Below are 72,089 nucleotides of genomic sequence, written 5' to 3' on the forward strand. Positions count from 1 at the left end.
CAGATTTCCTAGAACCTTCTTAACTCAAATATTTCTCAAAATCCCCAGGTAAAAGTAGGGGCATGGCAGTGAGTGACTAACAGTGAATCAATCTTATACATTTTAAAGAACTGCTAGTTTAGCTAGAAATCAGACACACACCCTTCTTCCTCCTTGAGACTGATTTTAAGAGAGATATTTCCAAGCAACTAACAGCTAGACTTCATAAATATTGGCCTCTATCATATCTCCTGGGGAAAATCCTTACTGTGTCCAGTATTGACTGTTGTAGTATTGGGGAATACCTTCTGTCTTTCCCCTGCACCTTAGGTCTAGGGGTTCTCATCATTGTCCCTTTGTAGTGAAAAAGAGAAATTGTATTTTAATAGGACAGAAGAATGATGCATCATCTGTATTATGCATAGCCTGGGTCCTCAGTAAGATAACACAAGTTCCCAAGGGTTACAGCTCTTCCATTCTTACCAAACCAGATGCTAGTGATAAAATTCTAGTGTCAACTAACATACTTTTCCAGACTCATTAATAGCCTTCAACAATTTAAACCTTGGTGCTCACTTTCATACAGATATCCAGCTTTCCTGCATTTACATGATCGAGTTTTCCTTTTGTTCAATCTGATCTTCAAATACAATTCCTGTACTTAGAAAATCTGTTCTATCTTAGTGTCCTGGCAGTCTGAATCCCTTTCATTTTCCCTGAGTTTGTTTCAACCCTTAGGCAAAAAGAGGTTACAAATAGACCTAAAAAGTGAAATGCCGATGTTTACCCACCAGTAGCAGCCAAGCTCCAGACATGGTCCAGCCAGAATGTCCTGTTATATTAGGATTTTACAACTGAATTAACTGCTGCTGTTTATATCTTCATTTGAGATCATCCACCACTCTAACTTTTTGTAAGTTCCTTGGGCAAATATACGAATACTGTGTGTGTGTGTGTGTGTGTGTGTGTGTGTGTGTGAGAGAGAGTGAGAGAGAGAGAGAGAGAGAGAGAGAGAGAGAGAGAGAGAGAGAGAGAGAGAGAAATATAATCTTGATGGAGACAAAATGAAGTACAAGGATTAATGAGTAAGGTCTCACTAGAGAGGTATACTCACAGGGAGAAAGTCAGGGACTAAGTGTATAGCTATTTCTTTTCCCCTGAATGTTATCTTTTGGATGTCATTTCTGTTGCAACTGTGAAAAGATTTGGGGTATCTAGCTGAAACCGGTTTGGCTCAGAGAAAGAGCATCGGACTGTGGACTGAAGGGTCCCAGGTTCAATTCTGGTCAAGGGCATGTACCTTGGTTGCGGGCACATCCCCAGTAGGGGGTGTGCAGGAGGCAGCTGGTCGATGTTTCTCTCTCATCGACTTTCCTAGCTCTCTATCTCTCTCCCTTCCTCTCTGTAAAAAAAATCAATAAAATATATATTTTTTAAAAAAGATTTGTATCTAAGGATACAAAGCTGGGGTTGTCATGGTTGATCTGTCATGAGTATGAGCCTTGGAATCAGAGACAACTAGATTAGAATTTTAAATCTAGTTTGTCTTTCTTAAATAGTTTATCTTTTGATTATTTGCATCACTACTAAGTTGAAGAATATACCACCTAATTCAAAGCATTACATGAAAAATTAAACAAGAGTTGAAAGCTGCAAGTTTTATCATAATAAGAATTCATTACCTTATAACTTGGCATAAGCTTAATAATTTATGGATTGATAATGTGTGCTATCTTTAACTTAGCATCTTTGTTACTGGCCCTATGCCTTTGGCTGGTTGTCTCATCATCTTGTGGTTCTCAGGATGCCATAAAGTTTACTCCCTGACAAATTACTTGATAGATGCTAGAGATGTAGATGAAGGTACTGTCATTTTCAGAAATCTCTTTTTAAGTAAATATACAAAATCATAGCCTTACCTTTCATTTGCCTTTAAAAATAAACCAATACAGATAGAACTTTCTGACATACTTAAATGCTAGTTTGAGATCACTCAACTCATTTGCATGAATGACCTCTGCTTGAACTCATTTCCCTGGAAATAAAAGTTTAGTGCACTACTAATTCAACTTAGAAAGTAATTGGAAGACTTCAGCAAATGAGGAAAATTCTAATTTTATTGGGACTGGGGACTTAATTCAAATGAAAAAAAGCTTCATTGATGACATGAGTTAATTGTGCAGTTAACATGAAATAACCTTACCTAGCATTACAAAGACTCTAAAAGCATAATTTGCAAGTATCAATGATTAAAAGTTCTTCAACAGAAAATCGCATTTCTTGAATTTTCTCCATGCTGTACATTAAAGGACATAGCCAGTGGTTACTAGGGAACCTAATATTTTATATAATATCATGTACTAGAAACCTATTGTAACCCCCAAATCTAGGCATTAAGATAGGGTTTCTGCAAATTCCAAGATACCAGACCCTCTCTTTTGCAAAATCCTTACCTTCTATCTTTAAATGCTGAAGAGTTCAGGGCTCATCCCCAGAACCTCTAATCTAATTACACACCTGCTTGGAGATTTCATCCATTCCTCTGGCTGTTAATACCATTCATATGCTACCGATGGCCAAATACTCCATCTCTCCAAGGTTGAGTCATATATCAACCTGCCTACTTAACATCACCACTTGGATGCCTCACAGTCATGTCGAAAGTAACATGTTCAAAATTAAATTCCCTCTCAGGTTATTTTCCCTAGAAGCAGAGCTTCAGACAGGGATTCTCAGGTGATTTATTATATTGAGATTGATTTAGTGATAGCCAAGTGATTTATTTGGTGAGTGCTCTCAGGAGAAGGGGAGGAAAATAGGAGAGGGCTGGGGAAAAGAGCTAAGTGAGACTGGCTTCAGCATGGTCCCATACACTAAATTTGTCTTGCTTTGAGGCAAGGAGGTTGGCCTTTTATAAGCACATGTCAGGTTCCTGCCTCCTCAGGGCTGGAACTTGGAGGACATACCTTCCAAGTACTGCAGCTGTTTTACTGAGGCAAAGTCTCCAGAGAAGTTGGCAGCTGTGGGTAATTTTCATCTCATACTCATGGCATCTGGGGAATGGGTATATCCTATCTAATAAAGAGGGAATATGCAAATTGACTGTCACACAAAAGATGGCTATGCCCACAGCAGAATCAAGGCTTCCTTAACACAAGATGTCTGCCACCACAGCAGAGGACAAATTCCCCGTAATGAGCATTAAGGAGCAATCAGTAGGGACCTGAGGCTGCATGGCACTAGACTGGGCAGGGGACCTGAGTCTGCACCCCCCACCTGGTGGTGCTTGACAGGAGACCTCAGGCCATACCCTCTGACCTGATGCAGGGCCGGGGACCTCAGGCTGTGACCCCACCTGGCAGGGTTTGATGGGAGACCTTGGGCCACGTCCTTTACCAGGCAGACCTTGATGGAGGACCTCAGACAGTGCCCCCTGCCCTGCAGAGGTTGTTAGGGGACCTAGGGCTGTTCCTCCCCCGCCTTGGTGCCAGGCTGGGGGACTTCAGACTGTGCCCCCCTCCATGTGGGGCTTGACAGGGGGCCTCAGGCCATGCCCCCTGCCCTGCAGGGCTTGACAGGGGACCTCAGGCCATGCCCCCTGCCCTGGACCAGGCCAGGAGGAACTCAGATCATGCACCCCATCCTGGCACTGAGCTGGGTGACCTGAGGTTGGGCCCCCACCTGGCAGGGCTTGATGAGGGTGGGGCTGGTTGGGTCTAGATCTTGCCTAATGGGGTGGGTCTGGATGGGTCTGGGTCTCCTGCAATTTTGAGGTGCACATGGTGGCTGAGGACTTGACTCTGGTTCCTGTGGTGCACCCCAAACTCTGACAGGAGAAAGATTTTTATATACATTTTACTAATTTTCTTTCATCTCTGACACTTGTATTATAAAGGAAGGGCAAATAGCAATATTAAAATATTTCCTCTAATTAATTTCCTTTTATGTGCATGAATTTCATGCATGGGTTCACTAGTCTGCCAATAAAGTGGGTGCAAAGAGGGCACCAGTAGCATACACCATGGATTCTTAATTGGCTCCTTAATACATAGTCCATATCTCTACAATTTATACAAACACGTCTCTTGATCTCCACTTCCAATACCCAAGTTAAACTACCATTTAGACTAGTAAAATGCTGCCAACAGGCACTTCTAGGCCCACTCTTACTCAGCACAATGCATTGTTCTCAAGAAGCCAGAGTTTTTTCTTTTTCCTTTTTTTAAAAAAAAACACCACAAATCTAATCACCTTCAAATTATTTTATAGCTTCTTATTGTCTTCAAAATTGATTTCAGATTGAAGGCCACAATCTAAAAGGCACTAAAGAATCAGAACTCTACCCCCAATACCAATTGAATCAGAAGTCTCCTCTCTTTGATTCCTCTGATGCTGCCCTTTGGTCCATTCAGAGATCATTAGGAGCTTCTGCCTTGTGGCCTTCCCTCCTCTTGTTTTCTAGATTTCTTTGTTTGGCTCCTTTTCATTACTCAGGTATTGAGTTCAAGGATACTTTCCTGAATACGGTCTCTCCAGACATACTTAGTTCATTCACAGCACTAATCACAATCTGCAAGATTATTTGTTCTCTAGAAACCTAACTAGCGAATGACCTGGATTTGGTGTATATAAAAATAGAAAACACCTTTCTATTAACCTTGAGCTCTTGACTCATTATCCTCCCCAATGGATAATCCCATACTTTTCTATGATCCTCTCAGGCATCAAAATTCTAATCTGTAAAACATCTACATTTCAATTCTTTGATTTGCACCACTTAATGCTTTTTAGCTACCCCCACTTGGGCCTGCTTCAGGCTAGAAAGACTTCCATAGACCGAGAGAGCATGATAAGCTTCAGTACTGTTTCCCTTAGCTTGTATTCCCCTCCGGCACCCACCCACCTGTGTGGGCTCCCTGTGTCTCCTATGGGGAGTTGGAACATGGGCAGAGTGGAGTGAGGCATAAAAACTTACTAAACTTGTAACTATAACCTGGCATCAGGGCATTTTGTGTTACAGCCTGACTGCTTATTCTTCCTCAAGTTGATAACACCCTATCGGCAGCTTTTTGACTCAGTTAATGCCTCAGATGCTGGCTGATTACACCTCCTTCAACTTCTGGCTTCTCATGGCCCACTCCCCCAGACAATTATGCTAGGGTCACTTCACTCCTTTGAGTAATTCTCTTAAATTTTTTTTTTTTTAATTTCAGAGAGGAAGGAAGAGAGATAGAGAGATAGAAATATCGATGATGAGAATCATAGATCAGCTGCTTTCTGGACTGCCCCCAACCCCCTCTGGGGTTAGAGCCTGCAACCTGGGCATTAAACAGAGACCTCCTGGTTCATAGATTAAAGCTCAACCACTGAGCCATGCCAGCTGGGCTGAGTAATTCTCTTTTGAAATAACCCAAGTGCAGGTTCCTTTTGCAGAGACTATCTGAAGAAGGGAAAATAATTCAATCTTGCAATGCCAACTCCAGATCTTGTAAGTCTGTATTAGTTCATCCAGGTTGCTGTAACAAAGATAATATAGAATTTGTGGCTAATAACAACATTTATTTCTCAGTTTAAGAAGCTTGGAAGTCTAAAACCATGGACAAGCAGATTTGGTGTCTGGTGAGAAGATTTATGGACATATTCATCTTCTCATTATAATCTCACATGGTGGAAGAAGAGAGGGATTTCTGTGGGGTCTCTTTTATAAGGGCATTAATCCCATTCATAAGATCTCCACTCTCTTGAGCAAATCACCTCCTAAAGACTGCACCTCTAAATATCATCACATTGAGAATGAGGCTTCAACATATAAATGTTAGTGGGATACATTTAGACCATAAAAAAATATTTCTGCCTAACTGGTGTGGCTGAGAAATATTGGCCCAGGAACCAACAAATCACTGGCTTGATTCCTGGTCAGGGCACATGCCCAGGTGCAGGCTCAATTCCCAGTAGGGGGGCGTGCAGGAGGCATTGGATCAATGATGCTTCTACCTCATAGAAGTGTCTATCTCTCTGTCCCTCTCCCTTCTTTTCTCTCTAAAAATCAATAAAAACGTTTTAAAAATTCCAGTGAAGCCTGCTACCAATGGTTATTCAAGGTCATCTAGAGGCTTTCAGCTACAAGTAATAAGATATCAGACTTAGTCTCTAAGATGTCTGCTTTCTGAGGCTTAAACTTTCTGAGGATGAAACAATCTGCTCCCCCTGGGCTGGCTGTTCAGTGACTACACTCTGCCCGCCACTTTTTACTCTCAGGCCTCTTGTTTCCTGCTTCTTACAGCCAGGAGGTAAGTGCTGGCAATGCATGACAGAACCTACTCTGTCCAATCCCCTTGCATTGCCAGCTCAGATTTAACCCTTAGATTTGAGGTACATTATTCCTACTGTTCTCAGCCTTAGGGCTTCAGTTAAAACTCCAAGGTGGGGTGCTCTGGCCGGGTGACTCAGTTGGTTGGAGCATTGTCCTCTATACCAAAAGGTGGCAAGCTTGATTTCCAGTCAGGGCACATAACTTAAGCTGTGGGTTTGATCCCCAGATAGGGTGCATACAAGAGGCAACCAATTGATATTTCTTTTTCACAAGTCTCTCTCAAAATCAGTAAAAACATATCCTCAGGTGAGGATTTGAAAAAACAAACTCCAAGTTGGGGAAAGCCCCGTTTAATAACTGATTATTTTTCCCCTTAGGCCTGCAACTCTCATTAAGATATACACTGTGAAATCTGGAATCTTACCCATCTAGCTTTCTGATTAGTCCTCAGCACTAGCCCAGTTCTTGGCACATAGAGTATGCCAAGTAAATTTTTATTGAGTAAGTTAGTGGTGCTATGTATATAAACTTTTTTTTTTGTTTTTGCTTAATTCTTTTATCCATAATTATTCAAAACTCAACTCTTAGGATGACAGAGACAAGAGGGAAAATTATGCAGCAGAGACAAGAGTAGGGGAATGATGTTTATATTATAACCTTTGCTTAGGATTTGAAGGGTCTCAGCAACCTGTCAGTGTCAGGGATTTATAATTCCCCACTGATTCTCTCTCTCTCTCTCTCTCTTTTTTTTCCCTTCAAAATGTAGTGTTAAGACTGTTTAGTACTTTTTTCCTACCGTAGTTCTTGGCAAATTTTCCCCAAGTTATTCATCTTCACATCTGCTGTTTCTGGAAGAATTGCTCAGCATAAAGTGGTCTGTGTGATTCTGCAAGGAAAGGGGCCCTTTCCCTCACCAGGCAAGTATCAATATCGCCAATGATGTCCTATTCAGCTGCTCTCACCTCCCTCTCAAGACATCAGAGGGCCACAATAATAGCTCTGTCTTTACTACATGAGGCAAAATTCTATCATGACTATAACAGGAATGTTGGATCCTTAGATGGGACACCTTTTATGATACACATTATACAGAACACCTTAGGTCTGTTACTGTTTAGCCATGTGGACTTAAGTAACTATTTAACCTCTCTCTGTTTCTGTGAAATGAAGCCTATGATAAGGTTCTAGGAATTAAGTTAGTTAATACATATAAGTACATAGGTACGTGGCAAATAGGAAACACTTAATAAATATGAGTTATATTAATTATTAATGAAGAAATAGAAATAGACTTGGATTAAGTAGCTTTTCCAAGGATATCCAAATGCCAAGAGGAGCTGGGATATGAACTGGGTCAGGTTTTGCTCATCCAACCTTCCTTTACTTGCCCTTACTGTATGCCAACTTCTGTGCCAGGAATGTGGTCTGTGGTCACACTTCATCAACACGGAGGTTTAACAGGATGGAAAGCAGCTGTGTAATAATCCTTTACCAGGAGGGATGGTAGAGATATACTTCTGTTTGCATTTACATTTTTAAACAGTGAGCAGTTTCCTCTAGAAAAATCCTGTGGTTCTGCTCAATTTCCTGTTACCCAACCTCTTGAAAAAAGAGTGTCCCATATTTACTACCCAATTTGGGGCCTACTGTAATTAGAGCCTTTATAATGCAATCTTCTAGAACTATGCTTAATAGCCCCTTCGAGATTTTATGGAGTCTTGAAATCAGAGCCCCAGTCATGGGAAGGGAGTTTGCCAACAGCTGTTGAGTGCTGTGTCTTTGACACTCCAAAATTAAGAAGTCAGGAAGATGAGGAAGGCCTAGAAACAAAATTTTATTAGTCATGCTTCTTCTGAAAAACAGACCAATAGGATTTTTATAAAGATATGGAGCTAGGTAGACAAAGACTTATTATGGGAGACTGGCTGTTGTATGCAATTATGGAGGCTGAGAGGCCCCATGATCTGCCATCTGCAAGCTGGAGGCACAAGGAAGCCAATTCCAGTCCATACCCAAAGGCCTGAGAACCAAGCAATACTCCTTCACTTAAATGCAGAACCTAAAAATCAAAATACATGAACACGCAGACCAGAAACAGTCTCACAGACACAGAGAACATTTTGATAGTTGCAAGATGGGAAGGAGAGGAGAACTGGGGATGACTGCAAAAGGGGAAGGGATTAAGAAATACAAATTGGTAGTTACAAAATAGTCACAGAAATGTAAAGTTTAGTGTGGGGAATAGAGACAATAATATTATAATAACTATGTATGGTGTCAGATGAGTACTAGGTCTATCAGGGTGATCACTTTGCAAGTTATATAAATGTTTAATCATTAAGTTGTAAAAAAAAGTTCATACTATAAAATTTCATTTTTATGAAACTGCAGACATAGCAAATTGATCTCTTGTGACAGAAAGCCAATCAGTATGTTTGGGGACAGTGGGGTGGGGGTGGGAGGGAGGGAGAAGTGAGGGTGATTACAAAGAAACACGAGGAATCTTTGCAGGGTGATGGATATGTTCAATATCTTAACTGCGGTGATAGTTGCATATATGTACACATATATCAAAACTTGTAAAATTATATAATTTAAATGTATGCATTTTATTGTATGTCAATTATACCACAGTAAAGGCATTTAAAATAAAAAAGAATGAAATTATGTGAAAATGAATGACAGTAAGTATAGAAACACTTTTAAGGAGAGTTTCTGTAAAGGGAAAGACAGAAATAAATGGTAGTTAAAGGAAGAAGTAGAATTAGTTAGACAGGAATTTATTTAGGTAGGAGAATAGACAGTAAGTTATATTAATAAGAAAGGTTAGTAAAGAAAAGAAAACTATGGTTCATGGAAAAGAGGAGATAAATGCTGCTGTGATGAGCGAAACCTGACCCAGTTCACATCCCAGTTCCTCTTGGAGAGGTTGGCAGCTAGTGTACAAGCTGAGGTGCTGATGTTAGCTAGTAGGACAGTGCAACAACAGCACCAGGAGAGAAAGCAGAGTATATGGGAACAGATGCTGGTATGTGAGCAGTTCTGAGGGGAGTTTGCAGATATTGTCTTCCGGTTTCTTTTATTTTCTCAGTAAAATGTGAAGCTGAGGAAGAGGAGGAATCAAGTCAACTAATATAGGAGGGTAAGGGAAGAGGTATTGGATACAGAAATAGTCTACTTGTAGAGTGAGAGAGAATGGACGTGGAAATACAATTTAATTAGCAGTAAGTGTCCGCTGGAGATTAGTGGTCATGAATTTAAAGTGAGGCCACTTATCTGGGTTTTATACTTTTCTTTAGTTGTGTTCATTTGCACAGTTGCAGACATGGAATAGACAGAGAGTGGGATTGAACTTGGGCTGTGTTTTTTACTATGATGAAGCTAGACACGGACAGAGAAGTCATGGATATATGCTATTGAGGGACTAGAGTTTTTGGTCAGAGAATTAAGGCTGGATAAGAAGAGGAGTGAATCTTAGATGAGTCAGGAAAAGGGAAATATTGATATCATTGATATATTGCAGGTCCTGAGGGGTCAAATGGAGGTTGGAGAGGGGATACTGGAGGGAATGTGCTGGAAAGATAGCAGGTGGTGGTCAGAGAGCGTGATGCTGGAAATGGAGGACGTGTAGTTCAGATCATGATAAGGGCTATGGCATAATCATGGAAACAAATGTCTGAGGAACATAGACAGGAGGATTATAGGAGAAAGTAGCTCAGGGTCTGAGGAGCTATGATATTGGAAATATCATATTAGATCAGGACATTGTAATCACTAAGAAGCAGAAGTAGCATAAAAAAAATGTGACAATAAGTCAGGTTTAAAATTGAAAAGTGGCCTGACCATGAGTTGATAACTAAAGCAAGGAGGACTGGTGTGTGGAATAGCCTGATCATCTGAGATTCAAAGCAAAGTGTTCCTATGGAGAAGAAGAGCAAATAGGAAGGAAAGTGCATGAGAGGGTAATATGACAGCCATCCATTCTGCAAGGCCAGTGTTAGACACATTATGAGAGAGAGAGAGAGAGAGAGAGAGAGAGAGAGAGAGAGAGAGAGAGAGAGAGAGAATGAGTCAGGGTCCAGAACATAATGAGTCTAATCATAATGGACCAGAAGTTTTATAAGTCACAGAGGTAGAGATTTGGAAATTGGGTGTAATTGGAAGATGTGATCAGAAAAGGAGTCCACAGGGTTTACAGAGTAGATTGGGAAGAATAGCCTGGAGACCAGGGCTTCTTGTGTGGCTTTCTTTAGTTCAAACTGACTTTATTTTAACCACTGACTTAGAGTTTTGTCTAATTGTGGGGGGACTATTATGGGATAAGGTGCATAGCCATAATATATTCTGGGTTGTGTTTAAGAGATAATCTTCCCTGGTTGTGATGCACTAAGCCTAAGAAATAATGTATGGAAATTAGGTGGAAAGCAGAGTTTGGCTCAGGGTTGTGAGATCTCTACAGGTTAAGAAAAAATTGTATGGAAATGGAAGAAGGTTATTATAGTGTAATATATCAAACCTGAAATCAAGCCTGTTTTGTTGTCAGGAGAATTATCCTTCTACTATCACACCAAAAAATTATGGTATGTCCCTATTTTGAAAATATATATTTCAAAGGTAAGAGGAGGAAGAAATGGACTTATATAGATTTTGAGTCCATACATGAGTGATTGATACATATTTTGAAAGTCAGAGAGCAAAATTTTAATTTATTTTTTACAAATTTGACTTACTTTCTGTTGCTTTCAACTTCTTTTCCATCTAATGGTAGAAAATATCATACTGTAATTTTTAGGTAAATTTAGACAAATAACAGCTTACTTAGTCATATCAAGTAAAAGCTCAAAGTCAGAAACATTTTCTCTACCTATTCTTCTTTCTAATCTGAACACTATAAATTGGGGGATATTCAGCTTGCGGCGGGGAGATGAATACTTATATACAATCCATATAGCGACAGTGATGTGACACTGTGCCATAGTCTCTGTCAGCAGTGAAGTGTGAACACTGGCATCCACGGTGCTCTCACAGGCTTCCAAGCAGCCCTCTGTGGTTGCATATCCTCATAATGTAAGGTCTGTTAGCCATGTCTTTGCACTTGCACACCCATTTGGGGGGTCGTGGGTAGAGTGGATAGGGATCTTGGGAACACTTGTTCCTGACACTCTTAATCCTATGGCTACACATATTGAAGTGTGGTGCCCTTTGTTGCCCTCTTTGAGCCAGGCTTAGTCATGCTCTGCTAGAAGGGACAGTGTTACTCTCATGCAGCTTCCTGTGATTGCACAAGGATTTCTCCTTGTGGCTTGCTGTCTCCCGGGTCTTGACCCAGGATAGGAGATGCAGATACACTGTACTATCAGATCTCAATTTTAAAATGGATTTTTTTTGTGTTACCTCATATATTTGGCATAACATTGGACATATGTGTTTCTCTCCCAAACCTCAAAATAAGAATTCCCTTTTATTTCTAACTTTTCCTCCCCCAATAACCATATTCTCTAATCTAAGTTCAACTCCTCTTTAGCTCATGAAAACATGGGGACTTGGTCAGCACAGGGAGAAGAAACCATTACTTACTAAAGTCATATGCTTTATCTCTGAAGTAAGACATTTGATGCCCTTGTTCTTTGGTTCTCCATGAAGAAAAATTTGGGGTTATGATTTAGATAAGCCACATGGTAAGTTTTTACTTTCTCTTGATTTACCTATTTTTATTTAGTGAAACGTTGTGTTGATAAATGAAATAATATATGTGGCAATTGGCATATTCTTTGAAAGAAAGGTGCTATTGGAATGGAAATAATTGTTTTAAATTCTCAAAAATGATAAAGAGAGAATGAGCAGATGGCTCATCATGCTTTCACTGGCTTTCAGGTTGGTTCCAAATGGCACACTATTGCCTGGGCAAATATTTGGAATCAAAATGACCCTATTCTATTTGTTCAGAATATTTCAATACTCTGTTGACTATGCAAGTCATGCTCACTATTATAAAAAGACATAAACTTGCTAGGAAAACATCTATGATTTATTGGGGCACTAGGATGGAGTTTGAAAAGAAAGTGATTGAAAGGACAGGTATCACCATCAAGGGGCAAAGATACCAACAGGGAAAGTAAAGAGTCTGAGCACATGGTGGAATTTCAGAAAAGTCGCAGAGTTTTATCTAGGTGTGGACAAAGTCTATAGGCTACATTGATGTAGAGACAGGACTATGTTCAAATGAAAGATGGGTCTTGAATTGTGGATTTTATTCTAAATAAGCTAAAGATACTATTTTGTAATTTTGACAAAACCCATTATCTTTATAAATAAATAACATTTACTCTTCTTTTCTTAGTTAAACATGAAATTACTGTATTTTGGGATAGCTCTTAAGAAAACAAAGTAAAGCAGAATGATGCATGACTGCAGAGCAAAGTACTTGGGCCTAAAAAGAAATAAATAAAAAAATAAAGCATAGTTACTTAGTGATATAAACTTAGATTTGGATAGTGGAAACTTGCTATCTTAATGCTCTTGCTTATTATTAGAGATTATTTTAGGGGTGCATAGAGAGAGACTGGAGTGTGGCACAGCCTATGCAATTTGATCAGCCCAAGTCTGTTTGATATTAAGCAAACATTAACCAGTCTTAGTTTCCACATCTTGCTGAAGTATCAGTTTTCTTTCTGTGAAGTGGAAAAATATTAAAACCTACTTTATAAATTTCAGAAATGAATATATATTATATTGCTTAGCATAGTATCTGAAATATAGATTTAGGAATTTTCATGTAGTTCCTCCCAGTGAATTTGCTATGCAAAGTATTGAACGGGCATTGCCTGAACTATTTAATTTTCTTTAAAAGATGTTAGGGAATAAATTCAATAAAAGAACCCACTTGGTCTGTTTTTTATCACTTAATAATTGAAGGCCCAGTGTTCTGTTGGAAGAAGATTAGAGGGAACCTAGACTTTAGAGTTTCCCTGAAATAAAAAGCTTTGGCTGTTCCTATCTCTCTAAAACAATTGGTACCTTCTGGCTATGATTTTGTTTTTGTTACTGTTAGAAGTTATGCAAGTATAAATAAGTCCACCCCACCCCAATGATCATGACCGATTCCTGTAATAGGAATCTATTTTTCTCCTCATTCTGTGACATATCCCAGAAAAGGTCTTTGCATTGGGGAATTGGGAGTTTCTAAGGCAAACAAACAGTGGAATTCTTCAAGATCCAGCTCAGATGTGTCCTGTTTATGAAAATGTTTCCTTAATTCCCCAGTAAGAATTAATTGCTTGCCCTGGCTGGTGTGGCTCAGTCGGTTGGGCATTGTCCTGTGCACCAAACTGATTTGTTTCCTGGTCAGGCAAATGCTCAGGTTGTGGGCTCCACCTCTGGGGGAGGGCATGAAGGAGGTGGGGCCTAGTTGATTTTAGCATCGGTGTTCCTCACTATCTCTCTCCCTTCCTCTCTCTTTAAAAATCAAATTTTAAAAGAAAAAAAAAGGACTTTTACAGCTTTGTGGTTGTTTTCCATGAGCACAAAATCCTGGCACTTGTGCTTAAAAAGCAGCTTAGTTTCTTTGAGAAAACAAAAACAAAAACAAAACAACAAAAATTAAAAAAAAAAAAAAAGATTCATTGCTTTTGCTTTACACTCCCTCAGGTAGTTTCTATATATAGCATAATTTTGCATTTGTGTCTTACTTCATCTTTATATTTGTATATTTTTATGTATTCTTACTTTATATTTGTTTCCTTACTTTTTCAGTCTCCTTAGGAAGTCAGCACCTCTGAGAGCCAGGCCAAGGCTCCGTCACTGTGGCTTTCCCATCCCACCCAGCATCTGGTCTTGCCCTCAAGTATCCACACAAGGTCAGCCTGTATCACTCCCTTTTGGCAGGACCCTGAGACTTGCAGCTGGGTGCTGGTGATTGTGTCCATGAAAATGCATGTCCTTAAATTGGGAATTGGGGCGATTTCAACTGTAATTATGCAAAACTCCATTTGGAGGTAAATAAAGATAAAAGTTTGTGGAAGAGTGCCTGTGTAATGCAGAAAGCACTGGTCCAGCTGACATCCAGCTCCTTGGCTGAGAAACCTTGCAGACTGTAAAGCTCGCCTCTGAACAAAGGCGCTTCTATTTACACAGTTGTGGCTGTTTCTGTTTCAAATTGACATTTGCTTCTCCCTTCTCAGTGATGTTTTCTTACTGTTCATGTAAATGCTTCTATTTTTCAAATTATTGATCTAAAGGGGGTGGAAGCAGAAGTTCTTTGCAGGAAAGGAAAAAAAAAATCACTTGGCATATGAAGCCACCTTGCATGCCTGACTTTTGTGTTTAGTTGTTACCCTCCTAAAAATTAAATAATGTCTTTTTAAGGCACAAAACTGTGGCTGTTTCAAACTCCAGTAGTATCTAGGCCTGACCTAAACATACTGTTCTTGGTGAGAAATGATGACGTCTTGCAGATTCCTTTTAATACTATGAGCACAAGCCAGCAGACCTTTGTCCTTTTGATTGGAAATGTAAATCATACTTAAGAATGGTTCTAAAAGAGTGCAGAGCTGAGTCCTTGGACACAAAGTTGCAACTCGTTGCAGATTCTGATAGTTGAGTTACAACTCACTGAAAACCAGGGGTTTGAAATGGAAGCACTGACAAACCTTCGAGCAGGGGCAGCACAAATGGCGCCTTGATAATTTATAGTCTACAGGCAGCTCTTGGGTTTATTATCACAATGACAAATGCACTGTCATTGTTAATAGGATATTTCCCAGCAAGGACTTCTTGTTATGCAAGCCAGGTTCGGTATGTCATGCAGCATGATAGCAATAAAGTCTACAAGAATTTGTAATGAACTTCAATTACTAATAGATTATGGTTAATGGGAAATATGTGCAGTAAAGATATGGGTTTTTATATGCGCCTTCTGGTATTCTACAAGGCAATGATTTATGCTACAATTTATGTTAACATTTTCTGCTATGAAAAAGCCCAATTTGGTAGAAAGCCACTTCATCCATAACAAATATTTAAGATAATTTTGCACATCATATAAATGAAGCTATAAAATTAGATATTAATCTATTTAATTTTAACCTTTTCATTGAAAAGGGAGAATTTTTTTTTCTCTCCTGAATAGTACTGTTAACTATTCTTGCTATCATACAAAAGCAAGAGATATATTGATGTCTTTGAGTTAAATGTAACATTTTGTACGTGAATTTCTTGTTTTAACTCCCTGCTCTAAGTGAGGGAGATTTTATATATACTTGCTTATGTAAATATTATTTTAAATTAAGAAAATACACAAGTTTCTTGTTAAATTAACATGAATGTATAGTCCACATCGTGATTCCTTCACTGCAGAGGTTGAGGGCTGTGATATAAGCGTGGAGGAGCATATTTAAATTGACAAAAACTGACATTAAAAAATGCTAACCACAACTTAGCCAAGTATACGTGAAAAACAAAATAAAGAAACAAACAAACAAAAAAACCCCAGTCATTTTTCCCCCCAGCATATCCATACTGTATATATTCCCTACCTGTTAACCCTCTAGGTTATTAGATTCATCTGTGGCAGTATCTCAGAGCTTGTGTTCAGGTAACTCTGATTTTATTGTTATAGTTGTTCTATTTTAATATTAGGTTATTGCTTATCTCTTACTGTGCCTAATTTATAATTTTTTCCATAGGCATCTATGCCTAGGAAAAAACAACAACATAGAATATATGGGATTTGGTACCATCCATGGCTTATGGCATCCACTGTGGTTCTTGGAATGTATGCCCTGTGGATAGGGGGGACTTACTACAGTAGACATCATGCTGGTTAAACATCTGGGATCCATGTGATTAATAAAATAAGCACACTTCTCATCTTGATATTTTCTCTCTATTTGGGAAAAAAAGAAATAATGTCCTTAAAAATAGTCATCCACTCTCGTAGGCCCAATAACACCTGTGTTAAATTTTTTAAAGTTGTTCTCTTATTTTCTCAATGTTTCTGCTTTTTAGATTAGAAAGAAGATTCTGAAAAAAATGGGAAAGACTTGGGTCAGATTAATTTACTTGTCCAGGGTCCAGCACTGGAACGCCAAAGAAGTTAACATTGCATTCGAAGGCAGACAGTTATTTCTCTCTCATGTAGAAGTCTGAGGGATGAGAGTCCACCCCTGATGTGCAACTGCTTTGTTGGGTCCCAGGACCCAACTCCTTCTACCTACTGCTCTGCATTTTCTAGACAGTGTCACTCTTCTCTGCATGGTCTGAGATAGTTCACTATCACATCTACCTTCTATCCATCCAGAGGGAAGGAAAGCAGAAAGAGAAGACACCAGTACATCTCCCTTTGTCCGCATATCCCACAAATTATTGCCTCTCACATCCCATTGGCTAGAATCTGGTCCTCTGACTACATGTAACTCAAAAGAAATAGGAGAAATGTCATCATCTGGGCAGCCATGGACCTAATTTAAAAGAAAAAAACAACAACATTATTTTACCACAGAGGGGGAGGATTGCTATTAGGTATCAGTTTCTGCCACATCACCTTCAACTCTCTGGCCAGCTGAAAGAACACAGGTCTCCTTATTTGCCATTACAAAGTAGCTTTCATTATGGATATTCAATAACTGAGATTTGTTTACATTAAGACAAAATAATAGATCAATTCACTGGGATTGTTCTCCCCTGCCCAAAAGGCAGGCCACAGTTGTATGGGAGCTGTGATTGAAGGTAATACATTATTGGATCAAATGTGATTAAGTCAAACAGATACTCTCTTGGAAACAGAGTCACCAGGTGAGATCCGTCCCCAGGAAAAAGAATGGAAATTCATAAATTGGTAGATAATACCTAAAATTAAGCTTGGAGAATTAGGAGAGAAAGGAACAGAAAATCAACAAAAATCAACATTAGAAAGCAAAGATAAGGTATTAAGAAAATGGTCTCTGAGGTTGATCAGTGTGGATTAAAATTCTAGTTCAGAATTCTCACCCGCTGCAAGAATGTAGGGGAAGTTATATAAGCAACTTAAACCTTTGCTCCCTTATTTATGAAATTGGAATAAAAAAAAGACTAACTCATAAACTTCTTATGAGAATTAGATTAAATAATGTAACACAGTGCCTGACACATCATAAGCCCTCAAAAAATATTAACTGTTATTAACGTGGAAGCCTCAAAAGTATTTAAGGTTTGTTTGATGTAGCAAAGACTCTCCTTTCATGATCAACCCCTTTTCAAACTGGAAATCTAGAAATTAAGGAGGCCAAAGAAAACATATGGAAACAGGTGAGCCTGGGAGGCAATGTTTACTTCACTGTCCTAAGACTCACAGATGGGAAACTCATGGATTGCCAAACTTGTCCAAACAAATCTACCCCACGAGGTTTCTTCTGAGGCAGTGAGACCTGGCTAATTTCCTCTGCTTGTTTTCTGGGTATCTTTTATACAAGGAGAAAGAAGTCGAAACAAAACACAAAGAGAGTAAAGCACCTCTCATTAAAAGCTGTCGTGGGGTAGATTAAGCCTCTTGGAAAACAGTAACAATATCTTGATAAATAAGCTAAGGCTGCAATGTGCTTGTGCTGATAATAGTGTCGCACAACTGCCTCTTCTACAGAACCCTGGGATTTATATCCAGTCTGTCTGTGCTGGAAACTAGAGAATTAACTCATGAAACTCATCCATCAACCCATGGAGAAAAAGGAACCACAGCATAGAAATGAAATTAGCATGGCATTAGTTAGCTGTAGGACATAAATAGAGGTACTGATGTTTTCCTGCATCTTCTGTATCAAATATCTTCGGAGAACTCACCCAGCTTGGACTGTAGTTGATGGCCACTGTGATTTATCCCAGCATTTTCTACCCAAGGAAGGTTGTTTGCAAAGTCCTTCAAGTATCATTAGGATGAGACAGGAAACACAGATAATTCTTCAAGAGAATATGATCATGGGAAGACACTGCTTGTACAGAATATTCACAATGCCTCATTGCAGCCTCCAGAACAGAGCATCACTGTATTTATTAATCCATTGCTGCAGAGATTACGGCAATCTGACATGCAGCCCTAATGAATTTGGGGCATGTTTAGAAATTGTGACTGTCGTTGCCCAGGGAGCCTCTTAAATCAGCTCCCTTTTATTGCAGTTGCCTTTTCACGGTGTATATCACATTGAGAAATGGATTACACAATCCGCAGCTTTAACTACCCTGCATTAGTTGATCTCATACTGTGGATGTGTCCCTCAGTGTATGAATCACGGGGGAGCGAGGACATGGTGACAGATAATTCAAACATGAAATTGGTGATTCCTGGAATGGGGTAGGAAGAATAGAGAAATAAAAACAAAAGTTAAGGCAAATGGATGGGAGAATCCAGGTATTTGCTATTAGATGACAAAACAAACTTATTAGTGAAGCATAGTGTTAAGAAAGAGCTGTATTTCACTTTTCAAGAAAGATGATTTTTTTTTTAATAGTACACTTTGACCCTCCAATTGCTTCTTCTTCCCTTAGTAATCAGACTCCTTTCAGTTTGCAGATGGACATTTGGGACAAAGGTAATTTAGTCCTATGAAGTCTTATTCTTTAAGACAACCTGCATCTAAGATGAACAAGAACCATAAATTTAATTTGACTAATATATAGACATGCAGTGTGAAGTCAGATGGTGTAGGGTCCAGTTTACTTCCAGTTACAAACTTGATTTGAGAGCTGAGTTAAGCCATTGAATTACCAGTATCTTGGCTTCCTCACCATCAACATGGAGTAATAATAACCAATCTTTTAAATGCATCAACAATAAAATGAGACCTTATGTACCATTCTAACTAGGATATTTGGGAGGCTTGAGGCAGACATAAGGATACCTTGGGGGGGAAGGTGTTTGTTTTCAGGATAGACAGGAATTGGAAATGACAGAGAGCATAATTTGAGACAGCCCAGCTCATCGCCTGTTAAAGACCATCTGGTCTTATTCTCTCTGCAAGTCGGCTCCATTCCTCTTTCTATGGTATCCTAGTGAGCTTCTCCCACATATAGGCCCCAGTGGCAACTCTGGACTTGAATCTACCACGACCTTTCAGTTTACTTATTATTTAGAAAGGCACCCAGCCTCCTAAGTGTTTTTCAAATATGTCAAACTCACTCCCACATTGGGGCCTTTGTACTTGCACTTCCTTCTTCCTGAAATGCTCTTCCCCTAACTCTTCACCTATCTTGCTCCTTCACTTCATTTAAACCTCTGTGCAAATCTCACCCTTTTAAAGAGGCATTCCCTGAACACTCTAATATTATACCATCTGGTATTCTTTTTATCTACTTTTATTTTCTTAACTAGAGGCCTGGTGCATGAAATTCATGCATAGTGGGGAGAGAGATGTCACTCAGTCCAGCCTGCACTTTTTCCAATATGGGACCCCCCTCAAGGGATGTTCGACTGCCCACTGGGATCAGGCCTGAATGGGCAGTGGGACATCCCTCTCACAGTCCAGGACTGGTAACTCCCAACCTCTCACCTGTCTGCCTGCCTGACTACCCCTAACTGCTTCTGCCTGCCAGCCTGATCACCCCCTAACCACTCCCCTGCCAGCGTGATTGATGCTTAACTGCTTCCCTTCCAACCCAATTGCCCCTAACTGCTCTCTCTTACTGGTTTGGCTGCCCCAACTGCCCTCCCCTGCTGGCCCAGTCATCCCCAACTGCTCTCCCTTGCTGGCCTGGTCACCACCAACTGCCATCCCCTGCAGGTCTTCTCTCCCCCAACTGCCCTCCCCTGCAGAACTGGATCCCTCCCAACTTCCCTCCAGTGCTTGCCTGATTGCCCACAACTGCCCTCCCGATGGCCATCTTGTAGCTGCCATCTTCGACCACATGAGGGTGGCCATCTTGTGTGTTGGAATGATGGTCAATTTGCATATTACCTCTTTATTATATAGGATTTCTAAGAGAATAAAAATTACCAATTTCATACTTTTCAAAAGGAACCACTCCAATCCAATACTGGCAAGCCTATGGATTGCCTTATTATGTCATCTGTCCCACCCATTGGCCTATTCAGAGAGAGAACTGAGATGGGATCAGGTCACACAGTACAGAGTTCAGGTACTTACAATGTCAGGCAGGCAGATTCCCTAAGTGGGGCTTAAGTGGTCCAACCCTGATGGCACCTTGAGTTTTGTGAAGCACCAGCTAATAGACACAGAGAGGCCATATACCTTTGACTAGAAATGTCAAGGTCAGGAGCTAGGTTGGCTTTTCTCAGTACTAGCTCTCTGGCATCAGTCATAATTTACCTTAATTTAATATTTTTCCCTGCTCTAAAATTTTTATTGAATTTTATGAGCAATTCATAATATAGTTAATGTTTTGTTTTGTTTTTAATTCCCTTTGAGCCTGTTGCTACTTTATGAGAATATTTATGTAGTTTAACTCCTGAAATCCTCACAACCATCTTGTGAGGTAGGGACTATACGTATATTCATTTTGAAGATAAGGAAATATGGGAATAGGGAGAGAATAAGTTGCCTGAGATTGCTCAGTGAGTTAACAGAAACAAGATTCAAACCTAGGAAGCCTGATCCAACCTCTTCATCAAGCAAGATTATTTCATACATTCATTCCCCTGCGGGTTTAGCAAAAAATAAAATAAAATAAAAATAAATAAAAATCGTTATTTTCTTAGAAACCACATTCTGAGGGGGTAAACACATGCAAATGTGCCTTTAAAATGTCAACATATTTTGAGTTTGTTATTCTTAAAAAATATAACAAACTCTAAAATATAACAAACATACCATTGGGCCTGTGCAGTTTGACAGCTTAAGATCTAGTATTCTCTATGATCTATGTATCTGTTTTATGTATGTACACTAGAAACTTAAAATATTTTGCCCAAATTGACAGGTTTCCATGAAGACATTTGCCAGTTTTTATAATAAGCAAATAGCCAGGCCCTAAAACACTGTGCTCCACTTTAAATAAGTTAAAGTTTATACTAATACTAAGGGCAACAGTTTTGATATTTTTGTGTGTGTGAGCTATGCTTACAATAAGAATATAAACACATAGTTATAAAAGAGATGCTTGAAAATAATTCACTGAAAAACCATTAGTCAGCATCTTCCATATGTTTGGCATTATGTTAAATGCTGAGAGATGTACAATGATGCATATTATAATGTTCTAAATTATGTCACAGGCTTTTTTGTGACCCTCAAGGATAAACTTGAAAAGTCAGTATGTGACTGCCTCAATCCTTTGTAATATCAGGCAGAATGGACAGAAACCAATAGTTCTATCCCTTGTACCTTTTTTTTTTAAATATATATTTTATTGATTTTGTACAGAGAGGAAGGGAGAGAGAGAGTTAGAAACATCGATGAGAGATAGTCATTGATCAGCTGCCTCTTGCACACCCCCTACTGGGGATATGCCTGCAACCAAGGTACATGCCTTGACTGGAATCGAACCCAGAACCTTTCAGTCCCCAAGCCGATGCTCTATCCATTGAGCCAAACCAGCCTCGGCTCCCTTGTACCTTTCTACCACCAACTGGTATGTACTCATGGAGATCTTACCTTTAAAGAGGATTGAGTGTTTCCATTACATTCTATTGAAGCAAATGAAGATTTGTTTATCCTTGTATTATTTTAAAGATTTTTTTAATTCATTTTTTGAGAGAGCAAGAAAGAGAGAGAGAGAGAAACATTAATGTGAGAGTGAAAGATTGATTGGCTACCTCTTGTATGCCTCCTCCCACAGGGAATCAAATCTACAATCAGGGCATATGTCCTGACCCAGAATCAAATCAATAAACTTTCCATGCACGGGACAATGACCAACCAACTGAGCCACACCAACCAAAGCTATCCTTGTATTTTATAGTAAGGGCTGTATAGGGCTGAGTAAAAGGCCATATTTACAAAGATCCATCTATGGGCTGCTGTTCTTTTCTATCTTCAAGTAGCATGTTACTTCTAGTCTTGTTTTGTTTTGGATTTGTCCTTTTTAGAAAACGCCGTAATTTTCTCTGTAGAGTCTTGATTTCCATCATTTTGGCAAAATTGTTCAAGGTCACCATGGTCCATATTAATTAATCTTGTGTGCCTCATAGATTTCCTCTGTCAGTAGTATGTATCAGTATGATTAATGGTTCAGAGTTCATATTTAAGAATCTGATTGGATAACTGTCATTTCATTTGTTGGAACTTATAATTAAAAAACATTGATGAAGTTGTCCAAGAAAAGAGGGCAAGTCAGTTTTACTTATTCTGAACAACACAGTGTAGTCATTTTTAAATGCAGATATGCTCTGCACTGCAGCGTACTCCCTGGGCCTCAGCTAAGAGACTAGGGAGGTACATTAACTCTTTAAAGTGACTATAGGCAGCATTAAGTGGTAGCTCTGTACTGTGAAAGAGAAACCATCATACTGTGTTAAAGGCTTCATTCCTGGGAGAATGAGAGTTCATGAGTGCTTTAGTAAAACATTATTTTTGTTTTGTTTCTAATAGGGAGTAATAGTTAACTTACTTACTTAAAAAAATATATTTATTTATTATACAATCAATTATTTACTTATATAAGAGAATAGAGGACCGGTGCATGAAATCCATGCACAGAGGGTATCCCTCAGCCCAGCCTGCACCCTCTCCAATCTGGAACCCCTCCTGGGATGTCCAAATGCCTGTTTAGGCCCGATCCCACTAGACATCCTAAATGGGCAGTCGGACATCCCACTCACAACCCAGGACTGCTGGCTCCCAACTGCTCACCTGCCTGCCTGCCTGATTGCTCCTAATCACTTCAGCCTGCCAGCATGATCACCCCACTACCCTGCCAGCCTGATCGATGCCTAACTGCTCCCCTGCTGGCCTGATTGCTCCTAACTGCCCTCCCCTGCTGACCTGGTTGCCCCCAACTGTCCTCCCCTGCAGGCCTGGTCCCCCCCCTCAACTGCTCTCCCTTGCAGGCCCAAACCCCCCCCCCCCCCCCGCAACTGCCTTCCCCTGTAGTCCTAGTTCTCCCCAACTGCCCTCCCCTGCTGGCCATCTTGTGACGGCCATCTTGTGTCCACATGAGGGCAGCCATCTTGTGTTGGAGTGATGATCAATTTGTATATTACTTCTTTATTATATGGGATGTACTAATTTATGAGGGTCATGGGTATTTATTATTAAAAGTAAAATAAAGGAAATCAAATAAGTTTTAAAAAATACCCTGAAATTTTACTGTTTTAGTAATCATTAAAAATAAGATAGGAACTATAATAGTTGGATGTACAAATATTTCACAAAAGGTGGAAGATAAATAAACATATACTATACTTTTTTAGTGTTCAAAGTATCAATAAGCACCTACTTTACTACTATTTAAAGAATATATAGTATATTCTTTATTGATATTCTAGGAAATTCCAGTACAATAAAAAAATGGAAAGGATTTTATTGTAAACAAGCCAGTAAAACTTAGTTGTTTCATTTTCCCAGCATATGTGGTGTTTACCCTGCAGGTAGTCTCTTTACTGGAGAAGGTATGGGATAAGACCAAGAATTTCATATATGATTGTACATGGAAGTCCAAGAATGTTTTGAAATTTTCTAGATTTTACATATGAGACAATGCTCTATTTTATTATGAGATGTATTTGTAATCTTTAATACAGACATCAATGATACACATTGTTTAAGATATAATTTTTGAATACATTCTTCTCATGATTGATATTTATGCCTCAACCACTATGAAACTCAGACTGTTATTAAAAAGAACCTTTCCATCTTTTTTTACACTGAATTCAGGCTCTTGCAGATCTTTTACAATTTCTGCTTTGAGATCAGGTGGGGCTGTGGTAATAAAGTTGCAGGTTTCTGTCAAAAAATCCCAAAGCAGTTCTCCATTTTCATTGCCATCAATAAAACAGTCAGATATATCCATGGTGGACAGAAGGTGGGAACACTCATACTTAATCTCCAACTTGTCTAGCATCTGAGTGACGTCAGTGGATGTGATGTACTGGCAGAGGTCGTCTCGGGGTAAGCGGGATCCATACTTTCTCCATAGCTTGTCCCAGGCACTGATTCCTGTGAGAAAACAAAGTCATGCTTTCATTCACTCTTTCTTTTATTTACCTATGGTACCCTGCCAGGCAGTGCATTAGATACTTGGGATAAAATAGTCAATTAAAAAAATATCCTTGCCTTTGTGTAGCTTTATTCAAGGAGTGAGGAGTTGGGAGTAGGGAGAAAGTTAATAAATAAATAAATAAATAAGTAAATCACATGTGAGATGATACTGAGTGCAAATGATAACAACCAGAGCAAAAAATAAGGAAATCAAAGATGGTCTGCTGTTTTATATAGGGTGGTTATAGACATTCTCTCTTATGGGATGACATTTGAGCACAGACATAACAAACCTTCCTCTCTAATAAAAGTGAAACATGCAAATTGACCGTACCTTACCTAAACCCACAAGCCACAACCCACCAGCCAATCAGGGCAAATATGCAAATCAACCCAACCAAGATGGTGGTTAATTTGCATATCCAGGCCAAGGTGAAGACTGAAGACAGCATAGAAAGAAGCCAATTGCTGCAGAAGGGAGTGCAGCTGCAGAGAAGCAAGTAAGTGGGGCGTGGGAGAAGGAAGGGAAGCAGGCGGGGTGGGGGAGACTGCAGCAGGAAGCCCTATTGCAAGAATCTTCCTGTAAGGGGCCTCTATTCTATAACAAAGAAGGTTAATATGCCAATTAGACTGAGTCTTCCGGACATCCTTCCTCACAAAGCCAGCCCAGTCCCAAGTGCCTGTAGGTGGCCCAAGGGAAGCCAGCCCTGGTCCCAGGTGCCTGCTGGTGGCCGGAGGAGGGAAGATTAATCCAGGATGTAGTAAGAGCAATTACATAGGACTTGAGGCAGGAACATGCTTGGCATGTTTAAGAACTAGTTAGGAAGTTGGTGAAATTGGAAAGTGGCAGGAGATGCAAAGCCACTGAAGTGCTGTCTGATAGAACCTACTGGACTGAAGGCATGTTCTGTATCTTCATTGTCCCATAAAGTAGCCACTTGTGACTATGGAGCATTTTAACTGTGGCTGTGTGACTGAGAAAATATATTTTATATTATAATTCATCTTAGGTTATTTAAATTTCAGTATCCAAATGGGGTTTCCACATTGATATTAGAGTGACTTAACCTGATTTTCATTTTAATAAGATCACTCTGGCCCACAGATGAGAAGCAAGTATAGGAGCATAAGGACAGAAGCAGGGAGAACAGTAAGAAGGTGACTGCAATCGCCTGGGTGACAGATGTTGGTAACCTGGACCAGCAAGCTTGGAGGTGATGAGAAGTGGCTGGATGTTTTATATGCTACCCTCCTACATACAATGCCAGATGCCAACAATTTCCTTACTCAGTCTGAGTAAAAACAAAAACAAAAAGTCAGTAATGACCCCAAGAATTTTGACCCAAGCACCTAAAATGAGAAATTTGCCATTATTGGAAGTGGGAAGAATGAAGGAAAAGCAGTTTTACATGTATCACATTTAGAACTGTAAATTTGAGATACCTATTGGGCATCCAGGTGGTGATAGAAGCAAGACAGGTATTTGTTAGTTTTGAGTTCAAAGGAGAGCATGTAAGAGTAAAAACTGAAATAAAAAAAAATAGCACAATAAATACAATAATGATTTACTCAAACTAAAGACACATGTCTATCCATTCACTACATCCTGCTTTGGACTGTTAGGTTGATTTCTATAGGTTTTTTCCTCAACTTTAGAGGAAGTTTTAGCAATATCTGTTGTATTTACTTTTGAAAACCCAGGCCCGTGAAGAAGCCAAGAGAAGCCTAGGGGAGAGAGACATAGGTTGTTGGACTATTCTTCTGACATTTCATAATTGAGATGAGGTTTGCTATTTAGTCTCCCAGCACCTCAGTTTTATAAGATGGAGACAACTACACTTACCTCAAATGCACTGGAAAGTATTACCGTATTTTTCGGACCATAAGACGCACTTTTTTTCCCCCAGAAGTGGGGGGGAAAAAGTCCCTGCGTCTTATGGTCCAAATATAGCCTACACATATACTTTAAAAAAAAAGTTTTTTTACTTGCCCGGCTCTGTGTGGTCTCTGTGTGCTTGCCCGGCTCTAAAATGGTTCTAAATGCTGCTGTTTACAGGGTTGATTACATGTGTTTATGACTGTGATGTTGGGTTTTAATGCACATAAAATATTGTACAATAGGACACTATTTGTTTCAGAATCTTTTCTTCTTCATTTCCCTTCTCTAAAAACTGGTGCGTCTTATGGTCCGGAGCACCTTATGGTCCGAAAAATACGGTAAATGAGATACTTTAAGTGAGTCATTGCACAATGCTAAGCACACAGTATGTATGTAGTAAGTACTTACAAAATAAATGAACACTACATTATGAAATTAGTTTGATAATTTCTACTGGTTAGAATCTGGAGACTGTGAAAAAGCAAACATGTTGTTCAGAAATCAATTATTATAATAAAACAAATGAAAATCAATTTGTGGACCTTCTAATACATGCCTGTTATAATAGCTGTTACATACTCAGATGGTACAGTGAATTAAACGTGGACACTAATGCCCAACTGCTTGAGTATGAAGCCTGTCTTTTCCCTTTCTAAACTTTTTGAACCTGTGCCTCAGTTTTATCAACTGGATGCAGGAATAATAATAGAATCTATCCATAGAATTTCTGCAGGGATTACTGAGTTTAACATGTAAGACACTTAGAACCATGACTTGCACATAGCAAATATTCTTGAAGAGTTACATAATTAAGCTGGACTTGGCTAAAGCAATATAACAGAGAACTATATATTTTCTATGAACTTCCAGGATTAAAAGCGAAGATTTCAAAGGCTTGAATTTATTTTGGTTCCCAAACCTCTTTTATGATCTAATGAAAATAACTGACTCTCTGGAAAAGTACACAAACAAGATACACCCACCCAGATGTACATATAATCACAGGATGATCAGGCACTCCTGACCTTCATCCTCAGACTAAGCTGAAGTCCCCAGATTTAACTAAATAGAAGAGACTACTCAAGGCAGAAAATAGTAAATAATAAATAGCCTAGATAACTGATGTTCCACTTGCGTTTCAGAAGATTAAGTGATAACTGCAGGATATGCTCTAGGAATTGGAATGAAGCAGAAAACAATAAACCTCAGTTCAATGGGAAAAAAATGAGGGTCAGGAGGATATATTAAAAGATCTTTCCTTCCAATACAGTGATTGTCATCCGGAAAAAGAATTTGCCTTACAAATAAGACTTTATAAGAACATAAATATTTCAGTGGTTGAGGAGAGGCCCTGTTATCATAATGTTTTCAACCTAGCAGAGAAAAAAGAACAAAACATTAATTGCAGAAAATGTGCTGGTGGTGTCAGTGTTCTATGACTCGGTGCCTTTTTGGAGCTGAGCAATTACACACTTTCTGACGGATGCATTATCATAATGGCTCTCGGTGGGCACAGCATATGGTGTTACTTTTGTTTTCAACATGGAATAAACCAGGTTGTTTTTCCCACTATTTTAAAAATCATGCACTGGATTTACCTCCTTCCTTATTCAGGTAAAGAGAGGGAAGGACGGAAAACTTGAGTGCTCTCCTTCTGGCTAAGCTCCCTTAACCAGACACATTGCATAATTAACAACTCATCCAACTAATACCTGGCTACTACATTTGCAAAAAAACATGACACTGACACCATTTTAGTGTGTGACACACCTCTTTTGTTCTTAGTTTTCTTTTTATTTTCAAATTGAATCTTTTATCTTCATAATCAGGAACTTTTGTTCATTATAGTTAAATGAAATGGGCTAGCTCTGTAGCAGAGAGGCAAGCCTCTCTCCCATTCAAGCAGCACATACTCTATCGGGCTGACCAGCAAATGCTGGCATTAATTCTGACTTCAATTTCTCTTTCTTCTCCTCAGGAGTTCCACTTGCCTACCCTTTATTGCTTTTGTCCGCCGATGTCAGTGTAGACTGTGTATGTGTAAATATGTAATCTTCTTTATTGAGTCTTTTATTTCTGTTTATTAAACCTATCTTCAAATCTCCAGAACTGTCCGTTACCTATCTGATTCCATGTCCAACATGTAGTATGTTTTAGCAAAACATGGTACTATTTATTTGTGTGTTTTTTGGAAGGACATTCAGAACAGGTAGCTTGGATAACATAAAGGAGAAATAATAAGCAATTATTCAGTTCAATTCAAATACATTTACTGGGTGTCCTGTAGGTGCCAAGGGCTTTGCAAGATCTGAGAATAGAAATGAGAGGCAAAGCCCCCTGCTCCCAAAAAGCTCTCCTTAAACTCCCCTCATGCCTCTGATCGGACACTCAGCACACCGCTCAGTGTTCACATGTCTGGTCTGAATCCTCCATTAAATTAGCAGCCTTTCAAAGGAAAACGAAAAGTAGTCTTTGCAACCCTCAGAGCACAGCAGTGATGGACTACAGGAGCTCAGTAAAAGCTGAATGAACCACAATGACCATCCTGGGCAGCCAGCGTGGAACTGAGCATTCTGTGTTTTGAATATGGCTGAACACACCTGGATCCTTAGCCATGCTAGGTATTCTGCATAATTAAATCTAGAAACTGACCCCATATTTCATTACCTTCTAATGTAATAAACTGCAAAAATGAGTATCTATATGGCGCTCAAATAAATGAGTAACTCAGTCTATCAGGAGGAAATAAGTTGTCCTTTCAGCAACAGGTCAGTGACTAAGATCGACAGACAAGAGCCTTAGTTGTGAATATTTAATATGACTACATATAACAAGATGTTAATGCAGACATACCTTTATCTGCATGGATAAGACAATGGCTAGATGAGAGCTCTTAGAAATTTAATTTAATTTAATGATGAAATTAATTTAGGCTTTCGGAATCTGTCTACAATGAGCACTCAATTTTCTTCATTGCAGTGAAGATATGAATGACAATATTGTCCTGGAATCAAGGAAATATACAAACAGGTTCCTTCACTTCTAGGTAATTATAAAGTGGATTCCATTTAGAGTGACTGAGAGAAACCTGATAAAAACAGAGCCTAATGTGAACCATTTTGGTGTAGGTGTTCCAAGTTTTAGGGCAATATTTAAGTTTAAAGAATGTTTTTATTGGACAAGTATGGAGAGTGGGGTTTCAGGAATTATAATGTGGGCTGAGAAGGCTGTTTAGGGCAATGACTTTTATACAGGGGTGAGGAGGGAAGTTGACTGGGCACCTCAGATTCCCTGGAGAGCTTTCTCAAGCTTGTTTACTATCCACAGAATGGGCTGGCAGAGAGGGAATCGAAATGAAAAAAAAAAAAAAATGACTAAATAGAAATGTGAATCCATCCTATACAAGTTGATTAACAATGATATAAGACAAATCTGACTAGACATTTCTTGTGATTAAATTTGTTTCCACTGTTGGAAACTGACCATGACTATTTTTATAAGGGCTGACCCATATGTTTATGTTGGCTGTATTAAAACAACAAAGCAACTTCTGCTACTATTATAAAAGGAAACTGCTGTCACTTCTATACACTAAGTGGGCAATATAATTTTTTCTTGGGAAAATATGTTGTTGATAAGAGGAATTTATAGGTGCATAAATTTATGGAGGTGAGAGAGCTAGAGGGAAAGGGAGTTTGCTCTACGGAAGGGGGAGGTAAGAAGTTGGTATCTTAGAGCAGTGTTTTTCAACCTTTTTTGGGCAAAGGCACACTTGTTTCATGAAAAAAATCACGAGGCACACCACCATTAGAAAATGTTAAAAAATTTAACTCTGTGCCTATATTGACTATATATAAAGTAATTCTCTTGAATAGGAATCAAATAAACACAAAGAAAGTATTTTATAATTACTTTATTATGAAATATTAAGTAAACAAAATAGTGAAAAATTATAAAATTCTTGTCTTGTCTGCACCTACGGCACACCAGGCAACATCTCGTGGCACACTAGTGTGCTGCGGAACAGCGGTTGAAAAACGCTGTCTTAGAGAAAGTACTGAGCTAAGAGGATCTGGGCAAGGTCTGAGAGACGTTATGCTTAGGTGAAGGGAAAGTGAAAGGCTGGAAAAAGAGTGGCTGTGAGACGTTGATACTAAATTCTGTTCTGCTGTTCTTCTTCCTCATACACGTCAACATCTCCCCAAAGAACGGAACTTTGGTGAATGAGGGAAATAGAGCTATGCCCATGTTTAGGGTAAAGCAGAACAGGATCAATAAAGGAAGCTGCAGCACATGCAAGGTTTGGCCATGAGAAATCCAAAGTTGAACTGTGAAAAGTTTGGAGCAAACAGTGTTTGCCACTGTTTGCCAACCATCAGAAGCATGACCCAGGTTTCCTCAGGAGTCACAGAACAAGTGACAGATGGCCAAGTCACATGGGATGAGGGCTCAGTCATTTGCTCCGATTGTTAAGAGTTAAGTATTAGACATTCAGGTTACACTAAGTTAATGACAATTTTATTTCCTTAAAGGTGGAATATTTTCTTTAACTGCAAAAAACAAACTATATTGCATAAGAAGGTTTGTTTTTAATTTTTTACTTATACTTAATAAATCTCCTGATACACAAAAGCAATAAAGCTGTAACATTTAGCCTTAATAGGGAAGTGGAAAGTCCAAAATAAAATACCCAAACCTATTTTTCCACTTGCTAAGTGGTTCTTTAAAAATAAATGTATATATTTCTTCTATAGCTGTATAAAATCTTCTAAGAAATAAGTGTATATGGTAAAGAAAGGAAGTAATGAGTTGTTACTAATTCAACAACTATTATCTGTTGCATGCTTATGTCTAGGATCAGTAACAATTAACAATATTTCCTCTTTGGGATACCCATCTACAATGTTGTGTGCAGTAATGGAAAATTATGAACTCCAAACCCAAAAAGTTGGTAAAATATTTTCACCATCAAACCACACTGACTAAATAATGTTTTACTTAAAATACTTTAGAAAAAGCTAACTGATTTTAAACCTTTACACCTTTTCTTTGATTTTCCCCAGAAAAGTATATAGACATAGAACATATGAATCACATATATGCATAGGTGCACTAATGTAGATATGATTATCTAGAAATAGCCCTTGAATAAACTTAGATTCATAGACCAAGTTCACACTGCTAGGAAGTGCGTCAGCACTCTTTCTTCATGTATCATCATATGTTTCAGTGGGCCTGTTTTAGTTTGCACACTTCTCGATGCCAATATACCATGGATTATATGAACTGATTCATGATATAGCCAGCAGAATCTTTTATCCATAAGGACACTTAGTCAATTCTCAATTGCTTGTAGACTGCTCATGCCACTTTCTAAAGAGGCTGCCTTTTTCTTATTGGTAGACATTTACTCAGAGAAAGCTGCCCTTTGACACTCGAATACTTTACTTCTGAAAATATTTAAGAATAAACCAAACATAAGAGTGGGTCTTCTATGGATATTCAATACATTCTAAAATAAAACATATGACTTCTGGATGAATTGCTGTTCCTGTCTACAACACTTTTTCTGTACTAATAATACAGATTGTCAACAATAGGCTGCCTTTAATGTTGATAATTAAGTTTACTTTTGAATTGGTAAGTGTAGAACAAAGTGCTTTACCTAAGTTTCCTAAGTTAGAGAGAGATTAGCCAGTTCACATAAGCACTTCTAAATAGGAAGACAGAACTCTCCCACTTAAATGAGTATTTTTAACTAACCAGAGATAAAAATAGCATATCAGCATGCTCTCCTGGGGAAGGGGCTGTGTACAGGAATGCTCACTTGCCAGACTCCCACATGAGTTCAAACTCTGGATTAAGGCTAACAACCATGTTTATCATCCCCCAAACCATTCTTCATATTTAAGAAAAAATGGATTTTGTGACATGGATTTTTGAGTTTGGGGTCTGGTATAAGCTTAAGAAGATATAAACTATTTTATATCTATAATTAACCTGCCTTGCACTGCATGGACAGTCCATAAAGATTGACAAGTGAAAGAAATTATGAAGTAATGAATTCAACAATTACAATGCCTCATTTGCTAACATGTTTACTTATGCTCTCTGTGTGGTACTTATTATATCCCTGGAAGCAACAGGAGAGGATCAAATGCTTTATTTGGAAAATAAAGCACATAAAACAAAACAAGTGAACTATTTTTAGTAGTTGAGAAAACCTATTGATAATGGGTCTGGAAATGCAAACTAGCTGAATATGATGGTACCCCAAATGGTTTAACCTTTATTTATTTGTTAATAAACATCCCAGAGGGTAAAGAGAGAGACATTCAATGGACACAAAGGAGCAAACAGACATATTTAGTATTTTTAGTCTCATTTAAAACGTTACTAACAGTTGTATTTGCTCTAGGAACAATAAAAGATAATTTACATATAGATAACAAATTTTCTCAGGAGAAAGAAGTAAACAGGCATTTAATGCCATGAGACCCCCTAAACTGGGGGCTGTTGTGAAGGCCTTTCCTCATATGTTCTTCAAACATATGCATCCATACATATATGCAGTACTGTTATCTATTCAGGCCGGATAAAAATAACTTACCTGACACAAGGACAATAAGAAGCTTAGCATTGGTAGATAAGAGACTGTGGAAGAACTTCAGGGTAGCTGGGATGTCTTTTACATAATACAGCATCTAGAAATGAAGGAAAAGAGACATGAAACACTTTTCTACCTCAACATCTCTGTGCGTTTGGGCCAGATACTCACTAGACAGTTTGATTTTTAAGTGGCATGGATTTTACTGGACAAAACATTTAAGATATCTAAAAAATAAAAATGTTATGTGGAGAGATAGAATAAACATTTTTTGGGGGAAAAGGGGAAACTTTTATTTGCTCAACAAGAACCAAATGGCTTTACATTTACTCTTTCTGGCTTTAATAACAATGATATCTACAGCTGGAGACACCCAGTCTCTGCTCCACGTGGAGGCAATGCTTCTAGGCTTACTCCACATTTGGTGCCTTTTAATTTTCTGGGAGAAAATGGTGCTGGCACCATAAACACTAGACTCCATTTCATGGAACGTTTCCTTAAAATTAAGTTCTTTGTGCCTTTGTGCTAGCTTCACCATGTGCCTACAGATGCTCTTTTTAAATCATGGAAAATGTGAAAAGCTCTGACGGTGCTAGGAAAGGATTTAATAAAGCATGAAGTTACATGCTTGGTCACAAGATGCTAAGAGTCAGTCTACTCATCCTATATAATAAAAGCCTAATATGCTAAGTGTCCAATCGTCCCATCATCAGTTCAACCAATCAAAGCATACGCTAAGGCTGCTCAACTGCTCGCTATGACGTGCACTGACCACCAGGAGGCAGACTCTCCAACCGGTAGATTAGCTTGCTGCTGGGGTCCGGCCGATTGGGTCTGAGCAAGGGACAGGCATGCTCTGGAGCCCTCCTGTGGTCCCTTCCTAGTTGGCCAACCTCCTATGTCCTTCTCTGGCCCCGATTGTGCACAGGTGGGGTCCCTCAGCCTGGCCTGCACTCTTTTGCAATCTGGGACCCTTTGGGGGATGTCAAAGGGCCGCTTTTAGCCTGATCACACTCTCAATGCAGGAGCTTCCCCTGATGGTCAGTACACTCCCACAGGGGGAGCACCGCTCAGCCAGATGGCAGGCTCACAGCTGGTGAGCACAAGAGGTGGCAGGAGCCTCTCCTGCCTCTGTAGTTGTCGGACATCCCCTGAGGGCACCTGGACTGCGAGAGGGCAAAGGTCAAACTGAGGGATGTCCCGCCCCTGAATGCATGCATTTCGTGCATGGGGCCTGCTTCTAGTTTTTAATAATTCTGGACCATATCTGGTGAAGTGCAGAGAGAGGCCTATACACCCAACAAAGAGAGAGCTTAGGATTATACAATAGCAGTGGAAAATTCCTCAGAGCTTGAATTCTTCATATATACTTACTTCTTATATTTCATATTCAACTCTCTTGGACAATAATCCAATATTCTATGTAAATTCCCATGATAGAATTTATTATTGCATAAAACAAAACCAACTTGTCTAGCCAGTGTAGCTCAGTGGTTGGTGTGTCAGCCTACACATTGAAAGATTACAGGTTCAATTCCTGATCATACCTGTAATGCAAGTTTGATCTCTGGCCCCAGTTGAGGTCCATGACTAATTGATGTATCTCTCTCACATTAATATTTCACTTTCTCTCTCTCTCTCCAACCTATCTTTTTGCCTCTCTCTCCCTCTCCTTTTCACTCTCTCTAAAAATCAATGGAAAAAAATGTTCTCAGGTGAGGATTAATAACAACAACAAAAAAAACACACACAACATAATCTATGCCCCTCTGGGTTGAACTTGGCCTATGCTTCCTCAGCAGCATAGTTTGTATTGCCATTTCATGGAGTTCACCACAGGGAACACACCTAGGCAGGGATCCAGATACAGCTAGTCCATAAGATGGCTATGATATGACGTGATGAAAAGTAGAGGTAGCCGAAGCCGGTTTGGCTCAGTGGTTAAGCGTCGGTCTGTGGACTGAAAGGTCCCAGGTTCGATTTCTGGCAAGGGCATGTACATTGGTTGTGGGCACATCCCCGGTAGGGGGTGTACAAGAGGCAGGTGGTCGATGTTTCTCTCATCGACTTTTCTAGCTCTCTATCTCTCTCCCTTCCTCTCTGAAAAAAATCAATAAAATATATTAAAAAAAGAAAGAAAAAAGAAAAAAAGAAAAGTAGAGGTGGACCATACTAGATGATCTGAAATTTGATCTCATAGACTATGAGATTCTCTGTAGTTGACTGTGAATATTAAGTTGAAAGAATGTTATGAGAGTGTTAGGATTATGAGGAACAATGAAGAGACAGAGGCACAGGACAGAAAGATGCAGAGTAGATAAAGAGTAAGAGAGGAATTGAGTCATAATTCAGAAGAAGCAAAGTTGCTATAAGAAAAATCAAACATGGAAGCTTTGAGAGAAATGGGAGAATGACTTCTGAAGCAGCAAAATCTTATAACTGGCCAAGAATGGATCCAGAGCATAAGTGGATTAATCTCCTTTCTGAGCATTTGTAACAATAAATACTTCTTACCTGAATCATATGAATAAAGTCCCACTTCTGAAGTTCTCTATTCTCCATCACTCTATTTTGATATTCAGATGATGTCTCCTTATGCCAAGCAAACTTTATGTTCTCAAGGTTTGATGAGTTGGCTACAAACTCTAAAACACAGAAAAGAGGTGGCACACAATCCATTTTAATTGCAAAAGTGCAAATGTGGACCCTATTACCACTTAGAATTTTAATGCAATCAATGTTATATACATAACAAATATAGAACAGTTTTCCTTTTTATGTAGCTCTGGAAGACCAGAGTGTTCATCTTGATTTTTTTCTAGTATTATATGAATTTAGAGATGAGAGAGTCAATAAGAAATAATTAGGAAGACCCTGATCAAACATAGGTTATATTATCTTAGTATTAATATGGAATCAACTCATGGGTTTTATCGATGAAAAACTGATATAAAACAGGTGATATGATTTTGTAAACCAGGAGTCAGCAAATATGGTGCATGGACCATATCTGGCCCAGTACCTATTTTTAAATGAACTGCAAGCTAAAAATATACAATTTTAGGAATGGCTAGGGGTGGGGGTGGGGGGATGTATCAATTGGGAAAAAAGGAGACTTATGTAAAACTTTAGACAATAAAAAACAATAAAACAAAAAAATAAAAACAAACATACAATTCTATGTCCTGACTCTATGCCTCTGTCTTTCATATCTCATTCCATTACACTTTTAAGTGATTGAACAAAATAAAAATAAGAATATTATTTTGTTATATGTGAATAACAAATTCATATTTTAGTGTTTATAAATAAAGTTTTATTGGAACATATCCACAGTCATTACTTTATGTAGTCTCTATGACAGCCTTTGTGCTACTATGGTCCAGTTGATTAGTTGTGATAGATTCTGTGGTCTTCTAAATTTAAAATTTTACAACTTTTTTACCTTTTTCAGAAAAAGTTTGCAAATTTCTACTATAACCTATTAATCATAAAGCCTTAAGGACAGAGATTCTGATTAAATACTTCTGAATGAATTAATAACTCTGTCTCTAAGAATAAACATCAAAAAATAATAATTGATGGTCAATGAATGGATGGAGAGTCAGTAAGTGAAGGACTTTAATTATTTACTGTTTATATTCTGAGGTGTTTATCCCTGCCAAGGAAACAAATTGATTAGGTTCTTCTCCCATTAAGAACATACTACAATGGCAATGCTGTTACTGATTAAAGGGGCAAGTTTGGGATGATAAGCCTTTTGGGATAGAATCTGACATATAGCACCCTGGGTTACAGGTACCTTTGTACTTGGCAATTTGTTCAGCACTTGGTTCAATAACTTCATTGTTAATGTGAACTCCTGGGAATTGATCCTGCACTTTGGTGAGAATTTGAAGATCAATTTCACCTAGAATACAAGCATAGGAAATAGATCACATCGGTCCAAAAAGAAATGATTAAGAATAATTTGACCTAGTTTTTTTTTGTCTTAGTTTTACTAGGAATGCCCAGCATGTATAAAGAATAATGCTCAATTGTTTCCCTGCCACATTGTCTATGATGCAGAACAGCTAGGTTGTATGTAGTAATAATAATGTAACCTGAGGATGGCTATGATTGCTATTCATTCATTCATATAATATTTATTCAGTATCTATTATTGCATTACATTTCATCTAAGATGTCATTGATGATAGGATATAATCAATCCTTACTTTTGTGTCACTGTCAGAAAAAAACACAATTAATTATAATTTTAAGATATCATTAATTGGAAAATGTATCCCAATTTCACAGATGTTAAAATATTAAAAAAATATGTACCTTAGAATAAACTGGGCTAGGCAAGAAGCATACAATCATATGTTATATGCAAAATATGTCAGATCCAAAAAAAGGGTACAAAAATATGTCAGACCATGGTCTAGTGGAAGAGAACCCTGACTGGGCTGAGTGGGAAGAGAAAAGGAGACAGTGAGGGAAAGGATAGGAAGAGGCCAAAGAGATAAAAAGCTTCATGGAGAAAGACCACTCCTGAGCTCTGTGTTGCAGGGTAAGTAGAAGTTAGCCCCGAGATTTCTGGGGAAATGAGGAAGGAACTCCAGGCAGAGGACAGGAAGATGGAGGCATAATGAAGGAAGCAGAACATTATACATGGGATGACTGGCAGTTCAGAGTTCTGAAATATTGGGCAAGGCATAGCCTCCAAGAAAAACATGATACCAGAGAGGTAAATGGGTAGGAGGTTTTAGTGGAATTGATATTTAGTCATTAATTCATGCATCAACTATTAATTTATTGTTGACTATGTGCCAGACACTGTACGAGGCTTTAGCAAATGATGATAAGAAGAGACACAGATACCTGCCTGATGAAAATTTAGCCTGCAAATGACTGCAAGAGAGAGATGGTGGTAAGTTGGATGGATTTGAGTCCTAAGCCTGTTTTCTTCACTTACTAGGTTTATATGACCTTTGGCAATTTGCTTTACCTCTCTAAGCTGTAATTTCCTCAATACAAAAATAGCAATGATGACACATAACTTATTGGTTGTGAGTGTCACATGAGTCAAGGCATATAAAGCACAGTGCAAGATAGAGTCGGCAACCAATAAATGTTAGCTGCTCATTTTTATTATTATTGAGTTCCTCTTTTTAAAAATATGTCTTCTCTCCCTATTACTGATGCTCCAAATTTAAGTTTTGCACCTTTACTCTCAGGTTATGATGTTGACACCTTCACTAAAACAGACCTATGTGCTGGCAAGACTAGTATATTAAATGATTTTAGTCTTTAATGTTTTGGGATAAATTACATTGACAGGACTTTTTCATGGTTAAATATGGCAGGCAACAAAATCATAAATCATGAGAGGTGGAGGTCTAAGAGGAATGGGGTGAGGAAGATAAATCAGGAACACAATATGCTAATGTGAGACAGGAAGGGAGTATAATGGTGTAATAATAGCCTCAAGTACTGGTCATAGGAGATGATGGGAAATGGCGAGGAAGAGTGGGATGGAGGCTGAAGTGGAGAATGAAGAGCCTGTGTAACAATTTTCTCCAAAGCTGGCTGTACCAACACGAAACCTTTAATTTCTTCATTTTCAATTCCAGCTGTCATTTATTGTTCACCTAGTATTTATCATACATTGTAGAGGGACATTAATTGGAACATCTCATTTAATTCTGATCACTATACTGTCACAAACTCCACAAGATTATTCCCAACCAGAAAAGGTGCCTTGAGTAATTTGACACTCAGAGAGTATTAGTATGCCTAAAATTTAAGGCACATTTGGCAAACTCTAAAGTATTTGCTCTAACTATTCCTATATAATAAAAGGCTAATATGCAAATTGTCCCCTTGACCAGAAATTTGACAAGTGGTTTAACCTGGAATAAGACCAGGGGCGGAACTAAGCCAGCCAACCACCTGCAGCCCCTCCCCCTGGCCCAATCAGCCCCTGATCTGGGCATGTAGGCCAGCCCCACTTGTGCACAAATTCATGCACTGGACCTCTAGTTTAATAATAAGACCAAATACTAAAAGGGCACAGGAAGTTTTTATTTTTCTCCATAGTAACTATTTTTGAAGGGTAAATACAATAACTAAGGCAAAGGCTGCTAAGAAAAGCTGTGGTCTAATGAGATACAGAGAGATTCCTACTTGCCCCCAAAGACCAGAAGCCAAAAGCTCTGTTCTTGTCTCTACCACTCTAGCCATATATTTTTTAATTAAAAAATTATCAATTAGGAGGACCCTAATTACCACATTTTGAAACTCAGATAGTTGAAATGCAATCATTTTCCCCCTGGGGCTTGATCAGCTCTTTCCCTAAGATGGACCCTGACATTTTGGTACTCTCCAAATGGCAAAATGTATCCAGCATATCCTTAGGGTTTTTCCTATCTTGTCACTTTCCTAACCAGCAGAATGTTCTGCCACAGACAGAGCCAGCCAGTACCTTCTCCTAATGCATGATAGAGCACACAATGCTGGAATTCTAATTGTAACGTAGAAACCATGGTTCACATAACAACCTCTAGAATGTGAGCCCATGTGTGTACACGAGCCATCCATGTAGTTACTGTTAGATTCCTATCAGAAATGAATGAACAACAAGGGGTGATAGTGAAACTATTTCCTCTGGAGTTAGCAGATAAAATCCATTTCTGAATTTGTAAGTTCAGGTGACCATACTCCTGCTTGCCAGGGACAGTTCCATTTGATGCTTACTGTGCCAGTACCCTATCTGGATTTATTTTTTTATTTTAGGTTGTTTTTATTTCTAAAAAGGTATTATTATTAAAATTTTAATTTTGAAAATAGGTTTTTTAAAAAAACCTTAATATATAGATACATATAATAACTTGTTTGATAATAAATATTTTTAAAAGTTATAATAACTTTATTTTGCTCACTCCCTCCAATTTTCACTCTTAAAAGTATCCCAAGTTTGACAATAAATAATGTCACCATGCTCATAAGTCAGTGCTGTATTTTTTTTTTATAATGGACTCTATTATTCTTATAGATAGATCAATAGATGATAGAGAGATAAATATAGAGATAGAGAGATAAAGAGACCATGTAAGATAATATATTTTCTGCTATCATAACCTTCATAGTTTGTTTTTTAGTATCTTTCAAAAATAGGAGACATGCATTTGGTTTTAAAATGATATATATGAACTTATTCCTCAACAAAAAGAGAGTTAACAAAGAGGTAGTTCAAATGTTCTATAAAATTAAAATCTAGCATTTTGTTATATGTATTTTCATGCTACATCACCTATACTGTTTAATATCCATCTAAACTTTGCTCCTTCCTTCATCCTCCTTCCCTGGCCATTTGCAAGTTTTCCTGTTAAATTTTTCTTTACATTCTCTTTCTCATCTTTACTAGAATCTACCTCTAGGGATATTGTGACAATATCAAAAAAATTCAGTCTATGTTTTCTGAACTTTGACTTCCTCAAGTCAAAGCCATCACTATAATAACAATTTAAGACCCCAATCACCACACTTTGAAACTCAGATAGTTGAAATGCAATCATTTTCCTTCTGCTCAACAAGCTCATCCCTGCTTATAAACTTCTAATGATTAAACAACTGGGTAAAGCCCAAACTTCTTAACTAAGCATAGACCACCCTGCCTGGTTCCTTTTTCTCATGTTTCACAACTTCATATTTTGAAACTTTTGGCTCCAGGAACCAGGTTCTTACATTTCCACCCTTCTTATCCCTTCTTTGCCCCATAGACACTACGCTCTTCCACACTCTATTTCCCATGTTTTCCCCTCTTACAGGATTATTCTCCCCTTATTTCCTCACTTCATCTAACTCCTATGGATCTTGAACACATCCACAAAACACATCCTTGGTAGTCTTTCCCATAGAGCCTGGAAATATCATCAGAATCCTCAGACAGAAACTACCCATCAATTGACTGGCGATGGCAATACAGACAAAATGTTCTTGAGTTCCTTGATCTTATTTTATTCGCCAGGAAAGGCTTGATTCCAATGAGTTTCTTAAACAGAACCAAAGACTCTAAAATGGTCAAAGACTCTAAAATTATCAATCACTGAGAAGTATGTGAGGGGTTATCAGACCCTATAGAACCATGAACCAACAGTAAAGGGATTTTTTTTTTTTTTTTTTTTTTTTTTTTTTAAGGAAGACGACCATTTGTTCTTTCTCAACTGAATCCTTCTGAGCAGGAGCTATAACATTATAAATGTGCTCTAGTATCAGACATTAAGCACTCTGTAAATGCTTTTAGAGAGCACATAAGCTAAACTAATGTGACCAAAGAATGGGGGAGAATAAACTAGAAATGAATCAATCAAATAATTCAGAAATTCTGAGCAAAATCAAGGGTAAACAAAAGAAATGTGGAAGCCAATGGCCTGCTTTTTCATTGTGCATTGCAAAACCTTCTGGGAATCTTAAATTTGAGATCCAGAAAACAGCATTTATGAGAAATAAGGCAATACATGTTTATTTTATAGTCAGTCTCCTTTCACAGATGATTTCATTAGGTATTGCTTGATCATAATTCTGACAACTGTAGACTACTTATTTTGGACATCCTAAGCCTTTAGATATAAAATGTCAATAGTTGTCAGTTTTTCCAAAGCTTTGGAACAAAATAAACAAAGTTTCTTGTGACAAATGGAAAAATTATAATGATTAAATAAGTCTATTCAAATATACCATCCTTCTTTTCTTTCTCTCCCCTTTCCCCTTCCCTCCCTTCCTTTCCCTTCTCTTTCCCTCTCCTCCCATCACTTCCTTTCTGCTCCTCTTCTCCATTCAGTTTCTCCCCTCTCCCCTTCATGACTACCTAAGCAAACTAATAATTTTGGTGTCTGCACTTTATAATGATGTAACAGATTTTCTCAGTTGATCAATATGTGGAACTTGAGTAAAATTAGAAAGATCCAGACATGCATCAACACCAATCACAAATTTTCTATTAGGCTAGATTGTGGATTTTTTTTTTCTTTTTTTTTTTCCTGTTCTGTTCACTCCTGTGTTATTTCTATCAAACAGAATATGCTGACTTTTTTATTTGGAAAGTTAAATGAAAACTACATTTTCAAACCCCTCTTACTTACAGATATCTTTCCTTTGTATCACCCTTCCTTCAAATCAGTCACAACTATAGGATGACTTCTCATGTCTCCTTTCTGGGCTATGAGTATTTTGCTTAATTTTTTCAGTCACATATTTTTGTTGTTATAATAGTTTGCTTTCATATAAGTCATATTTTGAATGTATCATGTCTATATTTAAAGAGGGACATAAAATTGACAACCCTGATGTGGAATTTATAAAAAAAAAGTCCAAGAACAAGAAAGTGGAGAGATGAGAATTTCATCTTTTAGACAATATTTCTTCACTTCCTGAATTTCAAGTACATAATTAATGAGATGATAGCAGAAACATGTAGTTTTGCTTGGAATCCAAGGTCATCTGATTAAAAATGGAAACAATTAAAATATTAAAGGCTAAAAAGAGAAAAACTAAATATAGTATTCACCAGAATTACTTCATACAACATTTTTTATATCTCTTCCCCTTAAATTACACATCTATAAGTTAGGGATATTATGGTCTATGCTCTAGGGTCATTGCAAAGGTTAGAGACAGTATATGGAGATAATTTACCACAGTTCATGATATATAGTAATTACTCAATAAGTTGAAGTTATTATATATTAATTTAAGAAATATTTCTGAGCACCTACTGAATACCAGGTGCTAGTCGACATAAACATCTACCCTTTAGGGATGGTGTTAAGTCCCTTGGAGAAAACCAAGGCAAAAAAAAACAGTGAGAGGAAGCTGTGAAGGGGATCTCTGTGATTTCCCACCAGGTGGTCAAGTACACTTCATGGAAAAGGTGACATTTAAGAGAAATCTGAAAGAGCCTGGGAATGAGGGAAGTGAAGATTTCCCTTCCTGAAAGGGAAGCTCCATGCTAAAATGACAACTTGGAAAAGCATTCATCGTACATTCATGATGGCCTGTCCTTCTAACTGAGCCTGTGTCACATGAATCACAAATCCCAACTTGAGAGCCCTGTGGCTTCTCCAAATGAGAAAATCCACAGGTCAAGAAAACGGGAGATTAAAGACAGTCAAGATATCTCCTGCCAATTGATTTCCATCTATTCCTGCTTCATTTCTCATATCAAAATATATGTGAATTCTTCAGATTATCAGCAGGAAAAATTTATTTTATTACATGTTGCATTAAGATGATTATCTTCCTTGTTCCCTCTACTGGAATACAAGCACACACAAAAAAATTGTTTCTAGGAAGAAAAATTGCCCAGATAACCTTGTGCTTAGTGATGAAAAATAATTTCAGCTATGGGTTTGCAACCAGTGGGAAAACAATCTGATTTTAAGTTGCAGTGTGAAAGATATAGGATTCTTGACAAGATCACTTCTTTTCCATTCTCATTCATTCTCTCTCTCTCTCTCTCTCTCTCTCTCTCTCTCTCTCTCCCACACACACACACACACCCTGGATGCCTCAGTATTGAGGTAGGTCTCTCAGTATGGGAAAATGATTGTAGGATATTAAAATAGCTGTAGGGTCTCAGGAAGGGGATTATAAATATAAATTCTGAGTCAAAAGGGCATTGCCATTTGCTTTGGTGTGCCTCTGGCTGTTGGCCCAGGAATAATACTGACTGAATGAATGCTTTGCAACTGCAGGAGGCCTAAGAAAAGGCATGCTATCCAATTGTTTTATGAAATATAAACATAAAGAAAATGCCCCAAAGGGAGCTGAACACTGAAGTATAGAGATATTAGACAACTCAGAAAGACTAAATTTTGCCTTAGCTTTTCACTTATAAATTTTAAATAATAAGATAGTTGACTACTACTTCAGCACAAGCATGGAGAGATAAACAACATACATATACTATTGTAATATTTCTGTTATATTGAGCTACCCTTAGTGAAGTGCTAATGTTCTCTCACCTTGCTCTCACCATGATAGCATTTATAAGACGAAACTACTTGAACTGACAAAGGCAGGCCAAGGTAATCACAAGTTGGTGACCTCACCAATACCAGTACGTCTGCGCAGACTCCGCACTCTCATGGGCTCTGTGCATGCTCCACTCTCTTCTCTGGCCCTCAAAAACCTTCACTGTCTCTCGAACTGCACCCAATGGCCCACCACGTTAACAGTGGTTAAAACGTGCATGTTGCTGAGGGAACTAATTAGTCACTTACACACCAGTCTGAATAGGTAGAGTCTGAGTGCCTGCTGTCCTAGTGGAAGAAATCATCAACAGAAAGCAAGGCACAGACAGCGAACAACTACCGTCCTTTGGGTCAGCATTACCCCCAGGTGCACTGCTCTTCCAGCATCTGTGCAGGTGGGACACTCTTACAGGTGAGTCAGAAGTGGTGATACTCTTTCTGGTGAGTCAGACGTGGCCGGTCGAGGCCAGTTTGTCAGGAAAACGTGTGGGAATAGCGCTTTGGACGTCAGTCCCTGAGCTAAAGGAGCTGTCAGACACCGGTGCGTCCATTACCATCACTCTCATCACCTGTAACATTATTGGTTTAGTTGGGCTGATTTTTCCTGTCCTGGGATATGAAATTAATACTATAGAAAACCTGGAACATAGACAAAAGTAAAGGTAGAAAATAAATATCTCACCACTAGAGAAAGAAAAAGTTAACGTTTCCTTGGTGTTTTTTTTTATCCTTTGAACAAATAATTTTCTTTAGACTACACATGTGAGATCATTATATACGTAGATCATTTTTACTTTCTCATTTGAGAGTTACACCACAAATATGTCAACATTTATGTGAATGTGTTATTTGTAGTGGTGATACTATTTTCTAAATATATGTGCAATAATTGATTTAATTAACTTTTTATAAATGATATAAATACATGAAAGTATACATTTTATATATAGTTTTATGTATAGTTTAGATAGTTATACTTAGCTTGATTTTTTTGCTATTATGAGGAGCCAGACAACAAATCATAAAATGTTATGCAAACAATCATCATTTCTTCAAACTTATTCCAAGAACCAGAATTGATGGTTAAAATGAGACCCTTGATCTTTGATTAAATGGAAAAACAAAACGGAAAAACCCATCTAAGGTGCCAGCTGCTGAGAAAGGATGCAGCTGAAGAACTATAGCACATTCTTAGAGGATCCCTGAGGGGAAGGACCAGTCCAGATGCTGGAGCTCTGAGAGGCGGGGTCGGGGGTCCCAGAGTAGGTGTGGCAGGGTAGGTGGGATGCCCACAAGTCCAGGAGGAGGGGCTGGAGCAGCCATTGGTTCTGTGATGGGACAGCAGGGGAGTGGCTATTTACCAAGCCTGTCACTATTTTAAGGAACAGCATGACCAGCCTTTGTGTATTAGGAGACTAGCAGAACCAGCCTTTGTGTATTAGGAGACTAGCAGATACATAATGCCACATCAGGAACATTTTGTTTCCTTTCATACCCTTTCCTTTTGCACATGAAAGCGTTCATGTCATTGTAACCTCATCACTAGTGCATTATTGGCTTTCTGAATCTTCTCAAATAGTTCTCAGTAAATACCTGGACTTTTCTTCAAATAGTTTTAAAAATATTTTATATTACGTATATTATTAGCAAATACTTTAACATAACTTCCACCAATTTATTACTGTTAGAAGAGACTAAGCTGCAGAAGAGCCTGGGTGTAGACCCCAAGCTCTATAGCCTTCACACCCCTGGTGGCAGGCATTACTGGGTTCAGTATGCACAAACCGAGGATGAGAGCAGACCCCACACCAGGACTGCATGAGTGTTTGCGTTGAATCAGAAAGTTTTATTCAACAGTATATGCCAAGTGGAAGCCTATTCACTAAGAGACTGTCCCAAACTGGCACAAGAACTGGCAAGGTACAAATTTGTCTTTCAGCAAAATCAGATAACCACATGCCAGGGACTTTCAATTACATTTTAAAGAATCAAAATTGTGCATGAAAAATACTCAAATATTAACAAAATCAAAAAAGAATGTCGATCTACCTTTTTTTATACCTATTTTACCTGAGTCCAAGCCTTTTTATTAATTCTAAGGCTGTATAACTTAGCTTATTTTTTTTTCTAATTATATAGTCATTTAATCTGCTAATAATGATAGTTGCATCTTAATCTACTCATTGTCTTATGTTTTCCTGTTTCCTGTTGAATTAGCCAAACCAATCTTGCTTACTCTGGTTTTAATGACAATGGCTCCAATGTTGTATAGTAGGCATCATATTCAATTGTCTCAAATGTATCTCTTTAACCAAAATACTTTGATGTTCACTGAAAGTTTTACATACAATAATACAATGAGGTAAACTATTTTTAAATAATATAGTTATGAATGCCTTTACATCAGAGGCCCCAAACTGGTTACCTGAAGTAGACGGTTCTAAATCCTATTTTATTAGTCAATAACTAGAGTTCATTTCCTTTTTAATAATGGAGTAATTGTTAGTATGCTGTATATAAGTAAAACAGCTCTTACTCATTTTAAATAATAAGCAATTAAAATGAAGACTAAAAATTGTCTGCATATCTAGAAGTCCTATATAAATTTCATTTCCTTAATTATAACCAAACATCCTTAAACATTTCCTTAATTATAAGCCACACCACTCAGGAGAATTGCCTAACTCTTTCTAGAAGTTACTCACAAAAATCATATTTATTTATTTATTTATGTATTTATTAAAAGCATGTTTAATAGCCTAACCACCCAAGAAACCAGTGCCTAAGTCCCTCCCATAGAATGTCTAATAGTATTTCTCCAGCTAAGATGAAGGTTACAAGTTCATATATCTATAGGTCTTTACCTCTCAAAATATGTGCTCTCATTTCTGGACATCTTTGATCATTAGTAAACTCTAATACTGAACCAATAAATCTTTCTCTCTTTTACCACTGCTGGTCCTTTAGGGGCAAATATTCTGGAGTTTGATCAGCAGGAAATATTTGACAACGGTGAAAGGCAGATTCATATTCTTATTTTCTGAGCAAAAATTGCCCCAATTCTCTGTATTTCTCCAATTGGCTGATAATAGGGTGTTGACTTACTCTGAATTTCTGGAAAGCATTAATCTTTGCTACTTACCACCTCCTAGCTGTGAAAGCTAATATACTGGCTCTTCTAGTTTCTGCCTTAATTATTTGTTTCACTTCTACCAACTCTTAGAAAACTAAACTGTGTCATCTAAACATGTCATTTATAAATAGATTAAAAAAATAATAATTTCATAAGATTAAGTTTTCAAACAGTTGGTGATTATTGAGTACCTAATCTCTCCTTTGGCAAGTCAAAAATTAACGTTTTTATTGTTTTGTGCAATTTTTTGGACTGGACTAAAATCAAGAGACCCGAGTTTTACTCTCTCTTGGTATCAGTTTCTTATTTTTAAGTTGAGGATGTTAATGGTCTCTAAACCATTGACTCTGGTTTATGTAACCCCTGTAAGAATGCTGGTGTCTATATGTTGTAGTACAAGAAAACCACCTAACTTCTGTCAACGTAAGTCAGAAAAATTATTAACAACAAAAAAATGTTATGTAAGAGTTCAGACCACTTGTGCTTTATATGTGAGTTGCTTGAGTGGATTAAAAAACTATAAACATATGTATATACTATTATATAGGGTATGGCAATTGAGTTGGTACACAATAGGTTAACAAGAATAGAAGTAGAAAGCTGGATAAAATAAGACTGAGTTATAGTGCTGTCTAACCCTTATAAAACTTTCTGGCATTTGAAGAACCGAACAGTGCAGCAGATAAAATGATTCTCCTTTAAGCAGAGCCCAGAGCAAGGAGAACACATTGCCCACACTGCCTTCTGGAACATTTTGTGAGGCAAAAGTGTATACACTATAAATTAGTAGCATTCTTCCTTACTAAGAAGCTTCTTTTTCTTGATGTACCATTTAAACAACACTCTTTAAAGTTGAATAATAATGGACCTCTGTTGAGTGGCTTAATTTTAGGAAGCATTAATGTCAAAGATGGACCGAAGAGCATATTCTCTGAGACTTAGAATACAATGCAATTGCTCTCAATATCTGAAAAGCAATGCTGATGTGAATACTTTGAGACTTTGAATAAGGCAATCTGAGCTGCTCATTGTATTTCATTAAAGCTCACAGGACACGACTTTATACTTCCCAGTTTGACCTCTGAAAAAGCTACATGATCTGAAATTTTGTCCATGATTTGCTTTTCTCCCAATTCTCTCTCTCTCTCTCTCTCTCTCTCTCTCTCTCTCTCTCTCTCTCTCTCTCTCTCCCTCCCTCCCTCCCTCTCTTCACATATTTATTTCATACATTTTCCTGTATAATCTATGAATAGCAGTACTGCTATCAATTGTATTTTATTTACATAGATTAAAGGAGACATCAAAATGTTGGGCACTGATTTCCTTTCTTTTGAACTGCTCAGAGTTCTAAGCAGTTATTGCTTGGCTTCTAACCTGAATTTTCAAACATCTCTTCAAACACCTTACATTCTTTCCTAACTGAAACCTTTTCCCACACAAACATCGATCCCTTCAGAAGAGTCAGTAGACGGAAAAGGTACACACACACCCTGCTTGTGTTTCTGAAAAGGAAATCAAATAGGCCGTCAAAGAGCATGAGCATTGAGTGATATAAAAAGGAGCAATTTCACACAAGAAAGTTTTAGTTTGCTTTTTGTACGTTTTTCCATTGTGGTATGTAGACGTGGTAGCAGCATTATAAATGCAGAAGGGATATTTGCAACAAAGATACGCAGAAGATGACCTGCAGGTATCAGGGCAACTAAGAGAACCTCCGGAGGTAAAACCATAGAGGACTATAAGCTAAGACTGAGGTAGAACCCTGTACGATGCATTGTGGGAGTTGAGCCAAAGGTACCAGACAGCGCCAAGGACCTTGTTTGCCAGGGATTAGAGTTCAGTGACTGATTTGGAAGGATACGTAAGCCACAGGATAATGCAAAAGTCTCGGACCCAATGTAGACTGGAACTTCTAAGGAGACCATTTCTCTAAGGCAAGGATAGAAGGTTCTCACCCATGTTGTTCATTTGCAAGGTGCTTGAAATTAGGCAATGGCAGGTTGAATACCTCCCAGTTAGTGTTGAGCACTCAAACTAACTGAGTGGGATGTCTTCTACCCCCCAACCACTGATTTTTTGTGCCAGGGACATCTAGACCTAGGGATTTTAAATGTATTGCTTTTGATTTCATGGAGCTCACTTCAACAGTAAAAGCTAAGTATCAATAGCTTGAATTTCTCTTGGATTTTTTCTTATATTTCTGATAAATTTCTTATGAAGAGTGCCCTTAATGGGCACCCATATCATCCCCAAGGCAGTGCCTATTTTTAATACAATGTCAGGGCTCAGTCAGAAGAACTCCAAGTATTGTTCCCTTTGTTTTGATAAATTCTGTAAATGAGCTTTTACCTGCACCTTTATGTAAGGAATCACTGTGCAGGCCAACTGTTCCTTTCTCTAGATAGCTTATAAGCATCTGGATAAATTTACATTAGAAATTCAATTAACTTTATATTAAAAGGTCAATTAATTTGGCCAAGATAGAGATTGTTTTTAATTACTTTTCCTTGTAGGGCTTCTCTTCTTGTCCAAGTACAGTGGCACTATCAAGTGATAGTATCATTGCCTGTTGGGTGCCTGAAACGCATATACAAAGCACACTGGAAGTGACTGCCTTGGTTAAATGAATTAACTCTTGGCAATTTATCACTCTTATAATCCTTAGGATTTAACATACCAGTAAGCAATAATGGAATATTTTAGCTCAAACAATTTCTATAAGATCCTTCTTGGAAATATCCTTTTACATTTGTCCTTGTTATTTTCTATTTTCTTGGTGAAAGATGATAATAAAGTAAATTTATTTTAAGGGTTAATCCTTATTACATTATATCACAGTGTATTTTATGATAAATGGACAAATAATAACATGAAAAAGTATTGTCTTATTCCATTAGCATATTTTTGGTTATTTTTGTGTTAATATGGGCCAACAATTCACTCTTTCATGTGGTACTAAAACTCTTTACACTTAAGAGACTCAAGAGATTACCACTTATCCCTATGTAACACCCACTTGTTACCAAATGGTAACAAATACTAAGTAGTGATTGTTTGAAAAGAAAACAATAAAGAAAGAGGGAAGGAGGGAAGGAGTAATATAGAATAGTATATGACTACATTTTCTAATAAAAGGCTAATATGCAAATTGTTCCCTAAGGAGTTTGACCAAAACGGGACGTCCACCACTCCCTATGTGTGCTGACCACCAGGGAGCAGTGTGGAATGAAGGAAGGCCCCGGCTGGCAGCCCTGATTGCAGGCCAGGCCTAGGGACCCTACCCATGCACAAATCTCGTGCACCGGGCCTCTATTGTTAATATATTAACTCAGACCTCCAGATGACCAGCAACTTAAAAATAAGGCAAACAACTCAGGAGTTTGATGTGAGGCTAAGTGTGATAATGAAATCTTTTTTTTTGTTTTTGCAAAAGGGACCATCCTGCACCTTATAGGAGCAGTAAGATTGTGCTAACCACTTTATAAATGTTATCTAAATAATTCTCACCACCAGTCTATGAGATATGATTCATTTTTCCCATTTTGCTGATAAGAAAACTGAAGCCTACGTTTCAGCAAAGGCCACAGTTCATTGGTGGCAGAGTCAGAAACTATGCCCACCTCAATATATCTTTCCAGACTCCCCATTTCCCTCTAAGGTAAAGACACTGGCTCTGAGAGTAGTAATACAATGAAAAGCTTTTAAAAGGGGGTTGGGGAGTGTGCTGAATTCTTAGAGGGCAGATTTGGAACAAAATCAGAGGAAGGGAATGCATTAGGCCAAGTGCAACTCAAAGAGTAGCCCATAAGAGGATAAATCAATTATGTCATTCAGCATAGTTTTCCCCTATGACAGCAAGTTTTCAAAGAAGGGAGGGATGCATTTATTTACACTCCAGTACAGGCTTCTTATCTCTGCTTCTCATCTCCTCCTGGACTGTTTGCAAACCAGCATCCAGTCCAGGAACCACACTTTAAAGTGGGAAAAGCTTAAGAAATGTCTTATGAAATTTTCCTTTTCTGTGAACAGTTAAATCATTTTGGATAAAAGTTAACCAAATATTTCCTATGTTTTCCCATTTATGAAAAAGAAAGCTAGATCTTATCCACGTTACAGATAGTAACAAAGGCTGATGTCATAAACCCTTTAGATCTATGGGTACATTAACCTTAGTTGAAACGGTATTGCCCTTATAAGTTTTAATAAGCTAATCTCTTCCAAAAGTAGTTTCCTAAAGAAAGTACAATATTACCATCAAACAACATTAGTTTGGAGTGAAATTCAAATTTTAAAATGTGTTAATCATACCTGCACCTCCACCAATGCTTAGAATCTTAATTTCTGATTTTTTGTCTCCAATCCTGAAAAAAAAAAATGTAGTTTAAGAAAAATGTGCTAGATGCTTGGAAAAATCTGATTATTAAGTCTAGTTGAAGACAGCAGTCTAAAATTACAGTGAACAAAAGCTAGGCCAACATGAAAGATTCCGATTTTTTTCGGTAGCTATCTTGCTGCCTTTAGTATCTTTAGAAATATAGGTTCTATTCATTAATAATCTTGAACTGGTAAACATTTAGAAACACTATACACATCTCAGAGGTAAGAAAATCATTTTTGAGAATTGATTTGGAGAACAAGAGAAGAAAAAGTGAGTCCTTGAGTCTTGGAATGTAATTAGGCATTTGCTGTATATGGGGGAAGGTGGAGGTGATTCATTCTATGTCTATGTCTGCCTTCTTTCCTTTCTTCTTGCTACTTCTTTCTAACAAACAAACATTTATTGTATGCCTAATCTAGGCCCTGAGAAGATAAAGATGAATAAGACACTCCTTTGCTCTCAAGCAAAATATGAGATGATAAAGCCTGACATTATAGCTCTAGTGTTAGAAATAGAGTGGAATTTATGGCCCGGAAAACAACACTATTACTTGCTTTAGGTTGATGTAAAGGGGTCAGAAACAATCTGACTGCACAGTGACTGCCAAGTTTCAGGCTTGGCAATGACATGGTGAAGCATGGTGCCCCAAAAGAAAACTGGAGAATATATGATAGCTCGATGGCAGTGTTACTCGTATGTGTTCTCAGGGCTTTTCTTTTTCTTTTTTTGCTTGTTTTATTTTGTTTTGATAAATCTGAATTCAATGGACATTTTGATATGCATTATTTAATCTGGGTGAAAAAGAGATCAGATAAATGATGTATTCTGGAGAATTATTGTCATAAAGTAATGGTCAAAACTAGAAGAGTAGATTCCAATCACCCAAGGATATTGCAAATACTTAGGAGGGTAGTGGGATAATGAGGTAATACCAACTTTTAAAAGTCACTGGATTATGGGACCTACAAAAAGCAGACAGGGAGCAGCAAAGCTCAGCGATAGATAGGAGTACTAGAGAAGGAGAAAGCCATCTGTAGTGTCAAAGGTGGCAAAGTGTACGAGTGAAATTTTTTTTTAAAAAAGGAAAATCTCCATTGAATTTGGAAATATTAATATGTTTGATGACATCAATTTTAAAAGTAGGTTGAGGGAAGAAGCCAGATGACAGTGGGATTTAAAGTGTGCTTGATAAAGAGGAAAAGATCCAGAGAGATTGCTGAAATGGGATGAAAGAGTGAAAAGAAAAGGGGTAACTATTAGAGGGGAGACATGAACTGAAAGTATGTTTGTTGGGCTTTAGGATGTAAACAAGTCTACTCTGGCTAAAGTTAAATTGGAAAGTAGATTCAAGGACTCTTACGAATGAGTTGCCTTTCTTAGTTCTAGTTATCTTCCAACTCATAATCATGAGTCTTAATATATATACACATTCCTATTTATGTTTTTGGTTAATATTTTAAAATGCTCCTATGTGTGGATAGCATAGTGAGACTATGGATCATATGGGTGGGGAACCTTTTTCCTGTCAAGGCCCATTTGGACATTTACCTAACATTATTTGCAGGCAATACACAATTATCAACTTAAAAATTAGCCTGCTAGCCTGGCTGGTGTGGCTCCTTGGTTGAGCATTAACCCATGAACCAGGAGGCCACAAATTGATTCCCTGTCATGCCTAGGTTGCAGGCTAGATCTCCAGTAAAGGATGTGCAGGAGGCAACTGACCAATGATTCTCTTGCATCATCGATATTTCTCTCTTTCGTTCTTCCTTCCTCTCTGAAATCAATAAAAATATATGTTTTAAAATTAGCCTGCTATATTTGGTCAAACATTTAATTAACTCACCCATAATGCCTTGGCAAGGTCAGACCAAATGATTTCAAGAGCCTTATAAGGCCTGCAGGCAGGACATTCCCCAACCAGGATGAAATCCCAGTTTACTGATTTGTTACCTTTAGCAAGTTATTTAACTTCTCTGCCTCTTTTTCACCTATGAAATAGAATAATAATAATATGTTTGTAATAATAGGATTGCAATAATGGTATCTAACTGATGGGTGAGTGTGAGGATTAAATTATTTAATTCATGTAAATCTCTTAGACATGTGTCTACTAATGACAAACACACAGCCTATATTAGCAATTATTATTTAGAATTAGGAAAGAAAATTCCATCAGAAACAACTAAAAGATTTTGGCAGAATGTTGCAAATGGTTGCCTCTGGAAAATGGGTGACAGGGTTGGGAGTGGGTAGGGCAAGAACTAGTTTTTTTGTTTTTGCTGTTGTTGTTAGTAAGCTTTTTAGAACCATTTAACTTTCAAAGGTTTTTTTTAGAATGAAAAATAAAGCAGGTATGTTGTGTACTTACATAACTTAGAAACAACTTTTAGCAGCAATTTTAAAGTTCCTTCAGCTAAAGCTCATTCCAAACATCACCTTGGGCAGAGTAGCTGGGGGATTATTTTTTAAATAAATGATACTTTGATTTAGATAATTTCTAATTATGTATTACCATTATAATAAACACTTATTATGCCTTTGAAAGCTCTTCAATCTTTTACAAATTCCACATTCAACATTTCCAATTGTATTGCAACACCTTGAAGAGAAGGGTCATCATTTATTATGTATACCCATGCATGGTGCCTCTTCAAACCACACCCATGGCTAAAGAAAACCAAGTGGCTGGGTAAGCTACAGACATTTAGTTCTGCAAAAGAACTCAGAAATTAACTCATTACTTTCAATTTTAGAAATTAACAAGAAGACCCAAAAACATAAACTGTTATTAGGGTCCAGATAAGAAGTTTGTATTTGCTGTCTGCTTTGATATTTGCACCATTATTCTATTACTTTTGGATTATTAAAATTATGTAATACTCTACTTTTAAAAATCACATTTGAATTGTATGTCAACTGTAAATTGAAATATTAAGAAAATTAAAACATATTAAAAACTAAGCCATAAAAAATAGGAAGGGAAAGGATCCCATATACATCCAGCAAAGTCTCTCTGTTCAGGCAGAGTACCACTTGGGGAATCTCAGGCCTATCCTAGAGAAAGCCAGCAAAAGATAACATTTCAGTTTCCCTTGCTGCTGCTGATTGAATCTGCAGTCAGTCATTTCTTCCCAGTTTTCCATCATTATTTCCTGAAGCAGAGTGAGTTACAGCAATCCACCCCTCCACAGGTGATTTGATTATCTTTAGCACATGGAATCTGTTACTCCCATAATGCTTATCAGCCCTGGCTCAAATTGAACACATTAATCACCAAAAACAGCAGTCTGCTCCAAGGATAGGAGCTAGTGAGGTTCACTGGTAATGGGAACATGCTTTTTCTTTTGGGCCACGTTGCTAATATTAAGTTAAAAGGAATTTTTTTTTTTTTTTTGCAGTGATAACCATAACAATGGATAAGAAAAAGGAATTTAAATGGATATTAGGAGAACTGAGAGGCAGCCATTCAATTCTCAGGGGCAAATAGTATTTTGTAATTTGATTCTAATGAGAAGAATATTAGACTCCTTTAGGGGCATTTTTTTTTAATGCAAAATTTAGAGGAGGGATGAAAAAAATATGAACTCAAAGATTTGCATCTCCTCTTTCCCCAAATGAACATGGATTTGTGCCTTCAAATAGTTAATGCTTATCTTCATGCAGCTAGAAATACTGCACAAATGGGATCCTTTGAATGTTTAAAGCAAAAGTCAAAATAAAGAATCGCAGGGAAAGGAGTCCAGTGGGAGGCAGAAGGAGCCGAGCCGGCAAGGCTCTCAGCGGCGGTTCTGGTTCTTATCCCCCTCGCCCAGCCGGCGGGGCTGGGCCCCACCCGCCTATCGCTGAAAGGAAAGCAAGGAGGCTTGTTCCCTGGACAAAGCGTCCTTTTTTGTTACCTTGCTATTATGCCTGGCAGCTTCTTGTCCAGGAATTCCTGCATGCACTGGTGTTCCGTGGAGTTGTTGAGAAACCTCCGAAAAGATTCAACGTATCTGCTGTGATCTGAAAACAAGCTCCTCATGGAAGATGCCATGTTTGGTTTTCTGAAGAGGACAGGGAGACAGGGAGGGAGGGAAGGTTTAACTTCCCCTCTCCTTCTTTTCCTAGTTCCCTTTTTCTCTCCCCACCCCCACCCATTTGTAGTAAAAAAAAAAAAAAAAAATGTAACTGGCTAGGGAAAGGCTGTTGTGCAACGCTCCTTACTAACTCAGCCTTCAGTCTTTGTATGGGACTTTGCACTGTTACTTTAAGCCCTGTTTTAAAACTCCCGAAGTTCACAGAGTGTTGTAAAAACAAATGACATTCTGATCACTTCCTGTTTGGTCAGCAGCTGTCCAGGAGTAAGATCCAAGTGGGAAAGTAAGTGGCTGTTTTCAGGGCCAAAGGGGACAAACAGAAGTAAACACGCCAGCTACAAAGAGCTTTCTTAAATTCACAGCTGAAAGTTTTGACATATTACTGTCATCGCTTTCCTGCTTTCTGTGGATCTTCATGCCTTCATGTCCCTTCACAGTTGAACTCTAAACTCACTTGCTGCATTTCTTCAAATACTGATTAATGTGATGTGATTTAGGAAGGCTCTTTAGAATAAACGATCAGAGAAGAACCAGAGAGCTATTAGCTACCCTGTTTCCCCGAAAATAAGACAGTGTCTTCTATTAATTTTTGCTCCCAAAGATGCGCTAGGTCTTATTTTCAGGGGATGTCTTATTTTTCCATGAAGAAGAATACGGTACACATTTATTGTTCAATGAAAATAAAGGAAATTTATTACCTGTACACGGTATGGTAGTACGGTAGTTGTCAACACAAACCAGACAAACTGTGAATCCTACAGTATCAAGAATTTACTCATTTATTCAATGATAATCATGCCATCATCTTCTGGAACATCATCATAACAATCCAATTCCTGAATTTCCTGGTGAATTTCTTGTAACTCCATTTCTTTCAGAATCAGTGAACCAAATCTCTCATGTTTAGCCTAGGGGGGCCTTATTTTTTGGGGGGATGCCTTATATTTCACTCAGAAGGAAACCTGTAAGTAGGTCTTATTTTCGGAGGGTGTCTTATTTTTGGGGAAACATGGTAGAAGGTCTCACAAGCCTATGGGGGGAGTGGGTACGGATAAAGGGATTGGGAGAGAAATTTTAGGGCAAGAATGCAGGGCACGAGGATGGAAGCTGAGTCCATTGGGCACCTTCCCTTAGTGGTTCTGAAGGTGGGATCATAGATACTTAGGGTTGGATGAGCCTTTAGAGACCCATTGGTGTCACCCATCAAAATGTTAGCGTAGGTAGATAGAAAGATTTGAGCTGGAAGAGGCAGTTGAGGCTTGAAGGGGTTATATGTCAGATGAGACAAACCAAAAATAGACAATGGAAATGCAAAGCCCTATGTGGGTAGGGAAAATTTAGAGCCCTCCAGCATGGTCTGACCGGTGGCATAACACCCAGGTAGAGGAGCTTTATAGTTCCAAGATATATTTTTTTGAAACATGAGGGAGAGGGTGATTTGCTCCTTACCTAGGGGTGTTCCAGCCTAGGGGTCCAAATTCTCTGAACTTTCAAATATCAGGGTACTTAGTTTGGTTTCGGTCCGCTGAGTTGCACATTCAGGTTCTGAGTGTATTTCTTTTTCCTACAAATAAGTCCTCACCTGCTTTTGCTGCTGTTTGTTGTCTCTTGTTTACATTTGTTCCTACAAGCAAGACAAGAACACAATGCAGAAGCACAGAGTACTCTCTGGCCAGAGGCTATCCCCAGCCAGAGACCACCCCAACCACTCATGACAAAGAGCCTCCATGTGTTAGAGTGCCCAAATGCTGGGCCTTTTACCTGGAAAGCGGTATCAAAGAAAGCCACCCTTTATCCAACATAGGATTATTAATAATAGCATACAATTTCTGGAGGAGTTGTTGTGAGAATTAAATGAATTAATCTTATACATCTTTTAGAAATGTGTCTGCCTAAACCATTCCCTCCTTCTCAGATTCAGCTCCAAATCTGCCCTCTAAATATTCAGCATATTCCCACACCCTCTTTTATAAGCATTTTATGGTCTTACTACTTCCAGGAGATGGCTTTTATCTTAGAGGAAATGGGAAGTCCGAAAAGGCACATTGCTGTGGGTTTAGCTCCTGACTTGGCCACTAATAAACTTTGTGACCTTGCTCATCAGTGAAATGGGAACAATGAATTATATCCCACAGAGTTGTGAGAATCTAAAGAGATCATTTTTATAAAGCATGTTATTACCGCTCCTGTAAGGTGCAGGCTCCTCCCTTCTGCTATAATAAAACAACAAAAATGTTTTATTTATAGAGACTGAAAATTGAGTTTCATATCATTTTCATGTCATGAAATATTGTCCTGATTTGGATTTTTTTTTTCCAATCATTTAAAAATATAAAAGTTATTCTTAGCTCATGGCTGCTTGTACAAAAACAGGTACTGGGCTGGATTTGGCCCATGGGCCCTAATTGGCCAACTCCTGATCTAGTTCTTAGGCTTCCATATGTACCGGTAGGCTGCTTAACTCCTATCTCTAACCAACCAGCACCACCTTCCTCAAACGAACTCTGAGTTTTTTTATTACCATTTTCTACTCTTCTCTATAGAACACAATCCAAATCATTCATTCATGTATTCATCTACTAAGCAAATATTTAGTAAGTGTCTACTATGTGCTATTCTGCTGAGAAGAAATGTCCTGGACCTTATCTTCAAAGTTCCTGCCTTTAACTAAAACCCAATCTTCTCCAGAATTCCTCACCTGCTTCTCTTGTCAAATCTTTCCCAACGATCTGCTCTTAATGTAAGTCTCATTAAGGATTTTTCTCTCCATTCTCAATGCTTCTACCCTACTTAAGATTCTCTCTTTCTCTCTCTCTCTCTTTTTTTTCACTTGCTGTGCTAAATTTTTTTTCCATTTTAAGAAAAATGTAGCATTTAAAAACACACCCTTTAAATATTTTTAAGGTTTAATGTGTTTATTTATTTACAATTAAATCTAGTAGAGCTTTATTCTATTATGATCAATAATTTTGTTATATTAAATTATCTAATAATTTTGTTATATTTTTCCACTTTTCAAAAAAGAAAGGTAACCAAATAATCTCAATTTCTATTTTTTTAATTTTTATTGAATTTATTAAGATGACATTGCTACATTAAATTATATAGGTTTCAAGAATACAGTTCTATAATACATAATCTGTATATTGTGTTGTGTGTTTACTACCAAAAGTCAAATCTCCTTCATTTAACTCTACTTTACTCTCTTCTACCTCCCCATATCCCATTTTTTTTCTTCTGGTAATCATCACACTGAGTCTCTGTTTTTTTTGTGTGTGTGCATTTTTTTATTTTTATTTATTTTTTTACTTAATCCCTTCAATTTTTAAATCAATCCCCATAACCTCAAACAACTGTGTCAGTCTGTTCTCTAAGTCTGTATTTAGTTCATTAAATTTCATATCTAAGTGAAATCATATGGTACTTATTTTTCTGTGATTATTTTATTTCTTTTAGCATAATACTGTCCAAGTCCATCAATGCTGTTACAAAAGATAAAATTTCTTTCATTTTTTATGGCTGATTATTATTCCATTGTATAAATGTACCACAGCTTTTTTATCTAATCATCTAGTGACTAGAGGCCTGGTATACGAAATTCATGCATGGAGGAGAGGGAGGTCCCTCAGCCTGGCCTGTACCCTCTCCAATCTGGGACCACTCAGGGGAAGTCTGAATGCTGGTTTAGGCCTGATCCCCACATCCTTCTCACAATCCAGAACCACTGGCTCCTAACCGCTCACCTGCCTGCCTATCTGATCGCCCTAACCACTCTGCCTGCCAGCCTAATCACCCCTAACTACCCTCCCTTGCCAGCCTGATTGCCCATAACTGCTTCCCTCCCAGCCTAATCACCCCTAACTACCCTCCCTTGCCAGCCTGATTGCCCATAACTGCTCCCCTCCCAGCCTGATCACCTCTAACCACTTCTGCCTTGGCCCCCACAACTGTGGCTTTGTCTGGAAGGCGGACCAGAGGATGATAGGACTATGTCTAGTCAACCTGGTCTAATTAGCTTATTACTTTTTTATTAGTATAGACAAAAGGCCCCGTGCATGAAATTTATGCATGGGGGAGGAAAGTGTCCCTCAACCCAGCCTGCACTCTCTCCAATCTGGGACCCCTTGAGGGATGTGTGACTGCCCTACCAGAATGTGGCCTAAATGGGCAGTTGGACATCCCTCACAATCCAACTGCTGGCTCCCAACTGCTCACCTGCCTGCCTTCCTTCCTGATTGCCCCTAACTGCTTCTGCCTGCCAGCCTGATCACCCACTAACCCCCTGATCTGCTCTCCCTTGCAGGCCTCAGTCCCTCACCAACTACCCTTCCCTGCAGGCCCAGTTGCCCCCAACTTCCCTCCTCTGCTGGCTTGGTCACCTCTAACTGACCTCCCATGAGGTCTTGATCATCCCCAACTGTCCTCCCTTGCAGGCCTGGTCCCTCCCAACTGTCATCCCCTGCTGGCCATCTTGTGGCAACCAACTTGTGTCCACATGGGGTCAGGATCTTTGACCACATAGGGGCATCCATCTTATGTGTTGGAGTGATGGTCAATCTGCATATTACTCTTTTATTAGATAGGATAGGTACCTGGACTGCTTCCAAATCTTGGTTATTTTAAATAATGCTGCAGTGAACATAGGGGTGTATATATTCTTTCATATTAATGTTTTGGATTTCTTAAGATATATTTCCAGAAGTGGAATGGCTGGGTCATAAAACAGTTTCATTTTTAATATTTTGAGGTAAGTTCATTTTTAATTTTTTGAGGTAACTACATGCTGCTTTTCACAGTGGCTATAGCAGTCTGCATTCCTACCAGCAGTGAAGAAGGGTTCCCTTTTCTCCAAAAAGTTTTGCCAACACTTTTTATGATCCTTTGCCAATTTTTTAATGGGATTGCTTGATTTTTTATGTTGAATTTTATAAGATAGTTATAAATTTTGATAACCCCTTATCACAGGTGTCATTGACAAATATGTACTCCCATTCAGTGGGTTGTCAAGGAAACCTGAGTACTGTACAAGCTTAGTTTCTTCCTCAATAAATGACATTGGGTAAATTATGTAACTGCTCTAAACTTCTCCTTTCCCATCCTCCCACTATATATAAGTTTGGGGAATGAAGTTAGAATGTTCTTTAATATTTCTTGAAATTCTACTTAGTCTTCATATTTTGAAAAAGATAAATAAGTATAGGCTTATAAAACTAAAAATAGATATATTCATAACTAATAGTACCACTGTATCCAAATAATCAATAAATCATAAGTGATAATCTAAATAGTATCTTGGTAAGGAATCCTTTGCCTTTATATAAAATGTCATGAGCCACAGTTTATCAATGAAAGTTGCTTAACCTTATACTGCTGGTGTCATACTAGTTAGTGGGAGACTTAGGAGCTATATTGAGAACAGTCTCTAGATAATAGTAATTAATTAATTAAGAAATGCTGGACAATGGGGCCACCTCTTGCATACTTTAATTGATCAGACTTTCCTGAAAGTTTATGAGACTGGAGAAAGGAGGACTTTGCTGCATTGCATGAACTCAGTCAGTTTACATGAAGAAGGTTCAAGGTCATGGCAGCTGCTTTGTAAATAATCACAGGACTAAAAGCAGTGGGTGCTGCTAATTGTTTAACATCTAAACTCTTGGCGGGGAGGAGGGCAAAGTCCTGATTCATAGCATTTGCCAATTTCCATAGAGTGAAAAATTCCTCCATGGCTGAAATGTCACGCCACCAAAAAAAAAAAAAAAAAAAGCCACAATGATTTTTTTTTTTTTTTTTTTTTTTTTTTTTTGCTTCACATGTGCTTTTTGGATGCCAAAGAAATGTTGCTTGGTATTTCAAAGTTAGTTAAAACTTTTCACACTATTGAGCCATTCATTAGTCAGATAAACACTAAAAAGCTCACCTGATTTTCATAATAATGCTGTAGAATCATTTCCCTAAGATTCATTTTATCACCTTTTTATCTCCAGTCAAGAGTAAGAAATGAATGCATATTGGAATTTAATTTGTTTAGGGAATTCATTTTGTTTAATTTGATTTTAAAGTACTACTGCAATCTGGCATTGAGAAGAGATAGCTTGAACTCCTTAATAGTCTTATCCAGAGAGATTTCCATAGTGAAAATGGAGGGAGAGGGGAAGTAGATATTGGTGATATTTAAGCAAATCATTTTAGAAAACCCTTAGAATGAACCAAAATTATGTGCAAAAACTCAAATTGGGATTGGAATTCAAAGCAAGGTCTCAGTGAATACAGAGCTGCTAAATGGAAGTCAGAGGAAAGAATAAATGAGCTCTAGCTTTTGAGAAACTTAATTAAAAGTTATATCAAACCTGGGATTCTCCTGAAAGATTTTGTTCTTACTTTAATAAAGGTTGTTTCTCATTGAGAAAGCAATTCTAATTTTATACTAGGATTGCAATTCTGTGCTGAAAATGGCTTTTCTTTGAGATCTTGTTCATTTTTTCAAACACAATATATTTCCATCCCTGGACCTTTCTCTGGCATCCAGACAGGGCAGCATTTGCCAAAACAATGATAGGAATGCTTGGAAAACCATAGCTTTACTTTGAACTTTATTACTATGAACTACAGAACAACAAAAATCCAGACCAAGGGCAGTGCTGAGATTAGAAAGAAACCATATTTACCACCCATATGGGAAATTTTCAATTTCAATTTTAAAATTCTGGCAGGGACAGGAATGAGATCAGTGGTTGCCAGGGTTAAAGGTCAGGGGGGGAGGGACTACAAAGGAGCAGCAAGAGGGAGTATTTTTAGAGTGATGGAACGATTCTGTATTTGGGCATTTGTCAAAACTAGAACTGTATGCCAAGACAAGGGATTTTCACTGTAAGTAAATTAAAAATAAACAAGTAAACAGCATCAACTTTTACATTTAAAAAAAGTGTATCAGTTTGGCTTTCTGATATGTGCTTCACCAGTAGACTTGACACATCTAACTAGGATTTCTCCACCTTCCTAATTGCTATTTCAAAGCACATGTCCCTCCCATATCTCTCTAACTTCAGCAAGTTTTGCTATGATTTCCTGCTCTCTCTCTCTCTCTCTCTCTCTCTCTCTCTCTCTCTCTCTCTCTCTCTCTCTCTCTCTCTCTCTTCCCCCCCCCCTCCAGAAAATAAAACAACTTTGAGAATCAAGGACTCAAATTAATGATGGTGATGAAAAGAACTCAGACCTGGGAAAGAGCATTCTGATGATGGGGAAGCTATGCTGAGGGAATAGCTTCACTCTCAAAATGGTGGCAGATGGGGTAGAAGGTTGACTTGAGTGTGTGTGTGTAGCTCTTTTTTATTTTTTTGTAAGACCCCTGTGAGTCTGAAATAGCTAGGGATGCAGATTAGGGAAGGAATGGAGAAGAATGTCATAATAATTCTACCTTATATTTTTAAAGTGTGTGATCATTTACAATAATCTTAAACTAGCTTCTCAGATACTCCATCAGCGCACTCCCGAAGGTAGGGATCTTTGTCTCCATTTTACATATGAGGCCAGTTCACTGGGACAGAGAATTGCCCATGGTCACTGGGCGGCTGGTACTTAAAAAAGCTTGTACTGGAGCTAAGATTCCTGGTCTTAAGTGCTATCGATACACTGTTTCCCCGAAAGTAAGACAGTGTCTTATATTATTTTTTTTCTCCCAAAGTTGCGCTAGGTTTTATTTTCAGGGGATGTGTTATCTTTCCATGCACTAGGTCTTATTTTCAGAGGATGTCTTATTTTCCGGGAAACATGGTAGCTTCAGTTTACAACTCATGTAGTTTCTGCCAAATTGCTGTGAGGTCAGACCTACCCACAGCAATACCACACCCAGTGAAATCCTTGCCAGCAGTTGTCTTAAGGGTGTGTGTGGGAAGTGAGTCAGCAATCTAGACTTTGGGCTTGTCTTTTAGGGATGGCATTCTAGCTAATTCCATGTTGATGAGTTCATTTGTACAGTTTTAATTTGATCTAGAAAAGCTACAGAAATGGGGAGCTCAGACTAAAGCAGTGTTCTCTCTGTCAGAGGCCACCTTCACAACAGGCAGTATAAATTCCAAATCAGGAAATCATGCCAGAGATCTCATTTCCCATATATATTGAAGGAGGGAAATTCGACCAATTCAAGGATGAACATATCAGACAGGTTTTCCCTCAAGAGGCAGAAGGTTATTAACTGCAGATAGGCATCTTTATTTATTCTGTGCCTTGTTCCACAAATGATTTGATAAGACTAACTAGGAAAGCACAAATCTAGTCCTGTTAACCATTGTCAATAAAGATGGCCCCCAACACTTCCTGAGAAATTTCCTCAAGAGACTTTGGTTTTGCCAAATATGTGTGTTTTGCTTTCTGTAGTGGATTCAATAATTATCAACACATTGCAAAGTATAAATAGCAAACCAGTTGAGCAAATGCCCATTTGGTTGCCTAATCTGGTTTTAAATAGAGAAAAATAAATTGCGTTTGACTTGAGGAAAAACATAGAAGAGTTAGTGGCTCCATTCCAGATCTGATCTGATCACATTAATTCTTTGAACAATCCATGAAAGTCATTTCATCAGAGAGATGGCCCTTGCCCATAATCCAACACCTTTCCTGGACCAGACCCCCCCCCCAGCCTTTTATTTTCAGATATGTATATTTTTTTCCTTCAAAACATTTGTAAAACATGTCATTCATTAGGATGAAATACCAAGGAGACAAGAACTTGTGTTTGAGCCTTGGGTGGACTGTATGTTTCTCTGGTGCCTCTCATAGTTTCTGATTTCTGCTATAGTTTAAATTAATAAGAGGAGTGAATTGCTATGGAGTGCCCAAACTATGTTCCAGAAAAGCTGTTCTGCCTTCCCTTTATCGGCCAGAGAGAGACTTTTTCTCCCTTCTTTCATTCCTCACTTGCATAGTAGGAAGACTGTGTGTCATGTCAGATACATGGGAGTTCAGCTAGGGTGCAGGCAGCAGTGGGAGGATATAAAGCCACTCTTTCTACCTTAAGAGCGAAGAGAAAGGTTTTCTCTTATAAAATTTGGACAGGCTGGGAGATTAGGATGATTCTTGTTGTTGTTGTTGTTTTCTTCACTTTAAGAAAGTTGGTTTCCTAAGAAGCAAAATTGTGCAAAAAGTTGTGGAAAGAGCAATAGGTTTGTTGAATAGAATCCTTAAAACAGCAGAGCTGGGACTATTTCAGAGACTATCACAGCCGGTGATATTTCCCTCACTGTGTATTAGAATCCCCAGTGGAGACTGAAATCAGTGTTTGCATGCCTGGGCCCCACCTCTAGGAATTCAGACTCATTTGGTCTCTGTGGTATTTTGTCATTTTATTCGTTCTTACAGTTCCTCAGGTGACTCATCTGTGCTTCCAGGTTTGAGAATGACAAATATGAACCAAAGGTATAAGAAACATCTGTCACTTTGTTTGGCTACTCAGCATGGGAACCCAGGCCCTGAGCTCAGGGAATCCCCCACCTCGCGAGTTGTGTTGGAGGCAGCACCTTTCCTCCAAGTTCCCAGCCTCCATTGCAGCTAAAAGAAAGGTGTGAGTGAGGCTTCTTAAATCCTGAACTTAGCATGGGAACCGGAGACCCCAGAACACTGAGGTCACAGGGACTCGCTGTGCCACCAGAGTCTGTGGCCCCAACAACTCTCTGGGGCACAGTGGAAACGAGTCCACCACAGCGTCAGTTTCAGCCACGCAGTATCCTCATCACATCAATTCCAGGTATCACTTCGGCCCTGTTTCTGACTAGCAGGCCAGGATCCACTTCTCCAGACCTCTCAGCAAAAGAATCCAAATTCTTCAGAGGATTAAAATAAATAAATGCTGCTTCTGCCTATATCAGCTAGACTCAGTTTCTTTTGCTGGTAAAGAAGGATCTTGAATACTACAAATGCTTTCTTTTTTATGATTTTTTTTTTTGGGGGGGGATCTTAAGTACCTCAAGAGCAATATGGGTTAAACCAAGCCTGCACTTCTCTGGGTTCTCCGTCCCCTTCAATCAGAATAGCTCAACTTAACATTTTCTTATGAAAAAGCGTTTCAGGGGTAGGGGGAAAGGGAGATTGGAAACTATATTTGGGTGGCAGAGAAGAAGTTCTTTACTCTCTATAAAATTCCATGAATTATCCTGGACTTTCCTGCATACAAAAGCAGAGCTGTTCTTCCACACTTGGGGGGAAAGTTGCAGTTTTAAGTGAGCCAAGGTGATTTCCTGCTCCTTTTCCAACATGGAAAGCTTGTCCAGCTTGTCCCAAACAGACTTGAATCTTCTCCAGTGTGTGGCAACCCCCCATGTAAATAGTGGACTAAAGGTGCTTCAGGAAAGTTATTTTAGCACAGTGGTATGTGTTGTTAATTTACTGAGATTTATTTTTATTTTTAAAAATATTTATTGTTGAAAGTATTACATATGTCCCCCCCATTTACCCTCTCCCGTCTCCCCTACACCCTTCCAGCCCCAGGCCTTCAGCATCCTATGGTCTGTGCCCATAGGTTATACATATCTATAATAATAAAAGCATAATATACTAATTAGATCAGACAGCCAAATGACCTTCTAGACGTCCTTTTGGACAAAGCTGTGGCATCAGAGGCTGAGGCAGAGGCAATGAGGGGTGATCAAGCAGGTAGCTGTAGGTCGTTAGGGGCGATCAGGCAGGCAGGTCAGCAGTTATGGGCAAGCAGACAGGCAGGTGAACAATTAAGGGGAGCATCAGGCAGGCAGGCAGAGTGGTTAGGGGCAATCAGGCAGGCAGGCAGAGTTGGTTAGTGGTGATTGGGCAAGCAGGTGAGCAGTTAGGGACAATGAGGCAGACAAGTGGTGAGGAGTGATGAGTTAGAAATGCAAGTGGTTATGGGTAATGAGGCAGGCAGGTCAAGTGGTTAGGGGTAATTGGTGCTTTCTGATTGATACTTCGGGTTTCTTAAGATATAGTCCTAGAAGTTTAACAATATTTTTTTAAGTCAAGAAATTGTGTCTATTGCTCTTAACAAACAAAACTTAGATGTCCTCATGTTTTTGTGTTGTGTGTGTATGTGTGTGTGTGTGTGTGTGTGTGTGTTTTAAATAATATGATCAATTTTATCTTCCATCCAGAAACAGGTATTTAACTCTCTTCTTTAGGTGATTTGTGCCTCTGGTTTTGACTGGCTAATTCTTATTTCCATTCCTGATGTTAAAATGTGACTGTGTTCACATTTTTCTCTTGAGAAATGGGCATCTTTGATGTAAGGCTGTGGTTTGCTGTTCCTAGCCCTTCCATGCTTACCACTATGAACTAAATGAGTCCATTCAATGGAAGAAAAAACTGGTTCTTCTCACAGGATGATGTCTTATGCTATAGATATGTGATTAAATTCTGAGGTGGCACCAAAAACTTAATGCTTCAAGGATATATAAGCTTTGAATGACTTACTTGGTTCTAATATATTATTTGCAGAGAGATTCAGTAGTAATAAAAAAAATGATTGAAGGACAATACTCCTTATATTTTCATTTATATTAATTTGTATATACACAAATATCAATGAAAGAATAAATTTTTATTAAGTACTTTCAAAGGACAACACCATATAATTCTATGGTTACATAAAGATGGGTCAGTATGGGCTGCAAGAGCTCTCATTTTTAGCCCTAAATGCTTGAATCCTGTTTAGTAATTAAGAAGCCATCAGAAATAATTGAGAAGATTCATAGGGTATCAGCAGTGTTTTAGTAAGAAGTGAAGACTGGTAGAGCAGTATCATATGATATCAGCAACGTTTTAGTAAGAAGAAAATATTAATTGAATATTAGCAATAAGAAATTAGAAGGGTGAAATATAATTTAAAATTCCTTTTCAAAATGGGAAATTGAGACAATAAAATTTCCATAGAAAAGAAAGACCTGGTTGGGTGTTTTATATGAGCCTTTGGAAAGTGTACAAGTCCTCAAAGATGTTCATAATGAAAAGAGGAACAATGAGGACAGAGTATTATTGACCTGCAGCCACTTTAACAAGTGCTCCCACCTGGTGACTTGTGACACTCTTTCCACTGAAGGAAGAAACCCAGGTAATTCTTGATTCTGCAGGCTAAGCAGAATTGAAGCAAAATAGAGTACTGACGTATTATACCATAAACCTACTTTTGAAGCTCAGGGGTTAAGAGCTATTAATATTGTGCAACACTATAACATGTCTAGTCCATAAAGATCTTCTAGCTGTAACTATCTATACTTTAATGTATTCTCATGGAACTCACAGCCAAAGCTGGGATCTGTAAGATTTCTGCCAGCACTAGGTATAGGTTAAAACTGTACATCTCATCACCTATGTTTAAATTACTCCTTCCCATTTCCTTTTGCTTCAGTAAGCCTAAATCCCTCCTGAATTACACAGTTAATGCAAAAAATAGGAAATAAAGTAGTTAAGGAAAGAGTAAGTAATAGGCAGACTGAACTACAGTGAGGAAGACAATGAAAATGAGCAGCCTAGCCCTGCAGGTGTGGCTCAGCTGTTGAACACTGACCTATGAACCAGGAGGCCACAGTTAGATTCCTAGTCAGAGCATATACTGGGGTTGCAGGCTTGATCCCCAGTGTGGGACATGCAGGAGGCAGTTGATCAATGATTCTCTATCACTGATGTTTTATCTCTCTCCTTCTCCCTTTCTCTTTGAAATCAATAAAAAATTTAATTAAATCGCCAAAACCGGTTTGGCTCAGCGGTAGAGCGTCAGTCTGCGGACTGAAAGGTCCCAGGTTCGATTCCGGTCAAGGGCATGTACGTTGGTTGCAGGCACATCCCCAGGGGTGTGTGTGTGTGTGTGTGTGTGTGTGTGTGTGTGTGCAGGAGGCAGCTGGTCGATGTTTCTCTTTCATCGACGTTTCTAGCTCTCTATCTCTCTCCCTTCCTCTCTTTAAAAAATCAATAAAATATATTTTTTAAAAATTTAATTAAATCAATTAAAAATAAAAGAAAGCATTTCAAGGAATAAGCTTACAATTGCATGTCTCCAAAACAACATCATGATATGGGTGCAAAGCTGCTGCTGATCTTGGTTCTGAGAGGGCCAACATCCCACACCCGTAACTTGTAATCATGCTCCAAGAACAACAGGCCATTCTAGGATTTCTTGATACCATTTTAACACCTTTTGCTGCTTACAGATTCCACCCTACACACTCCTTTCAGAATCTCCTCTCTCAAAGGTTCCTCATGTTGGAAAGCCTTCCAAAATTCTGCCCCAGCACAGACAACATTTCTCTTTGCTGTGCCACATGAATTGCATTTTGTTTTCATCTTACTATTTTCTTTTTTTTTTTTTTAAATATATTTTATTGATTTTACACAGAGAGGAATTGAGAGGGACAGAGAGTTAGAAACGTCGATGAGAGAGAAACATCGACCAGCTGCCTCTTGCACACCCCCCACTAGGGATGTGCCCGCAGCCAAGGTACATGCCCTTGACCGGAATCGAACCCGGGACCTTTCAGTCAGCAGGCTGATGCTCTATCCACTGAGCCAAACTGGTCCCGGCTCATCTTACTATTTTCTTATCAACTCCTATCAACTCCTTTTGATAGCACATTCCTATCAAAACAATGTGTATTCTTATCTGTTTAAATATAAATCAGTATTAATGTACTTTTGCCTTATTTGGATCAAACACTTTGTGCTTCAATTGTGTATTCAATATATTCTTTTGATTGACAGCTGCTATATAATGCCTCTCACATCCCAGAAAAATAATTCTGGGGAGAAATTGATAAGCATATGATAGACCTAGACCACCAAGTTCTGTAAAAGGTTAGGGAATGAAAATAGATTTTATGTAAGCATGTGCATCCTTGGAACACCCATGGACCCTGAGCTTCTAAGTAGTTCTGAGGGTCCTCCTAAGTCAGGATGCATAGATGGACTTGGCCAACAAGTGGGTTTTAGCATGCAGGCCAACCAAAGGTTTGGCATTTATTTATTTATTTATTTATTTATTTAATCAAGTATCCCTTTACTAAAAATATGTAGACATAGTTTCTGAGGCTCTTCCATTTCTCTAGAGAGGACACCTCCACCTTTACTGAGAAGTATGGCTCATGACTACTGCCAGTGTTCAGGAAACAAGGAAAGAGAGAGGGCCAAGAAACATAAGGTTAAATATGCAGAATGTGGAGGAAATAGAGATCATCTGAGGAAAAGAAGAAAGATTAAAAAGTACAATAATAATAGAAAGGTTAGAAGATAAAATTAAGGAATCTTCTTAAAATAGAGTAAAAAGGCAAAACAAAACGAAAAGTAGAAGAAGGAAGTGGAAGAGATAGAAACAGAAATGGCATGATGAGGAAGACTTGATGGATGGGAGCCATGAGCCCAGGAATTCAGCAGTCTCTAGAAGCTGGAGAAGACAAAAGAATGGATTCTCCCTTACATCCTCCAGAAAGGAAGGCAGCCCTGCCAGCACCTTGACTTGAGCTCAGTGAGCTGCATTTTGGACCTCTGGACTCCAAAGCTATAAGACAATTAATCTATGTTGCTAAATTTGTAGTAATTTGGTAAAACAGCAATAGAAAACTAAAAAATACCATGTTTCTTTTTTTTTCTTTTTAATTTTTCTTCCATGGTCATTTTAGGACAGTTATTCCAGTCTTGCTATCCTTGTCCCAAATACCTAATATGTGGGAATCTGCCTTTCCCATAGTTCGTGGCCTCTGCTTTGCTAGAACAGCCAGCCACCTTTACTCACCGGGCTTGGACCAGTTTAACTCCTTGTTGGGCTTAAGTCCCCGGCTACAGAGCATCACTGAATTAGTTCAGTGGATTATTTCACTGAATTAAGTTCTGGCTGTCTTTACTCACACACACTCTTGGCCCTTGAAGACAGGATTGACAAGGATAGAAAACCTCCTGAGATTCTTTGGCATCATCCTATGGACAAAGGAGATTTCATATTATGTCTTCTTTTCCCTCCTCGGTGCTCAGATGTACTTCTGTGACAGATTTAAACACATGGCTGATTCCTAGTTATTTTGATCAAACTCTCTATGCAGAGTTTTTAAACAAAAATGCCATCCGCTTCTGAGCTCATCTCTGACTAAATTTTGTTGTCAGAAAAATTATCCTACTGGGGCCAGTTTTGCCAATCCTCAATAACTATTAAGTAATGGTGTTTCTTTTAGAGTTGCAAAGATTGCAAAGGCTGCTGAAAACTGGGATCTTATGGGAAAAGAGTAAGTGGATTATTAAGAACATAAATAGCCCTGGCTGGTGTGGCTCAGCTGGTTGGAGCATTGTCCTGTAAGGTCACAGATTAGATTCCTGGTCAGGGCACATACCTCTGTTGCAAGTTTAGTCCCCAGTAGCAGTGCAACTGATTGACATTTCTCTCACCTTGATGTTTCTCTCTTTCCAAAAAAATCAGGAAAGATTAAACATATCCTTGGGTGAGAATAAACACACACACACACCAAAAAACAAAACAAAACAAAACAAGAAACAAAAAACTACAAACACATAGATAATGAGTGAGAGAACCCAAAGCAGATTGCTGAGTGCAAAGGGCTGTTAATAATGCCGGAAACTTGAAGAGAGATAGGAGATAACCCACAGAGGCAGGAATCTTTAAGAGGTCAAGCCCATTTGAGTTCACACAAATAGAAATTTGATCCAATTACCCCTTTCCTTATGACCTCTGACTTAAGACTAAAATCTAATTATAATCAGCATGAAATGAGGCCTGGTGGGCCTTATGTCCATAACCCCTCTCAGATCTCTTTTATCCAGCACATGAAGGTGGCCTGCAAATAAATGTAAACAAAACTTGCAACCAGGATTTTGCATCAGGCTGACAAACCTCACTTTAGAAGAGGAACTGCCAGGAGGAACTGCCAGGAATAAAGGAGAGACTTTCCTGTCTCCTATGATTCTCCAAGGTTGTTTTTATTAAAATGGAAATTTCCAAGGCTTTATGCAGGGCTCACATGTTGATGAAAGGGCTGCCTCACAAGCAACAGAGCTGTAATTGCCGTCTCTTGTTCCTGAACTCAGCGCTTGGCTGTTCATTAATTAACAGTGCACCTCGTGAGCATAGCATTTCCAAGCTGTGGGCTCCTAGATAATACTTCAGTGAGCGCGGTGTCGCCTGCATTAGTATCGCCACTCCTTGCTGTTAAGGACTTGTAATTATAATTTTATTCATTTGGCACATCTATATTGAACTTCTAGTGCAATGAGCCACTTTATTAGCTGCTGTGGAGGAGAAAGAGATAAGATGGAATCAATGTCTTAAAGTACTAAAAGTTGGCAGCTGGGGTGACACCTGGAGGAAATGTAGAGTGTGTGGCCACCACATTGTAGTTAAGAATACAAACCCCAAATCACTCTCCTCTACCCTTAGCTTTCTGTTTTCACTATCAATGAAAAGTTTCCTTAATAATTTTAATTGCAGATTTAAGAAATATTTGGGCAATGTTATTAAACTCTATTGAATACTGTTGTTGGTTGGTAAACCCTCATATGAGGAAATGATAGGTAACCTATTATATGTGACTTCCACTTCCCAAGTTTTAATGATATTGTCACAAA

The 72,089-nt window shown here is 38.4% G+C and overlaps 1 protein-coding gene across 1 annotated transcript; it reads right to left on the reverse strand.

The window, feature by feature from the left end:
* Positions 1 to 23,664: 23,664 nt before the first annotated feature.
* On the reverse strand, positions 23,665 to 55,600 carry HNMT (histamine N-methyltransferase). Its single transcript, XM_036422068.2, has 6 exons — positions 55,329 to 55,600; positions 51,360 to 51,412; positions 36,703 to 36,810; positions 35,415 to 35,545; positions 32,904 to 32,997; positions 23,665 to 24,372 (listed from the first exon to the last, which is right to left on the reverse strand). The coding sequence occupies exons 1-6, from the start codon at positions 55,463 to 55,465 to the stop codon at positions 24,017 to 24,019; spliced, it is 879 nt and encodes a 292-aa protein (XP_036277961.1). The 5' UTR covers positions 55,466 to 55,600; the 3' UTR covers positions 23,665 to 24,016.
* Positions 55,601 to 72,089: the final 16,489 nt, after the last annotated feature.

The sequence above is a fragment of the Pipistrellus kuhlii genome, unplaced genomic scaffold (genome assembly GCF_014108245.1).
Source record: "Pipistrellus kuhlii isolate mPipKuh1 unplaced genomic scaffold, mPipKuh1.p scaffold_m20_p_7, whole genome shotgun sequence".
NCBI classification, from domain to species: domain Eukaryota; kingdom Metazoa; phylum Chordata; class Mammalia; order Chiroptera; family Vespertilionidae; genus Pipistrellus; species Pipistrellus kuhlii.

Excerpts from the sequence above, each read along its gene's own strand:
- HNMT (XM_036422068.2), bottom strand. The coding sequence starts at position 55,465 with ATGGCATCTTCCATGAGGAGCTTGTTTTCAGATCACAGCAGATACGTT. Across the intron at positions 35,546-36,702 it reads ACAAATTGCCAAGTACAAAG|AGTTTGTAGCCAACTCATCA; the intron begins GTACCTGTAACC and ends TCTGTGTTTTAG. Across the intron at positions 32,998-35,414 it reads ACTTTATTCATATGATTCAG|ATGCTGTATTATGTAAAAGA; the intron begins GTAAGAAGTATT and ends CTTCATTTCTAG.